Source organism: Lathyrus oleraceus, chromosome 5, assembly GCF_024323335.1.
Source record: "Lathyrus oleraceus cultivar Zhongwan6 chromosome 5, CAAS_Psat_ZW6_1.0, whole genome shotgun sequence".
Classification (NCBI taxonomy): domain Eukaryota; kingdom Viridiplantae; phylum Streptophyta; class Magnoliopsida; order Fabales; family Fabaceae; genus Lathyrus; species Lathyrus oleraceus.
Window position 1 is genome coordinate 76,038,178 of NC_066583.1, and position 72,089 is coordinate 76,110,266.

Here is a 72,089-nt window from a genome sequence, read left to right on the forward strand (position 1 = left end):
CGAGGGGAATCGAAGTGAGGGAGGGATGAAACGCTGGCGTTTCACTTAGCGAGTTGGCATGCCAACTCACTGGTCTTCGCGCACGTGGACGCGGTCAACGGATCACGAGCCAATCACTTCGCCACCCAAGAAGCCACGCCAGTGCTGACAGGGATAAGCCCTAGCGCTTTATGCAGACGGCGGCGTTACTGTTTGCTCGCGGAGGAAACCACCGTCTTCTTCATGAAGACGGTGGATGAACAGTGATCGTGTGAATTTTTTTTCCAGAATTTGCAAGTAGGTACACCAAATGAAAGCTTACAACATGAGGAGTTCAAATCCACTATTATTTTGGTCTTAAACATCATATATCATGCAAATCGATGAAGAGAAAATTTCACATCCAAACTTTAAACTCATGTATCTCCATCAATACTCGTCCGTTTTTCACGATTTTTATATCAGTAGAATCAGCAAGCAACGAACTACAAGTTTATGGCAATAAAAACAAGAATCAGGAGGTTCGAAAAACCTACCTCTTGAAGATCCAACAATGGCAGCAGCGTGTTCAAGGCCTGGCAAGTGTGTGGATCAGCTCTAGCAACCTTGTTATGAAGCTTGAAGTTGAAATTGAAATTGAAGCTTGAGATGAACTAGATCTTGATTAATTTGCCATTTCCATCTTCATGTTCTTGAGCTTGCACCCCTTGAATCTTCACCAAATTCTGCAAATCAAAGCTTGATCTATACTGAATGATGATCAAAGAACACAAATATGCGAGAAAATCCAAGTGTTATGTGAAGCAAATTCGAATTTGGATTGGGAGAAATTTTGGAGGGAAGGTTTCAATCTAGATCTAGAATGATGAATCCTGAAAATTCTGTTAGGATTAACCTTTTATATGCTTGCCTAATTGTCATACCCCAATTTTGTCCGGCCATATTTAAATTTTCATAGAATTGATTTCATTTTTCAATTTAGCATCATATGCATAACATGACATACATTTGCATTACGAATAATATCTAAAATGTCAGTCAGAATGAATTTATTTGAGAATACCAAAAAAATCGGTTGAATTGTCAAAATTTGAGGAAGCAGTGTATTTTTCAAATAATGTGTTTTGTACTGACAATTTTAGTGTGACTGGTTTAATTTTTTCGAATAAAATTTGTACTCGATTTTTATTTTTTAATTGGTCAAATATTTTTTAGAATGATATTAAAAATTAGTTAGTTTTTTAAAATATTAGTTATTTCACGGACCCTCCTTTCTCCATCATCACCATCGCCTCACCTTCCCTCTATGATCTTCATTTCTTCACCACTGGGAAACCCTTTTCACTCTCTCCATCGTCATCCACACCTTCATCGTCACCCCTCACAGCGAAAACAAAGCTCGCCGCCATCAACCACCGGCGAAACCCCTTCGCCACCAAATCTCTCTCCGTCTCCACCATCACACAACCACACGCGAAACCCTCCGCTCCAAAATCCAAGCGCCGCAAAGTCACCCACCTTCAACCGTCAAAAACCTCAAACCACCATTGAAATCCACCTTCACAAAACCCACCGGCTCACAAACCTACGCCGTCTCAACCAACATCCGCCACCAAAAAACCCTTTAACCACCGTCAAAACTTCCGCGTGAAACCTACCATCACCGCCGTTTCTACATCACACAGCTCAAAAACCCTTTACACCAACAAACCCTCACCATCTCACAACACCACCTTCAATCGCTTTTCACCTTCATCCAAGCCTTCCGTTCCACCTTCACTACAACTCCCAACTCGTAGCCGTCGAACCTTCATTGACAACGGTCTTCACCGGCGTTATGTGTAGATCCCGCGAAATCATCACCAAGAATTTTAGGGGTTTGTTGTGTGCTTTCCTGTTTTTCAGGTTATAGATCCATTCCCGGATTTGGTAAATAGAGAGGAGTTTCGACTTTCACAGATGATTCCCCTTTCGTTGGCTCGTGAAAGTGGTTTTGGGAGGTAACGATTGGTCATTTGGATGCGGTTCCGGCTCGGGTTCAGGCAGCTCGCGACCAACTAACGTCACCAAGCCATTCGTCGAAGTCCTCAATGGAAATAAGCAAGGCATCGTCTCAACAATAAATCCAACAGCATATCAGTAATTAGCATTTTGCCCCTTTTTGATTTTGGTTGATTTTCTTTCTATCTTTTTTTTACTGTGTTTAATTATCATTTTTGACATGGGGAAATGGTCGTTTCCAGTTTGCTGCTTTGGGTGCATCTGCATATTGTTTTATGTTGACTATTTTGAAAAGAGTATGTGAATTAGTTTTCTGTCATGAATGTTTAGCTAGCATATCAGTGTTAGAGCTATGAGATTTTGTTATGAACTTACGGATTGAATTTCGTGGCTGTTTAATTGCTTCTACTATCTCTCATATGAAGCATTATTTTGGAATTTATTATGCCTGAACTTGTTTGTATATAAAGCTTAATCGATGATTAAGGATTAGTGTAGAGTTTAAAGGGTATTATAATGAATTCATGTTCATGTTAGAAATTCATCAACAGTTTAAGCTAAACATATCTTTGAAGAATTCAGAATATTTGGTTATTATATGAAAGCTACCACTGTTTTCTTTTAGCATAATGGAATGTTGATTTAAGTGTGTGTTTGGCCCCAGCTGAACGTTGATTTAAGTTTTATTTCCTTTTAGTACCATTTTACTGTGAATTCTACTTATAGGATGATGTAAATGTTACTCGATCTTATTGCGGTAATTACGTTTAATAGGATTTATTTCCACGGGTCCAGTAACTTCATGCCGGTATACCGCCAAAATTCCAAATACATCAATTGTACATTCTTCACCGTGTTTCGATTTCATGCGGATTTCCAATTGCCGCCATGTATAAACCGGTTCCTAAGCACATTTTGTCACCGATTCAATTTTTTTTTAATCAAAGTTGTCACTAATTTGTTTTTCATAAAGAATATTATTAGTTGAATTTTTGTTTGATTAATTGTTTTTTAATTAATTAACCTTAATTAACTTAATTATTTGAGATAATTAAATAATTTTGATAATTAGTTTTAATTAATTCGATTAATCAACTTAAGTAAAATTTGATGAGTTAATAATTAAAGGATTTTCTTTTCCATCATCATTTCATAATCACTTTCAAGTTCATTTCAATTCATCATCAATCCAAACCAATTTCAAAAAGCACAAACAACAATTCTCGATCCGAATATCGAGCCCATTTTAAAACACCCTTGTAAGTCGATTGCTCTTCACATCGCCATCAACCTCACATAGCTTACTCTTGGGCTTCCTTACAATGAAACCTACTTGGTTATTGATTAACCGAGTAGATGAAATAATACACTAAATAAAATTCATTTCATTCATAAACACAAATTCAAACCACTTTTCAAATCATTCAATTTCAAAAGAATTTTCTCCTTTAAAACATAAACTTGGGATGAAAAGGAGATAGTAAGCGTACGCTTCACTATTTCTCAAGCACTTGAATAATTGGCGTACGCCATATTGCGCGAGTTCTTGTCACCCGATTAAATCTTAAATTCCACAAATTCAAATCATTTTCTTCAAACCACTCAATTTTGAAAGACTTTTCTTTTAAACATAAACTTGGGATGAAAAGGAGATAAGAAGCGTACGCTTCACTATTTCTCAATTACTCGAATAATTGGCGTACGCCATATTGCGCGAGTTATTGTCACCCGATTAAACCTAAATCACACAATTTCAAATCATTTCTACAAATTCCAAATCCTTTTAATTCCATATTTTGGATGAAAAGGGGAATGGTGAGCATCCGCTTCATTATCCCTCGATTATTCGAATAATTGGCGTACGCCATATTGCTCGGATTTTCGTCATTCAAATAAAACCCTAATAATCATACAATTTCAAATCACATTTTCTAAATGAATATAAATTCTAAATCCTTTTAATTCTAAATTCCAGATGAAAAAAGGATAGGGGGCGTACGCCTCACTATCTTTCGATTATTCGAATAATTGGCGTACGCCACATTGCTCGAATCTTCGTCATCAAATTAAAACACCTACCAATCCAAAATTCAAACTACCTTCGCAAATCAAATGCAAACATCTAAACCTGGCTTTCTTAAATTAAACCTCGGATGATAAAAGATGAGAGGCGTACGCCTCATCATCTCTCGATTATTTGAATAATTGGCGTACGCCATATTGCACAAATTATCGACTTCCGACTAAAATACACAAACAAACTTTCAAAATAATTCGAACGAAAAAGGAGTAAAAGGCGGACGCCTTATTACTCCTCGAAAGAATTGGACGATTGGTGAACACCACATTGCTCAATCTTTCGTCGTTCTCCAAAAACATCTCAAAACAAATCAAACCTAACTTCTTGCCCCCGCGCGATCGAAATCAATCAAAACCCAAACACATCAATTCAACTCGTCACCCCCGCGTGACCAAAACCCTTTCAAAAAGAACACGGTCAATCCTTTCTAATGCGCATAACAAACCAGTGCTAGAGCCTCCCCCGAGAGTAGACATGCCAGCGTTTAGCCGTTAGAACGCCGACCTACACAGTCGTTCATCAAAACAAAACCCACCAAATATTCGTAGTAGCCCGAACTACGAATGCTTTGATTTCCTTATTGCACCATAAGGATACGTAGGCAGGAGATTGCTGTATCTTCGCGAGCACACTAATAAAAAACCTCCCATTTCCCCCTCCTGAGGTCTTCATCCATATCTATCATCAATTCTAATCACTCGAAGCAAGCAGATAAACAGTCAATTAACAGTCAAATAGCAAAATCAGACTAAGAGGTTCCCGTTGAGTACAACGGACGTAAGGGGTGCTAATACCTTCCCCTTGCGTAATCGACTCCCGAACTCGAATATGGTTGCGACGACCATTATTCTTATCTATAAAGGTTTTCTCGATATTTTCCTATTCCTTCATTGGAATAAATAAAGTTCGGTGGCGACTCTGTTTCGAACGACATTTTTTCCGCGTCCTATCGCGAGGGATCACATTATCATCATTTTTGAGGTGCGACACTAATCATGCTGAAAAATTAATTAAGCTTTGGTTAATTGGAGATTAGTGAGAAATAAGGTGTAGTGCAAAAATTGATTTTTCACCCCATGCATGCAATCCCACGTGAACAGTAGCAAATGGCCATGCAATTTCACTTAAAACCATCTTATGAACATGTTGGAATGGTTTAAAAACTCATATGACGCACCAAATTCAAATTTGCAATTTTCCCTCCAAAATAAGCATGAATATGCAAATGGTCATGTGATTAAATTTCATGCAATGTGATGAATGATTTGGAAAATATATGTCATGAAAAGAAATATGCAAAAAGAGGCACTCAATTTGGAGTTATAGATCAAAAGTTATGTCCTTTTGAAGTTCCATGCACACTTGGCAATGATTTGATCATATCTCCTCAACCATTCATGAGATGCTCATGATCTTGGACTTTTTGGAAATGGGAGAGAAATATCTTCAACTTTCATGTTGGACAAAATTTCATTTGAAGCTTCTTTAATGTTGTAAAGTCAAGTTGAAAGTGGTCCAAAAACTTGCCATTTTTGGAAACTTGGAATTACATGTCACTTTCCATTTTGGGAAACTTTTGATTTGGCTTCAAATTCTTCAAAGTATGAGTTTGACATGTTGAATAAACCTCTTTGGGACATGAATGAGGTGTCTCAAACCATTTCTCCACCTCCTAGCCCTCAGTTGACTTTCAGTTGACTTTTATGGGCCCTAGATGACTTGAAACTGCACTGATGACTTTTGAGCCTTCAACACTTGGTCAAGTTGCTTCAAAATGATCCTTGGTTCATTGTAAGCTCTCTAGAATACTCATGTGGCTTTCACCTCAAGGAAATGCTTGGTCTCTTGCACTGGATGAATCCTCTTGATGCCAGCCTTGACTGATAACATGCAATGTACTATGCAATGTTAATGTAATGTCAATGACCTAAAAATGAAATGAATGAACGAATGGGGGGTGCAAATTTGAGGTGCTACACTTACCCCTCATACATTGGGTTTCCATTGGGAGAGATCACCAAGCATCATTTGATTGTATCAAGATTTGTATTTTATCATATTTACTAACTAAAATACCAAAAATATGTCTTTGCATTTTTCTAACTCTTTTGTAGGTAGTGCACATGCTCACCTTTGATCTATCAAGCTCATATCTAGGGTTTAAGACCCTCATTGCAAGGAGTTCAATCAAGAATTAGTTTACTATGGCTCTGAGCATCATATATGAATCCTCATGATATTAACATGTTATTTTGATCAAGAAATCATCAAGAGCTTGGAATTGGTTTGCCTTGGAAACCCTAATTCATCTGGGTGTCTTGTGTAACTTGTTCAACAAGCTTCTTCAACAATTGATTAAATAATTCAAGGGATACTTCAAAATTAATCATCTTATGCATATATTATCTCCCATGAGTCCCAAAGGTCAAGAGAATTGCAAGTTAGCAAGTTGGTTGATGGTGGTTGACCAGAGGAATTCATCTGATCAAAACTGGGTTCCCTAGACCCTATCTCCTATAATGTTTATCATATGAAAATTATTCCAATAGAAAAGTTAATCTAAATGACATTACAAACAACTTTCATGTTGAGGTATAGATCTAGTTTTGCTTGGAAAGTCATTTTTTATGGTGAAAGATTATAGGTCATTTTGTCTAAACCCTAATTTGGAGGTCAACTTTCCAAGGCCATAACTTGCTCAATTTTTATGAGATAAAAGGTTTACAAGTTTCACAACCAAATTAAAGGTGTTTACTTCAACTTTTATGTTTGGATGAAGAGCAAATTCAACTTTTATGTGCATGTGATATGAGGATACATTATAGGTCATTTTGGACCAATGCCATTGAACAAATGATTTTCCTCAACTTCAAAAATACATAACTCCTTCATATTAAATCCAAATGAGGTCAAATTTGTGACCATTTTTAAGTACTTTGAGATAGCTACAACTTTGATGAAGGAACCTTTCTCACTTGAAGCTCACATAAAAAGTTAGACAAGGTTGAATAAGTGAACATATGGCTTGACACTTAGAAATGTTTTTGACATGTTTGATTTTCCTAACTTCTATCTCAAAATTCATCATGATCCAAGCTTCAAATGAAAAACTGTTCAACATGAAAGTTCTTCCTCTTGATCTAACCTTTCCAAAAAGTTCAATTTCATCCATTTTGGACAAGATTTGAATGGGTTGCGTATGGCTTGAACATGAATGATCATTTGGCACAAATTGAACTTAAACATCCCATACACCATTGCCTAGCATTCCAACATGATCTCAACATTGCTTGTACTCAATTATGGAGCAGAAGAAGTGATTTCATGGGCCTGTACACGCCCATGCACCCATGCACCCATGCAATGTACATTGCTATTTTTGGATTTCATTTCAAGTGTGCAAATATCAATTGGTTTTGCTATAAATAGAAGCTCTATGCATTAGAAACAAAGACCTTGCACGCCAGCTTTGAATCCATATCTTCAAACCATCTCATTTCAAAGGATAACCTTGATAATTTCCATTAGAAATTGAGTTCAAATCTCACTGTTTTGAGATTTGAAACTCCAAGAGTCCTGAGCTTTTCATCCATTCAATTCTACTTCTTCAAGTGTCCTGAACAAGACCAAGAGAAAGCAAGAACAAGATCAATCAAGCACAAACCTGCATTGAAGGTATTTTCCAGAATTTTTCATCTCTTCGATTCTCACTTAATTCTCCATAATTCTCTTGGATCTTTGGTTGTCTGAAGTCCTACCAATGTAGGCAATAAGATTGAGTTGCTTTGAGGTCAAATCGAAGCAACTCAGATCGTGCATCTCAAATTTCAACTCCTTGTACCTCTCAATATACTTGGAGTTAGGATAAATTGAGGTCAGATTCGAGCTCAGAGGCATTTTTACTTTAAATTCATGTCCTTATTTTTAATTTTGGTGATGGTTATGGATGAACCAGTCCGGTGAAGCTTATCGGAGAAAGAGACCGGAGCTTTGGCTCTGGTGGTGAGTTGGCATTCATCTGAGCCACTTGATCCATTTGAAATGATCTAATCTTGCGCGTTGAAACTGATTACCACTTTTGTTACGCTTTGACTCGTGACTATGGTGGAATGCGCGCTAGCAACCACTTGATCTACCACCTCAATTAATGAGGGAGATCAAGTGGTCCACGTTTTTTCTCATTTTCTGATTTTTATTTTATTTGGTTTATTTTCATTAATTCATATTAATTTTAATATTGATCCAAAAAATATGAGAGTTTCACCAAAAAATTTAAATAAATTCCTCTTTCATTTTCTGGATTAAAATTATTTTTTGGATCATTATTAATATTTTTCTTGATTTAATTGATTTTGTGAATATTTTTAATTATTTAAAAATACTTTTAAGTTTCCAAAAATGATGAATTTTTTTCTCCAAGGTCCTTTTACCTTGTTTGACCTATGATAAATCTCATGGCGATTTCTTTGGTGTTTTAATGAGGTTTTAGGATTTTGACCAACCATAATTTAATTTAATGCATTTTTTAATTGATTTTAATTGTTTAATGGCAAAATAAATTGTGTGGAGCTATTTGTATTGACTTGTTGAGTTTGACTTTTATTGTTGGGCCTTGGTCAAGGTTGATTTAACTTTGTTGAGTTAAAATCATTGGATTTAGGGAATTAATGAAATATATATTTCATCTCCCAAAATGAATGAATGATTTTAATTTGATAAAAGTCCTCCTTTGACCAATTTGTGTTGATTCCATTTCCCCTTCCTCTTCATCTCAACCCCATTCTCTTCTCATTCATTTCATGGACCTATGATATATTCATATCCTAAGGCTAGTTCATTGTAAAATCAACATGAGTGTGAATGAGATTATGTCCATCCTTTTGCATATTCTTTTTAGGCGTGGTATGTTTTAGGAGTATGGTTCATAATACCATGTCTCTAACATATATTAACACCAAAATTTCTATTGCCCGACCTCAAATAGTTGTGACTTCTACATAAGTCCAATTACGATTGCTTAATATAGCGCTAAATTGTTGACACAAAAGGCATAACATTCTAGTTAGTGAGATTGTAAGTCTCCCCTCTTTCATGGTATTGTGTGAAAAGTTGGCATTTTTTCCTTCCTTTGGAAGATGTCTTGGTTCAAGGATTCATGCTTGTGACAAGTGGGTTGAGTGTTCTCCAAAGAATGACTTAAACAAAACAAAAGCAAAAACAATACTAACTTGTAATCAATTAACAACTAACATTTAATTTCAAGCCATTTACTTTTATGCACTTTAATTTTGAGCCTTTATTTATTTGCCATTATTCATACCATTAACTTGTTTACTTTAATGCCATTTTCACTTTGCTCATTTGAGCCATATCTTGTGATTATTCTGTGAATGTACATATTTGTTTTGTGTTTGTGGTCTTTTGACCTTAATGTACAAAATAACAACAAAAAACCCTAAAAGACATTTTGTGTGGACTGTTGGTTTGCTATGAGACTTTGGACTTAGAATTAGGCAACACTCCCTATGCAAAGGACTTGGCCAATGCCAACTTTCATAAAACCAAGTGCTTGTGATTTGAACTTCATCTGAAGCAAGTATTGTGGTCCATTTGAGTTCATCTGCTACATGGTCTGATTGAAGCTGTTACTTTGAACCTGGGCCTAGTGCTTATCCTTGAGTTCATCTGATGCATATGAGATTTTGAAGGAGATCATGAAGTTGCTAAGCTTGGATGTGGCTATCTTTATTTGATGCCTTGCTCTTCATCTTGCTATTTGTCTATTGATATTGCTTAATTCTAAAGTCCAAGGGGATTTGGGTTTCTATATGACATTCTTGTCTATTGGATTGCAGTCCATTGGTCAGATCTTTTCAACTCTCAACTTTTAAATTTGTGCTTAGGATTAGTCTCTTCATCTCCTCCCCATTTCTTTAATTTCAAATATCTCCCTCCTTTTAAAAATCTTCTTTGCTTGTGTTTGTTTTCTAAACTTAGAATCGGGGCTTTTGTAAAATAAGATGTCGCCATTAAAGTAGGCTAAACTTAGAATCAGTGCTTTTGTAAAAATCTCTCCCTACATTTTAATTTGTAGTTCTTTTGTAATAATCAGTGCTATTGTAATAATCGGTGGGATATCCGTACTTTTGCATGAGTGTTACGCGTATTTATTTTTAAAATATAATAAAAATATTAAAAAGAAAAAAAATTGTTTTACCAAAAGATTTATTATTTTAAAAAAAAATATTTTAATTTATATACAGATTATAAAATAATTTTTCTATATAGGAAAATATTTGAATAAACAAATGACATATGATGTTTTGTGTAGTACAAGTGATGTTGAAGGTGATGTCAGATGGGGTGATGGATGTTACAGGTGTTGTTGAAGGAGATGTCTATGTTGAACAGACTTAGGGGGAGAAGAAGCACATATGTGTTTAATGTGTGTTTACTAGTTGCTAGGATAGCTAGTAAATGTGTGGTTTATTACTTCTGCTGCTAAACTGCTGATATGTGTTTTTTATTGCACTCTTGTGAACAAATGGCCTGATGTATGTTTTAGCCAAAATTTGCCAAAGGGGGAGTTTGTTGGTTCTATGTGTTGGCAGCAATTTTGGTAAAACCTAGAGTGTTCACAAGTTGTCACAAGTGTTGTCTTGACATAAGATAACTTGTTCCTGCAGGATGTTTAAAATGTGAATATGCAGGATTTTACTGAGATGTCAGACATGATGTCATGACATCTGTATACAGAACGTTCAGTCTGAATGTTATGTATTGTGTGATTATATTTTTTATGCTAATCTATGTATGATTGATGAGTTAATTGAACGCGCTCTCAATCAGTAATTACAACTAGATTGACTTATTTTCCAACGAGATATAATCAGCTGCCATGAGAAGATATGAATGGAAAATAGTTTTAGGGTTTTATGATGTCCAAGCCCAGCAAAATGCTTCTATATAAAGGACATGGAAAACCTGGTTTTATCCACAAGAAATAACGAACGAAATTTTGAGAGAGAATAAGGGTTTGAGTCTTGTGTGGTTGTGTGTATCGTAAGCCATTCATTCATCCATAGATGATTGAATTGGACTGATTTTTGAGTTGTAATTTGTCCATTCTAAGCTTTGAAGCATGAGTGTGTGTTTACTTGATTGAAGCTGTCGTACCCCAAATTTTGACCATCCTTCATATGTTTTCTAGTGCCATTTTATAAAATGGAATATTGGATAAGAGAACATATGTAAGGAGCACGATCACTCGGTCTCAGACTCGAGTCTTGGCTTTCGTTTTTTTAGCATATTTTTATTTTTCACCTTTTTTATAAAATAATAATAATAATAATAATAATAATAATAATAATAATAAATGCCATTTTAAAAAAAATCTGATTTAAATTAAATTTTTAGATAAATACTATTTTTTATGCATTTATAAAGAGTAAAAAAAAATGTTTTTAATATTATTCGTAAAAAGGGTCAAAAATGGTCATTAAATTATTAACCTTTGGGTTCTATCTTATTGCAAATAAACATAATAGCTCATTTGTAAAAGAGTTTATCTAAAGATATATAAGGGAGATGTTATGAGTTCAAGACCTACATTTACCATTTCTTCATGCATTTTTCTTTTTTACCTTTTATTTCTCTTTATGCATAAAATTTCTATCTTTTATTTATTATTTTAATTAATTTTTATTTTTATATAAATATGTATTTTTTAAATAATTCTTACTATGTTATGCATTTTTAGTCAAAAAAATCAAAATATACAATTTAATTTTAATTTTTGTTTTATATTTAAGGCATTTTTCAAATAATTTTTATTCAGCTTTTATATAAAATTAATACATTGATTTGAGTTTATGACTAATAAATAGTAATGATTATATTTTATCGAACCATTTAAAATTTATTTTATTAAGTTGATTTTGTTCCTGTTTCTAAACAGGATAAATAAAGGACAAGAGAGATAGACAGTTTAAGGCATTTTTCAAAGAATTTTTATTTAGCTTTTATATAAAATTAATACATTGATTTGAGTTTATGGCTAATAAATAGTAATAATTATATTTTATCGACCCATTTAAAATTTATTCTATTAAGTTGATTTTGTTCCTGTTTTGGTTGATTCTAAACATGATAAATAAAGGAGAAGAGAAATAGATTAAGGGGCCAACAAATCCTAACCCTCTAACATTTCACACAATACAAAAAAAACCACAAAATGTATAGACCATATACCCTCGTATCACTCTCTCTGCTAGTTTTCATTGACATTGAAAAGTGATAAAAAAAATATGAAGAGAAATATATTTTGGATGGAGTGCTTATCTTCATTTCACCCAATCTACCCTCACCTTTTTCTTCTTCTTTTACATAACAATGACAACAATCTCACTTCATCTTCTCATATCACCATTTCATACACCAAAACACAACACCATACAAATCTTTCAACCTTGATAATATTATCACATAACCAAACACTTGCTCATCTCTCTTTCATAACATGTGATAACCACCACCACCATGAACCATAAATCTTCATAATTCTCACAACCATAGCACAACTATAAACCTTGTCATTATTAACACATACAGACATATTAAAGAAAAACTCAATAAAATAACAACCACTCATAATTGAGAATGAACAGAAGGTGAGATCCGCACGACCGCCGTCGCGTAAACCACCGGAAAACGACCGCCAACCGCCTCGCTGGAACCCACGTAGAACTTCCATTCTCCGTGTCTAGCATCACCTTCTTCATACAGCTGCCACGAAACCACGAAATACATTGGAAGAGCCATCGTCACACGTCTTATAAGTCATCGCAAAAGCCGGTTAAAACACATACAACCGCGGCGTTTCCGATTTCCGACCACTGTGTGTCTCAATTCCGATCGGTAACTCACTCTATCTCAATTCCGATTTCTGCTATTGGATATGGAAAATGAATTTTGAAGAGTCAACATGTATGCTGTTATTTTTTCTCTTCAACTTTTATGGTTAGTTTTTATTTTATTTTATTTGTGTGTTATCTCTTTATGTTTATGTTCAAGTGGTTGTGAGTGTGTGTTTCATGTCTCCCATGTTCCATCTTTTTAATTTTATTATTAATTTATTTATTTTTCTAGATTTTTTAATCATAATTCTTATATTAAAGATATACCGGGTTATTAGGGTTGTCGAACCTAGAATTAGGCCCATTGCTATTAAATCCCTCTCATATCTTATTCTATTACTAGTTTTTTAATGTTAATTTAATTATTTATTCTCTTAATAAGTTGATTACTTGATTAATAAAAATAAATATAATAAAAAAATATATTAGAGCACGAAAAATTAACTTCTTTTATTAGATTTTAAAAAAAAGATTTAGTGGATAAAAAATATTAAACAATATTTTTTGTACTTTGTGTTAATTAGATCAAATTATTGTTTCTAAACCCATTTAAAATAAATTCCCCTTTTAAACAAAGTAAAAATTAAATTAATTAGAATTAAAATTAGGGTTAATTAATATTTTTACAATGATTATTAATTAGGGTTATAATATAAAATTGATTAAATTAATTTAGGGGTTTAACTTAATTAGAGATTAAGTAAAAAGTATATAATTAAATAATTGCTTAGATAATTATAATTAACAAAAAATAATTAATTTTGGAAATAGGGATTAATTCTTAAAAATCGGTTAATATAAATAAATAATAATAATGAGATTAATCATGGGATATTAATCAATTAGGGTTAATTCATGGAATAATTATAGGATAATTTAGGGATAATATGGGATAAAATTCAGGGATAATTTCTAGGATTTTAAGGGATAAAATCTAAGGGATAAATTTGGGATAAGGGATATGTTAAATTGCATCTTATTTAATTTATTTTCTTTATCAAATTAAATTTTTATAAAAATAAGGGATAAAAATAAGGGATAAAACATGGGATAAAACATGGGATAAAGTTTAGGATTTTTAAGGGATAAAAATTAGGGATAAAATTGGGACGAGGGATATATTTTATTTGACTTTCTTAATTAAATTAAATTATATTTTCAAATCAAATGGGACAAGGACATGGGATAAAATATGGGATAAGACTCTAAGGTCTTCAAGGGTTAAAATGCTTCTCCGCCCCCGATGCGTGAGAATATTTAAGGGATAAAAACAATCAACAAACAACTTTTTTTCTACCAGAACTACGGGACTCTGATCCTTCAATGAACTTGGAGGTACGTAGGCATAGAGTTGTAAACTCTAGCGAGTACAATAATCAAAAACATTTTTAAGTTTTCCTTTCTTAGTTAATCAATTTTCTTTTAAATGATAAAATAATTTTCAATAAATAGATAAATAATTAATCAAGAATAGTTAATAAAGCAAACATCTCAAGGACACATTAACCCTAAAATTAGAGGAGGATCCCATTGAGTACAATGGAGGTAAGGGGTGCCTAACACCTTCCCCTTATTTAACCGACTCCCGAACCTAACATCTTACCCTTAGTTCATAGGTTTTATCATTATTTCCCTGTTCCTTGGGAACAAATAAAGGATGGTGGCGACTCTGTCATTTTTCCAGCCGCGACAGCTGGCGACTCTGCTGGGGAGTTCTTATACTTTCCCTAAAGAGAGTCAATCCTAACCTTGGGTTTTAGGGTTGTGTTTGTTTCTATGTGTATTTGCTTTCTTTTATTTATGTTTATTTATTTATTTATTCATTTTATTATTTAATATATTATTATGCCTGTCATATCATATTGATTGGGATTTTCAAAGGTGTGAAGCCAAAACCCAGGCTTGAGAAAAAATATAAGCTTAAGTAAGGGGTCGTCCTGTCTCGGCCACCGGGGTTTTCATCCCGTAGGGTCTTTGATGACGATTCCGCCCAGAATAGATCAATTCAAAAGGGTTGTCATGAGAAGGCCAGCACTTCTTCATGATAAAACTTTGAGTTCGGTCCATGACTCTGGGGACCTCTTCTAGAACCCTCTTAACTTGGGGTGACCTTATGTTATCAACCTGCAAAGGTCGTTACTAAGATCCCGCCTAGACGAGACTTATCCCAAAGGCTTACCGTAGGAAGGCTTGCTCCTTCTCATGGTAAAACAAGGGTATAATCCATGACTCTAGGGCTATCATCCTACAAAAACTTTATATCCTACAAGTGAGGGGATTGGGTAGTCTAATCCTAGATCTGACATATCATAAGGAATCTACCCTTAACTAGGTCATGCTTGCATATTATCTTACATGTCTCAAAATTGTTTGGGTTTCCCATGCCAATTATTATCCCTATCTATAAGGAACCTTCTTAAACAAGGCATCCTTATATTTGGCATTATCCTTAAACCCATATGGGGGTTCTATATCCCTCATAATCCCTAAACCCGTGTGGGTTCTCTTATTTGTCACTATCCTAATGTGACACTCGCATTGCATCTAAAATAAAACTTTTAGCATACCTTCAAAATTAAAAATAAAAAAATATTTTTGCATACCCACGCATTTTCGTGCATTTGCATACATACATATACATTTGCATACATACATATACATTTGCGTATCCTTTCCACTTTCTCCCCTATCCAGCTAGCAAGTCTCCCGATGCTCGCAAATGAACTTGCCACATGTCTCAAGAAGAGAAAGTACCATCTAAGAGAGAAGGTAACCCTTTTCCTTGCAAGCCACCGACCTATCCAATGCTTTAAATACAACGGACCTGGATGATGTCACCCTAACAAGGTCTGCAACAATATCTTCTTCAGCAACAACCCTATGCGCCTCATTAATCACAACAAAGGAAGCTTGGAAGGAAATTGGATCTTATACTAATGTCTCATGACTTAATCAGAGGTTTCCTAGTAAGACTACAATCGAATGATCTCTCTCCTGGTCTATACCCTAGAAGTCATGGCGACAATGCCTGATGTAAGCACAAAGTACAAGGCCTACAATTGACTTTCAAAGAAGGAGTCCCATTGATGAATGGTCACCCTTACTTTAACAATGTACAAGGACGTCAAGAAAAGCATCCCCTAAAGATAATGGATCAACAATGAAGCTCATCCCTGGAATCAATAGACTTTATCATTGCTAGTTGTAATTTCTTTTTTTGCTAAGTGGTTTTTGTATTAAAAGTTGTACTCTTTGGGAAATAATTTTAATAAAATGAGCATGCATGTTTTTGAAATCAATCCATTTGTTTGCACTCTCTTTCTTATTCCATCATGAAAATGAGAATAAAAATCAATCAAACCTTTTATTTTCACCTCTCACCTATTAACAAACTTATGAGGAGAATGAAATAAAATTTTTGCTGACTATGCTTTTAATAGTAAGACCTGGCTGACGATGTAAGGCATTGTTTCACTTCCTAAACACTGGAGAAATAAGGAGTTAATCCGTACTCAACCCCCTCGAGCCAGAAGTTGGTGTTTCTTTTTCAATTTATAAAAACCCTTAATATTAACCAGGGGCAGGGTAGTTTCAATTAAGTCAATGATGCATTCTAGTCTCAAGAGAATTGTTCCATGTAATCACAAGGATAATAGGTTCAAGCACGTCTTATTCCTCACACCATTCAACATCGAGGAAGCAATGAAGTCAAAGCTTACAATAGCTAACATGATAGTCACAACTTTTGAAATCAAAAGCAAAATCACAAGAGTTGTTTAAAAAAGACCCGCTAAGTCAAAAAAAAAAAAGGGAAACAACCAAAATTTTTTTTGACTTAGGCAAAAGTTAGGGCATTATTTTGTTTTAAAAAAAGCCCTCTAAGTCAAAAACTAAAACAGAGTTGACTTAGGCAAAAGGGGCATCCCGATGGACCACAATTCAAAAGAATTGGTGCGTGCAAAAATAGGGATTAAAAATAAAAAAATAATAAAAAATGAAAACAAGCTTCTAAGTGAAAGTAAGTGATTGCCACCTCAAGAATCTCATCAGTACTTGAATCATTACATCTACTTCCATCATTATCTATCAAAATTCTCTTGCAGACTAAATGCATGTGTTGAATTAATTGGATTTAGGAATGAAGATCATCAAGGAGAATGGGTGGGATAAAATTAAAATTTAAGCCTTATATCTTTTGTTTCATAAACCGTGAACCAGGCCACGTTATAACATTTAAAAGTCCTAATTGAAGCTAGGTTCACTATGAAAGCATACTCGGCAAAATCGTTATTAAACTAACTCTGAATGTTTGTTATTAACCAGCTTGTTATATCATATCTTCCTTTATACCAACCTCATGGCCATATATCATATGTATACACCATGTTCGTTTTCCATAATAATTTTCAATTTCAAAAACTTGCATGAGCATGATGTTATAATTACTTTTCAAAAAGAACATTTTTCTCACAAATCAATACTTAGCACCAAGGAAATATCAACAATGGTCTGATCAGGGGCACACCACTTCGAGACATTATGGACTAGGGGCAAGTCACCTAAGGATCCTTCCAGTTAGAGGGAAAATCCTTATAATCATAGGGGCACATCATCTAAAGATCCTATTGATTAGAGGAGAAACCTTTCAATATTTGATACACCTATGTCAAATAACATCCATGACCCTCATGATCATAGACATACCTTTCAAGACTCTCATACTGGGGCATACCAACTCAAGGGCATAGTGAGGTTGATCACTCCAAAAAGTCATCTAATCCGGGGCATACTTTTCAAAGATTCAAATACTGGGGCAATTCATATAAAGGTCATATCATAACATCATGGGATCCAAGTTCCTTCTCAGGGCACTCCTCCAGACCCTAATAATCAGGGACATACTTTTCAGGATTCATATACAGGGGCAATCCATATCAAGGTCATACTACATAATGATGGGATCCAAGTTCCTTTTCAGGAAATACCCTCAAAGGCTTTATCAATCTGGGACAGACCGCCGTAAGGCTTGATCAAAAGAGACCACTACAAAAGAACAATTCATCTGGGGCAATATTATTCCAAAGGTCGATTAGTCAAGGACGAATCTCTCCAAGGCTAATATTACAGAAGGCCGTCTCAAGTGCGTGGTATGGCTAAGTCACTTAAAATTCATATTGACATGAATTTATTCAAAGACCTAACAGACAGGGGCAACTATGGGATACTACAGGGACAATCCCTCTCAATACTTTCAAGATGCACGTACAAGATATATCATGGATCAACAATCGTCAAGTTCATAACGAATATCAGGAAGTCATGCTAGCTCAATACCATATTACCTTTTGACAAAATAACTTGGTCACACAAACAACCTCTCTAATCCCTAACAGTCCACGACCCACCACAGGGGCACTTGTGGAAACATTCAAATCATTGTCATGTATTAATCATGTCGCTACGCTCTAGCGTCAAACCATTCATATCATCTCATTCATATAGCACATTCCCATATCACGAATCTAACATCTACGCAACCCCAATCTTACATGGCACCTATATCCTAAAAGCCCAACCTCATTGGACATTCACCCTAAAAGCCCAACTTTGATTGGCATCTCACAAAAGCCCAACCTTGCTTGGCACTCAATACCTACAAATGGCCCAATCTTCAGCGGTGCAACCCGAGACTAATACATCATGTGCATCAATCATTGCATTAATACATCATATCACGCGTAGAATATCCATTAGTGTGGATCATTAAACCATACAAACACTAAACATGCATAAATGACACAACATAACATGCATACATAACATAGATACATAACACAGACTGAGACTCAAGACTCATCGTGAGAGTCTGGATATCCCCAGCTAATCGGTGATAGATCTCAGTCCAAGCTTCTCCCGAGCTCTTTTTTTATTGTACACCCAGTGGGTTAGTCTTAAGGACAACTCCCCCGCAAGTATCCTTGGAACTCATTCTCCAAGCAGAAAATACTTAGCAGCATTGTCCTCAGTATGCCCTAATGGTATATAATTCCTTCACCAGATCCTTGCAGGGATTTCTTAGGGCTTTCTCCAACACCTGCGCTCCTTAGGGAACCTCGCCTGGAAGCATATTCCCTAGTAGACAGTCATATTACGTGACACCAGTCTTCCCCATTAGGGACATCAAGTTCTTTTGTCAATCTCCTTTTATTCACGTCTTCTTAGAGAACTCCTCAATAAAAGTTCTATTACCATTGTCACTTTGGTTCTTACACCACTGTTCACTTTGGTTCTTACATTATTGCCACTCAATCACTTCGGCTTTTACACCATTGTCATTTACTCACTTTGGGTTTTACGTCGTTTTCATCCAGTCATTTTGGTTTTTACACTATTTATCAATTCATTTGTACGATTTCTTATACCGTCTGTCATTTTAGTTTACGGTTCTTCTACCGTTGTTACTTCTTTTAGTTCTTATACCACTATCACTACTCTCGGGGTTTTACAACAATGATAACTTATTTAGCATTGGTTCTTATATCGAGGACGATTGAATTCTCAATCCCCAGCTATACAAGTATAACTCCAAGCAAGAATGCTTATTGGGCTTCCCCAATAAGTAACCATCTCCATAGAGCCTTTTTAATAAAGGACTTTCCCAAATAACTCACTCACCGTGAGTCGTCAAAGAAATCTATCTAGTAATCGATCATCCTGAATGATCGTTATCAACTATTGAACGGGTATTCACCTCTTACCTCTCAAGCTTATTAACCTAACCCACACAAGGGATGCGTTCAATCAAATACACCAGGGTTTTATCAAAGGGTTACACCGGAGTTTTTCAAGGGGTTCCACCAAGGGTTTCAACAAAGAGTTTTTACCAGGAGTTCCATTAGGGGTTTCATCATGGATTTATCAAAGGGTTTCACCGGAATTTTCTATCAAAGGGTTCCACTAGAATTTTATCAAGGGGTTTTATCAAAAGGGTTTTGTCAAGGGATTTTATCAAAAGGGGTTTATCAGGAATGTCATCGAAAGATTCCATAAAGGGGTTCTTCCAGAATTTTACCAAGGGGTTTCATCCAGAGTGATCGGGGTATCAGAAGAGTGCTACCCGATTCCCGTAAAATGATCGGATGGTCATGGGAATCGTATGCAAGTTTCACCTAGAAGGGTTAAGATTGATCAAAAAGGGTTTCATTAATAAGTTTCATTAAAGGTTCCATTATGGGTTTCATCAGGGATTTCATCGGATTTTCATCCGAGGGGTTTCATCATGATTTTATCACAGGGTTCCACTAGGATTACACTGTGGATTTCACCAAGGATTTTTATCAGGGGTTTCATCAAAGGATTCTATCAAGAAGTTTCATCAGGGGTTTCATCGAAGGATTGTATCAAGGGATTCTATCAGGAGTTTCATCAAGGGGTTCCATTAAGGGTTTTTATCAGATTTTTATCAAGGGGTTTCATCAAGGGATTTCATCAAAAGGGTTTTATAAAGGGTTTCATCTAGGGATTTTATTCGAAGTTTCATCAAAAGTTTCCATCAAGGGGGTCTACCAGAACTTTATCAAGGGGTTTCACCAGATTATCATGAGAGGGGTCTCATCCAAAGTGATTGTGATATCACTAACGTCCTACTCGACTCCAGGGACATAATCAAATGATTATAGGCAAATATTACTCGGAGAGGTTGAAACTGATCATCAGGGATTAATCAAGGGGTTCCATCAGGGATTTGTCAAAGAATTTCATTAGGGTTTTATCATCAGAGGTTCCATTAGAAGTTGTATCAGTGGCTTCATCTAGAGTTTTGAAAAGGATTTTATTATGAGTTTTATTAGGGGTTCTACCAATGTTTTATCAAATAACGACCGGAGGATCGTCAGAGTCCTACCCAATTTCAATAACATGATCGGGTGATCATAGGAATTGTTTGCAAATTTCACTCAATTGGACTGAAATTAATCGTCAGGGTATTATTGGGGTTCCATCAAAGGTTGGTCTTGATCCCATTAGAGCATCAAATTTTGTTCAATCATTTCGTATTCCCAGAATCTACTGACTACGTGGTCAAAATTAGGGTCTCTCTCTATATTTAATCATCTTCCACCACGAGAAGATGAAGGCTCAACGTCATCATCCTCTCAGTTTGAAGTTGATTAAATAGGGGCAGCTGTCGTACCCCAAATTTTGACCATCCTTCATATGTTTTCTAGTGCCATTTTATAAAATGGAATATTGGATAAGAGAACATATGTAAGGAGCACGATCACTCGGTCTCAGACTCGAGTCTTGGCTTTCGTTTTTTTAGCATATTTTTATTTTTCACCTTTTTTATAAAATAATAATAATAATAATAATAATAATAATAATAATAATAAATGCCATTTTAAAAAAAATCTGATTTAAATTAAATTTTTAGATAAATACTATTTTTTATGCATTTATAAAGAGTAAAAAAAAATGTTTTTAATATTATTCGTAAAAAGGGTCAAAAATGGTCATTAAATTATTAACCTTTGGGTTCTATCTTATTGCAAATAAACATAATAGCTCATTTGTAAAAGAGTTTATCTAAAGATATATAAGGGAGATGTTATGAGTTCAAGACCTACATTTACCATTTCTTCATGCATTTTTCTTTTTTACCTTTTATTTCTCTTTATGCATAAAATTTCTATCTTTTATTTATTATTTTAATTAATTTTTATTTTTATATAAATATGTATTTTTTAAATAATTCTTACTATGTTATGCATTTTTAGTCAAAAAAATCAAAATATACAATTTAATTTTAATTTTTGTTTTATATTTAAGGCATTTTTCAAATAATTTTTATTCAGCTTTTATATAAAATTAATACATTGATTTGAGTTTATGACTAATAAATAGTAATGATTATATTTTATCGAACCATTTAAAATTTATTTTATTAAGTTGATTTTGTTCCTGTTTCTAAACAGGATAAATAAAGGACAAGAGAGATAGACAGTTTAAGGCATTTTTCAAAGAATTTTTATTTAGCTTTTATATAAAATTAATACATTGATTTGAGTTTATGGCTAATAAATAGTAATAATTATATTTTATCGACCCATTTAAAATTTATTCTATTAAGTTGATTTTGTTCCTGTTTTGGTTGATTCTAAACATGATAAATAAAGGAGAAGAGAAATAGATTAAGGGGCCAACAAATCCTAACCCTCTAACATTTCACACAATACAAAAAAAAACCACAAAATGTATAGACCATATACCCTCGTATCACTCTCTCTGCTAGTTTTCATTGACATTGAAAAGTGATAAAAAAAATATGAAGAGAAATATATTTTGGATGGAGTGCTTATCTTCATTTCACCCAATCTACCCTCACCTTTTTCTTCTTCTTTTACATAACAATGACAACAATCTCACTTCATCTTCTCATATCACCATTTCATACACCAAAACACAACACCATACAAATCTTTCAACCTTGATAATATTATCACATAACCAAACACTTGCTCATCTCTCTTTCATAACATGTGATAACCACCACCACCATGAACCATAAATCTTCATAATTCTCACAACCATAGCACAACTATAAACCTTGTCATTATTAACACATACAGACATATTAAAGAAAAACTCAATAAAATAACAACCACTCATAATTGAGAATGAACAGAAGGTGAGATCCGCACGACCGCCGTCGCGTAAACCACCGGAAAACGACCGCCAACCGCCTCGCTGGAACCCACGTAGAACTTCCATTCTCCGTGTCTAGCATCACCTTCTTCATACAGCTGCCACGAAACCACGAAATACATTGGAAGAGCCATCGTCACACGTCTTATAAGTCATCGCAAAAGCCGGTTAAAACACATACAACCGCGGCGTTTCCGATTTCCGACCACTGTGTGTCTCAATTCCGATCGGTAACTCACTCTATCTCAATTCCGATTTCTGCTATTGGATATGGAAAATGAATTTTGAAGAGTCAACATGTATGCTGTTATTTTTTCTCTTCAACTTTTATGGTTAGTTTTTATTTTATTTTATTTGTGTGTTATCTCTTTATGTTTATGTTCAAGTGGTTGTGAGTGTGTGTTTCATGTCTCCCATGTTCCATCTTTTTAATTTTATTATTAATTTATTTATTTTTCTAGATTTTTTAATCATAATTCTTATATTAAAGATATACCGGGTTATTAGGGTTGTCGAACCTAGAATTAGGCCCATTGCTATTAAATCCCTCTCATATCTTATTCTATTACTAGTTTTTTAATGTTAATTTAATTATTTATTCTCTTAATAAGTTGATTACTTGATTAATAAAAATAAATATAATAAAAAAATATATTAGAGCACGAAAAATTAACTTCTTTTATTAGATTTTAAAAAAAAGATTTAGTGGATAAAAAATATTAAACAATATTTTTTGTACTTTGTGTTAATTAGATCAAATTATTGTTTCTAAACCCATTTAAAATAAATTCCCCTTTTAAACAAAGTAAAAATTAAATTAATTAGAATTAAAATTAGGGTTAATTAATATTTTTACAATGATTATTAATTAGGGTTATAATATAAAATTGATTAAATTAATTTAGGGGTTTAACTTAATTAGAGATTAAGTAAAAAGTATATAATTAAATAATTGCTTAGATAATTATAATTAACAAAAAATAATTAATTTTGGAAATAGGGATTAATTCTTAAAAATCGGTTAATATAAATAAATAATAATAATGAGATTAATCATGGGATATTAATCAATTAGGGTTAATTCATGGAATAATTATAGGATAATTTAGGGATAATATGGGATAAAATTCAGGGATAATTTCTAGGATTTTAAGGGATAAAATCTAAGGGATAAATTTGGGATAAGGGATATGTTAAATTGCATCTTATTTAATTTATTTTCTTTATCAAATTAAATTTTTATAAAAATAAGGGATAAAAATAAGGGATAAAACATGGGATAAAACATGGGATAAAGTTTAGGATTTTTAAGGGATAAAAATTAGGGATAAAATTGGGACGAGGGATATATTTTATTTGACTTTCTTAATTAAATTAAATTATATTTTCAAATCAAATGGGACAAGGACATGGGATAAAATATGGGATAAGACTCTAAGGTCTTCAAGGGTTAAAATGCTTCTCCGCCCCCGATGCGTGAGAATATTTAAAGGATAAAAACAATCAACAAACAACTTTTTTTCTACCAGAACTACGGGACTCTGATCCTTCAATGAACTTGGAGGTACGTAGGCATAGAGTTGTAAACTCTAGCGAGTACAATAATCAAAAACATTTTTAAGTTTTCCTTTCTTAGTTAATCAATTTTCTTTTAAATGATAAAATAATTTTCAATAAATAGATAAATAATTAATCAAGAATAGTTAATAAAGCAAACATCTCAAGGACACATTAACCCTAAAATTAGAGGAGGATCCCATTGAGTACAATGGAGGTAAGGGGTGCCTAACACCTTCCCCTTATTTAACCGACTCCTGAACCTAGCATCTTACCCTTAGTTCATAGGTTTTATCATTATTTCCCTGTTCCTTGGGAACAAATAAAGGATGGTGGCGACTCTGTCATTTTTCCAGCCGCGACAGAAGCTTTTAAGCAAGATCAAGTATGTGTCTTTGAAGAGTGTCTTCTTTTCATTGTAATTCTTGTTTTATATCACTGTTGTGATTGAGGGGGAGTGAGTAGGATCTCATATCTAAGAATTCTTAGGTAGAAGTCACACGGGTAGAGATTAGGTGAAAAGACTGTAACTTGAAGTTGTTTACTGAGAGTCTTTGAACTGATTCTGTTTAGTGGATTTCCTTCCTGGCTTGGTAGCCCCCAGACGTAGGTGAGTTTGCATCGAACTGGGTTAACAATTGCTTGTGTCTCGTGCATTACTGTTCTTTATCTTTTATCATGTTTGTATTGTTCAGATATTAGTGTCGTGACATTACCTTCGACATCTCATATATGATACCAGAATTTCAATTGGTATCAGAGCAGGCATCCTGCTCTGGTTCTGGGTGAGATCTAGGGACGTTACTTTCTGATACTATGGATAGAGACGGAGGATTTGTTCACAGACCACCTATTCTGGATGGATCCAACTATGACTACTGGAAACCTTGAATGGTAGCCTTCCTAAAATCTTTGGATAATAAGGCTTGGAAGGTTGTTTTAAAAGGCTGGGAACCTCCAGTTATTACTAAGGAAGGAGAAGCTACAACTGATAAGAAGGTTGAGGAACAATGGACCAAGGAGGAGGATGATCTAGCCCTTGGGAACTCTAAAGCATTGAATGCTATATTCAATGGAGTAGATAAGAACATCTTAAGATTGGTAAACAACTGTGAGGTGGCTAAAGATGCTTGGAACATTCTCAAAACCACTCATGAAGGCACCTCTAGAGTGAAGATGTCTAGACTGCAGCTGATCACTACCAAGTTTAAAAATTTAAGGATGAAAGAAGATGAAAATATTCATGAATTTCATATGATTATCTTTGAAATTGCTAATGCCTCAGGAGCCCTGGGTGAGAAGATGTCAGATGAAAAACTAGTGAGGAAAATACTCAGGTCATTTCCTAAGAGATTTGCCATGAAAGTGACAGCCATAGAAGAGTCTCAAGACATTTCCAATATGAGAGTTGGTGAGCTAATTGGATCCCTCCAAACATTTGAGATGGGAATGTGTGATGGATCTGAAAAGAAAGTCAAAAGCATAGCCTTCATGTCAAACACTGAAGAGAAAGAGGAAGAAAGTGGTCAAGATACTGATGAAGATCTGGCAAATGATGTAGCGTTACTGGGAAGACAGTTCAACAAACTTCTGAAAAAGATGGATGTAAGGTCTAAGTCTAATGTCCAGAACATCTCATCTGACATCAGTAAGTCCAATAATGCTGGAAGAAGAACAAGATCTGATGAAAAGTCCAAAGAAGGAAAAGGAGTTCAGTGCCATGAATGTGATGGGTATGGACACATTAGAGCTGAATGTGGAACCTACCTCAAGAAACAAAAGAAGATTCTTGCTGCTACTTGGTATGATGAAAGTGAAACAGAAGAGTTTGCAAATCTTGTGACTGCCTTGACTGGAAGATGGGGTTCTGATGAAGACTCAAATGATGATGAAGTAACCTTTGATGAGTTAGCCACTACCTACAGAATGTTGTGTCACAGAAGTGAAGAAGTGTGTCAACAAGTTGAAAGTCAGAAGAAAGTGATAACACAACTGGAGAATGAAAAGGTAGAACACTTGGAAACCATCTCTAAGTTAAAGACTGAAGCAGTGTTCTTGAATTTCAAACTGGATGAGATGACAAAGTATGTCAGAATGCTAAACAATGGATCTGACACCTTAGACAAAATTCTCCAGACTGGACAAATGGCAGGAGACAAGTTTGGCATTAGGTTCAATGAATCCAAACCTGAGTACAGACACACTGGTAGCAAACCAAAATTCAAACGTGAGTGCAGTCACACTGGTAGCAAACCAAAGATGTCACATCATATGTCACAACATCATAAAGGAAGACAGTAGAAAGGGAAACATCAAAGATGGAGATGTCATTACTGTGGAAAGTTTGGCCACATAAAACCATTCTGCTATAAGTTGTATGACTATCCTAGTCCTTCTCATTATCAACCTAGACCCAAACATCACATACCTGTCAACAGAAAACAATGGGTTCCTAGGACTGGTGTTACAAACTTGATAGCTCACACTTCCTTCAGAGTTTTAGCCAAAGAAGACTGGTATTTTGATAGTGGGTGCTCCAGACACATGACTGGAAACAAAAACCTGCTAACTGGCCTTCATCCTCATGCCACCAGCTATGTAACCTTTGGTGATGGAGCAAAGGGTGAAATCAAGGGGATTGGTAAGCTTAACTTCCCTGGAGTCCCCAACCTTGACAATGTCCTACTTGTTAAGGGACTGACTGCAAACCTAATAAGCATCAGTCAACTATGTGACCAAGGTCTAACTGTAAACTTCACAAAAACTGAATGTCTGATTACTAATAAAGAAAATGAAGTGATCATGAAAGGAGTCAGGTCTAAGGACAACTATTATATGTGGAGTTCTCAAGAAACTGGTTATTCATCAATGTGTACTCTAGCCAAAGAAGAAGAAGTGAAGATATGGCATCAAAGATTGGGCCATCTGCATCTTAAAGGAATGAAGAGGATTATATCTGTTGAAGCTGTTAGAGGAATTCCCAACTTAAAGATTGATGAAGGAAGAGTTTGTGGGGAGTGTCAGATTGGAAAACAGACAAAGATGTCACATCAGAAGCTCAAACATGACACCACTTCCAGAGTGCTGGAACTTCTCCATATGGACTTGATGGGACCCATGCAGGTGGAAAGTCTTGGTGGGAAGAAGTATGCTTATGTAGTGGTGGATGACTTCTCCAGATACACTTGGGTCAATTTTATAAGAGAAAAATCTGATGTATTTGAAGTCTTCAAAGATCTTTGTCTAAGACTTCAAAGAGAAAAAGAAAGTCAGGTTATCAAAATCAGAAGTGATCATGGGAAGGAATTTGAGAACAACAAATTTGCTGGATTCTGTGCATCAGAAGGAATTAGTCATGAGTTCTCATCTCCCATTACTTCTCAGCAAAATAGTGTGGTAAAAAGAAAAAATAGAACTCTCCAAGAATCAGCCAGAGCTATGATTCATGCTAAGAAATTGCCATACCACTTCTGGGTTGAAGCTATGAACACAACCTGCTATGTTCACAACAGAGTAACCTTGAAGAAAGGGACTCCTACTACTTTATATGAAGTCTGGAAAGGGAGAAGACCTACAGTCAAATACTTCCATGTGTTTGGTAGTAAATGTTATATCTTGACTGATCGTGAACAAAGAAGGAAGATGGATCCCAAGAGTGATGAAGGAATATTTCTGGGCTATTCAACAAACAGCAGAGCATTTAGAGTCTTTAATTCCAGAAACAAAAGTAATGATGGAATGTATCAATGTTGTGGTTGATGATCAGCAGACTGATGTCACAGACGATGTTGAGACATCCCTGAATGATCCCCCAGCTGATTTCCCAGACAAAAGTAATGAGAGTGAGCTCACTCAAGCTGAACCTGAAGGTGACAAAATTAATAAGGGACCCTCTATCAGAATTTAGAAGGATCATCCTAAAGATCTCATTATAGGAGACCCAAATAAAGGGGTCATAACTAGATCAAGGGAAGTGATCTCACATGGCTGTTTTGTGTCCAAGATTGAGCCTAGGAATGTCAAGGAGGCCTTGACTGATGAGTTATGGATCAATGCCATGCAGAAAGAGTTAGGCCAATTCAAGAGAAATGAAGTATGGGAACTGGTTCCAAGACCTGAAGGAATAAATGTCATAGGAACAAAGTGGGTGTATAAGAATAAATCTGATGAACAAGGGGTGGTTACTAAAAATAAAGCAAGATTAGTAGCACAAGGATACACTCAAGTTGAAGGAGTTGACTTTGATGAAACATTTTCCCCTGTAGCTCGCCTTGAGTCCATTAGACTATTGCTTGGAGTGACATGTATTTTGAAGTTTAAACTGTTCCAAATGGATGTAAAAAATGCCTTCTTGAATGGCTACTTAAATGAGGAAGTATATGTTGAACAACCTAAAGGATTCACAAATCATGTCAATGATATTGTCATGACATCTGCTGTGAAGAAGCCAGCCTCTCAAGGTGGTTTGATTGCTGAACTGAAAGAGACCTGTAAGGAATTGGAGACTGGGATAAGGGTGGCTAAAGCTAGGAAAGAAGCTTTGGAGGTTTTGATTAATAGCTTGGAGCAAGGAGATATAGATAATGTTGGTCAACCCAAGAAAAGATAAGCCCACACCTCTAGTGAGAGGTCTGAATCTCAAGATAAATCAAGTGGCAGTTCTGGGTCTGAAGCTGATGAAGATGCTAGCTCCTCTGACTGAGTGTTGGTGAAGATTGTTCCCCTGTTATGATGATGTTCTGTTCTGGATGCCTTGATGTTTGATGTTTTTTTGGCAGTCTTGTTTTGATGCCCTGATGTAATTTTTGGGTTCTCTTTGATGTCTCTGGATTTTATCTCAGCTTATATAGTTGTGTTTGTATGTGGTTCGGTAACACCTGACAATATGTTTTAACATTCTATGTGACATTCTCTTTGACTAATAGACATTTATTTTGTCTCATTGGTCTATTTTGACTAAAAAGGGGGGGGGGAGTAGCTAAGGGAGAGCTGCAGTTCATATGTGCTATGAAGTAGCTAGGCTATAAACAGATGACACATGATGTTTTGTGTAGTACAGGTGTTGTTGAAGGTGATGTCAGATGGGGTGATGGATGTTACAAGTGTTGTTGAAGGAGATGTTTGTGTTGAACAGGCTTAGGGGGAGAAGAAACACATATGTGTTTAATGTGTGTTTACTAGTTGCTATGATAGCTAGTAAATGTGTGGTTTATTACTTCTGCCGCTAAATTACTGATATGTGTTTTTTATTGTACTCTTGTGAACAAATGGCCTGATGTATGTTTTAGCCAAAATTTACCAAAGGGGGAGTTTGTTGGTTCTATGTGTTGGCAGCAATTTTGGTAAAACCTAGAGTGCTCACAAGTTGTCACAAGTGTTATCTTGACATAAGATAACTTGTACCTGCAGGATGTTTAAAATGTGAATATGCAGGATTTTACTGAGATGTCAGACCCGATGTCATGACATCTGTATACAGAACATTCAGTCTGAATGTTATGTATTGTGTGATTGCATTTTTTATGCTAATCTATGTATGATTGATGAGTTAATTGAACGCGCTCTCAATCAGTAATTACAACTAGATTGACTTATTTTCCAACGAGATATAATCAGCTGTCATGAGAAGATATGAATGGAAAATAGTTTTAGGGTTTTATGATGTCCAAACCCATCCAAATGCTTCTATATAAAGGACATGGAAAACCTGGTTTTATACACAAGAAATAACGAACGAAATATTGAGAGAGAATAAGGGTTTAAGTCTTGTGTGGTTGTGTGTATTGTTAGCCATTCATTCACCCATAGATGATTGAATTGGACTGATTTTTGAGTTGTAGTTTGTCCACTCTAAGCTTTGAAGCATAAGTGTGTGTTTACTTGATTGAAGCTTTTAAGCAAGATCAAGTATGTGTCTTTGAAGAGTGTCTTCTTTTCATTGTAATTCTTGTTTTATATCACTGCTATGATTGAGGGGGAGTGAGTATGATCTCATATCTAAGAGTTCTTAGGTAGAAGTCACACGGGTAGAGATTAGGTGAAAAGACTGTAACTTGAAGTTGTTTACTGAGAGTCTTTGAACTGATTCTGTTTAGTGGATTTCCTTCCTGGCTTGGTAGCCCCCAGACGTAGGTGAGTTTGCACCGAACTGGGTTAACAATTGCTTGTGTCTCATGCATTACTGCTCTTTATCTTTTATCCTGTTTGTATTGTTCAGATATTAGTGTCGTGACATTACCTTCGACATCTCATATATGATACCAGAATTTCAATTAATTAAAAATAATAATTTGTCATAAATAAGATATATTAGTAAAATGATCACATGAATAATATATAACTCATTTTTCCATATATTATCTTAACAAATATTGTATCTTAAATTAAAAATAATTTTAAAATAAAAATATTAGTAACATAAATAATTAAAAAATAACACATTTTTTTATATTTGGATTCATATATTATTTTAAATATATTTATTTTCTTTTCTTTTAATTGTATAAAAAATATAATAACATATGGGTTCGCACGAATTTTGGTATGTATACGTAGGGGTTTTCAAAACCAAACCAATCCAATAGAAAACCGCAAACCAAACCAAACCAAACCAAAACCGCAAAAAACCGCATTTGATTCGGATGCGTTTGGGTCATTCTCTAACAAAACTGCACGGTTTGGTTTGGTTTGCGGTTTGTATTTTTCAAACCGAACTAAACCAAAGCAAACCGCATTATGTTACAACTCAAACTTCAATTATCCCACATCCAATCCAAAACTCAACTTAGTATGCCTTAACCTTACAATTAAAAATGATTTTCTCTTACTCACACTTAGGGTTTCAATTTCAACCTTCTTAAATCTCTCCTAGTAGTATCGCACATTCTTCTCATCTTCTTTACCATATACGTTTCGCCTTTTCTACTATAATATTTCATCTCTTATGTTCTTTCTTTTTTATCATTTATGTTACTATTTTCTCTTCCAATTACATTTTTATCGCACATTTCTTCTCAATCCCGCATCTCTTATGTTCTTTTTTTCATCTTCTCTAATCTCTCATCTCATATGTTTTTTATGTTTTATTATAATGTCTTTGATATTATTTTATTGTACTATTATATATATGTTTTTTATTCCATTTTTGTCTAATCTAGTTTGTGTATATTGAATGCGAAGTTTTTGTCTAAATATGATAAGTTTTGATGTTATTTAGTAATGTATGAATGACTAAATACAAAGTTATGTTATTCTCTATAGATGTATGTATGGTTCAATACAAATATTGTAAAAAACCGAACCAACCGAACCAATTCAAACCACATTGGTTTGTTTTGGTTTGGTTTTATTTCTAAAAGCTAACCAAATCAAACCGAACCACATGTTTTTTTCTCTTGCGGTTCGGATGATTTTTATCGTAAAAACCGTCCAAAACGCACCGCGAACACCCCTATGTATACGTGTGGGTTCGAAAGAGTTCTGGTCTGAATACCCATGCGCTCAGACGGATACCGGTGTGTTACACACATTTATTTTCTAAAAATATTTATATTAAACAATATTAAATAATATTAACGGATAATTATTAACAAATATTAAATAATATTAACGAATAATTAACAAATAGTAAACAATATTAAATAATTTTAACTAATAATTATTACTTGAAACGCATAACATTTTCATCTCATTAAAATTGTAATAATTTTGTTTTTTAATTGACTTAACAACAACTTAACCATTATGTTTCGGCACTCTCTCTTCTCTATTAAAACTTCTTCTTCCATCCATCTTTATGAAAATGAAAATGAGAAAGACACCTTATATGTCATTGAAAATGACTATAAAATATAAATATATTCTTGTAATAGTTAGTTTATATTCTGTTTTTTTTTTTTCAATTCGGTTTCGCTCTATAGATTTATTGGATTGCATGATTGTTTGATCTCTTTACCTTTTAATGGTTGTTGTGTATAAAAAAATCTAAATGAATAGTAACAATAACAATAATTTATTTCCATTTTTAAAATGAAAATGATCATTAAGTAATCTTTGCATGATTCATGTTTATTCAACATATAATCAACTTAATAAATTGTATGACAATGTAATATCTATTGCATATGAGAGAAACACTATTGAGCAAGTGTTATAATCTATCTATAACAACTAAACATTGCTACCTAAGCATGTTGCACTGGGTTACTTGGAAGAAGTGAAATTAGCATTTGGAAAAGTTCAAAATGTGTTTTTGTATAAATTACTTTTATACTTATTTTTAAAATATTTTGAAAATTATTGTTTGCTTATCAATGTGATCATTGTCAGTGTTGAATTGTAATTCATTGGGTCGAAGTAGTTTGTTCGACAGAAGTAAGGAATTGTCGAATCACTTAGGTGTCAAAATATTGAAGAGTATCTCAATAGTGATGTTAGACTTAGCTTTATTTGTTTGTTTAGCTGAGTTAGTTAGGTTAGTTTTGGATCTTCCTTGAGAAGCAAGCAAGTCAAAAATCTATAAATAGTGAGTAACCTCTATTATTGTAAACACTTGAATTTTGCAGTTGCAAAAGGAATAGATAATCTCAGATTATGAGCATAGAGAAACTTTGCATAATCAATTCATATTCTTCCCTCTCTTGATAAACCTTAACCCTTTTATTTCCCCAATTCAATTTTCTTTTCTTGTTTTCATCATCATTGTGCAGCGATACAATCTTGCAATCAAAGTTAGTTGATTCACTCAAGTGAAGAGTGAAGAACAAAAGGGAATTTGATTGGTGCGATTGAATCTTGTTCATCAATATTGACTCGGAATTACTCAAAGTCTTGGTGGGTCTAATTCCAACATCTAGTATCTAGAACACTAGTTGAGCGGTTCTTGGAAGCATAACATAATGAATCATCAGAATGGACATTTTTCGACGAGTCTCCCAATTCTGAAGAATCAGAATTATGAGAATTGATGCAAGCAAATAAAGGTTGTCTTTTGCTATCAAGATCTTTAGGATCTCGTGAAAGAGAGAGTGACACTGTTTGCAACAAATGTGATTAATGAAGAAAAAGCTGCACAGAAAGAATCAACGAAGAAAGATTATAAAGTTCTCTTTATAATTCATCAATGTGTTGATTTTGATAATTTTGAAAAGGTTAGTGATGTTGAATTAGCGAAAGAAGCATGAGAAATTCTTGAAAAACCATTTGGAGGTGGAGAGAAGGTGAAAGAGGTGAGGTTACAAACTCACAAAAGAACGTATGAATTGCTTCAAATGGAAGACAACAAAAGTATAACTGATTTTTTCACTAGGGTTACAAAACCGGTGAATCAAATCAAGGTATGTGGAGAAGTGTTGACATCAAGATAATTTGTTTCAAAGATCTTGAGGTCATTGGCTCCAAAGTTCGACCATGTGGTAGTAGCCATAGAAGAGTCGAAAGATTTGTCAGCATTGACAAAGGAAGAGCTTCAAGGGACGCTTGAATCTCATGAACAAAGAATGGTTGAAAGAGCTGAAGGAAAGTCGAATAGTGATATGGCTTTGCAGGCGCAATCAGCAAGAGAAAATAAAGGCAAAGGGAAGTGGCTCGACAACAAAGATGAAGGAGGCTACAATAATCGACTAGTCGAAATCAGCAAGAAGGAGGCTGGTTGAATCAGAGAAGACGTTATACCAAAGTAACCAAAGAGGTGGTGGTGCAGGTATAAGAAGAGGTGGTGGTAGAAAACCTGATAAAAGTCACATTCAGTGTTTCAATTGTCAGAAGTATGGTCATTACTCAAGTGATTGTCTTGAAAACAGAAGAATCGGGAAACTGATGTAAAGTTTGCAAAGCATGAAGAAGAAGAGATGTTGTTGATGGTCACAACAAGAGATGAAGAAAGATTCCATGACCAATGGTACTTGGACTCAGGATGCTCATCACACATGACTGGTAGAAAAGATTGGTTTGTCAACATGAAACCCTCAATGAAGAACATGGTAAAATTTGCAAATGACAATACTCTAGCAGTTAAAGGTATTGGTGATGTTCTGATTATGAGTAAAGATCGCAAAAGGTCAGTAATTTCCAATGTACTGTACATATCATGCATGAAAAGTAATTTGCTCAACATAAGGCAGTTGGTCGAAAAGAACTACAAAGTGTCAATCGAAGACAAGATGATGAGAGTTCTCGACTCAGGTGAAAGTTTAATCTTGAAGGCACCTATGTTTCAGAATAGAACCTTTAGGATTAAAATTAATATGATGGAGCACAAGTGCCTTCCAACTGCAGCTAGCAAGGATGAATGGATATCGCCCTATAGACTTGTCCATCTCAATTTCAAATACATCAATCTGAAGAGGAGGAATATGGTTTCAGGGTTACCAGAAATCGACATTCCAAATGAAGTGCGTGAAGAATGTGTGCAGGCGAAGCAACACAAGAACAACTTCAGCAAGGATGTAGGAAGCAAGTCGAGGGAAATTCTTGAAGTTATAACTCTGATGTGTGTGGTCTTATCCAAGTGGATTCGATTGGAGTTAACAAATACTTTGTCACATTCATTGATGATTTCAGTAGAAAATTGTGGACTTACCTGATCAAGAAGAAAAGTGAAGTGATCGAGGTATTTGGCAAGTTTAAATCTATGGGGTCGAAAGACAAAATGGTTGAAAGCTCAAGATTTTAAGGACTGATGGTGGTGGAGAGTATGTGGCGAAAGAATTCAAAAATTTATATGAGAAAGAAGGGATTATGCATGAGGTGATGCCACCCTACACTCCACAGCATAATGGAACAACGGAAAGGAAGAATATAACCATCATGAACATGGTAAGAAGTATGTCAAAAGACAAACATCTACCCAAAGAATCATGGAGAGAAGTAGTGTCGACAACTACATATATTTTGAACAGATGTTCGAAGAAGAAGCTAGAAGGAGTTACGCCAGAAGAATTTTGGTCTGGTATGAAGCTTAACTTAAGTCATCTTAAGGTATTTGAATATATAACACATGACATGTGTCAGATCAGTTGAGAAGAAAACTTGATGAAAAGTCGAGTCAGATGATCCTAATAGGATATTATTCGATTGGAGGTTACAAGTTGTTAGACCCAATGAACAAGCAAGTAGTGATTAGCAGGGATGTGATCATATATGTGCTTAAGGAATGGGATTGGACTAAAAATTTCAAGAAGGATGCAATCAAAAATCTTATATGAAGAACCAGCGATTGAAGTTGAAAGAGAAGTTCTACAAGAATAGATTAGAGGTCAAACAAGCACAAGTAGACCTCAAAGAACAAGACACATGTCTTCAAGGTTGCAAGAATGTGTGATTACATCAGATGATGTGGTCGATGATGAAGGTGAGCTGGTACATTATGATTTCTAGGCATATGTCGAACCATTCAATACAACTGAGGTATTGAAGGATTCGAAGTGGGTGAAAGCAATGAATGAGGAACTAAAGCCCATCAAAGATAACAACACTTGGTCACTTGTAGAAGTGCCTCAAGACAAGAAGGAAATTGATGTGAAATGGATATACAAGGTGAAGTTGAATCCCAAATGTGAAGTAACTTAACACAAGGCAAGACTTGTGGCAAAAGGATTTCTTCAAAAGGAAGGAATCGACTTCGATGAAGTTTTTGCACATGTTGTTAGGATCAAAACAATCAGGTTGGTTGTTGGTCTAGCAAACATGAACAACTGGCACACATGTCAGATGGGTGTGAAATGTGTGTTCCTGGATGACCCCTTAGAAGAAGAAGTTTATGTTACACAACCAGTTGGTTTTGTGAGACATGCCGAAGAAAGCAAGGTATACATGATGCATAAATCCCTGTATGGACTTAAGCAAGCTTCAAGAGCTTGGAATAAGAAGATAGACAGTTTCCTAAAGGAGAATGAATTTGTGAAGTGCACAACTGAGAATGAAGTATACGTAAGAAGAAGCAATAGTGAATTGTTTATACTATGTCTCTATGTCGATGATATGTTAATAACAAGAAGTTGCAAGAAGGAGATCAAAGACTTCAAACATGACCTAAGTGAGGAGTTTGAAATAGAAGACTTGGGAATTCTCTCATATTTCCTTGGCATCGAATTCTACAAGAGCGGTAGAGGTTTGATGATGCACTAAAGAAGATATACAAGTGGAATACTCAAGAGATTTGAGATGTAATATTGCAACCCAACTTCGACTTCAGCTGAGCCTAAAATGAATCTGTCAAAAGATACAAATGAAGATGATGTCGATCCAACGCAGTACAAAAGATTCATATGGTCACTTTGATACCTTTATCACACAAGGCTTGATCTAGCCTACAATTTAGGTATTGTGAGTAGATTCATGCAGAAGCCAAAGGTATCACACCTAACAGCGACGAATAGGATATTAAGGTATCTGAAAGAAACTCTTAACTATGTCATTTTATTTCTGCAACTGATGAAGGAAAAGAATGCAAGCTAGTGGGATACACCGACTCAAGTTGGTGTAGTAATGATGAGGATAGAAAATCCACAACTGGTTATGTGTTTATGCTAGGTGGTGCACCAGTTGCTTGGAGTTCGAGAAAGGAACCAATAGTAGGATTGTCGTCGTGTGAAGCAGAGTAATACTTGCTTCTCTTTGTGCATGTCAAGCAACCTGGATGGTGAATCTGGTCGAAGAGATTACAGGGAAGAATCATTGAGTAACTCCATGAGGATCGATAGCATGTCTGCTATCAATCTGGCGAAGAATCTGATAGTGCATGGACGAAGCAAACACATCAAAATGAGGTTCCATTATCTTCGAGAGCAGGTAGCAAAATCAAAGCTGAACTTGGAACACTGTAAAATTGAGAATCAGATTGTAGACATCATGACAAAGGGAGTGCAGGTCGAAGTATTTAAAAAGTTAAGATTTATTATGAATGTAGATAGCTTAGACACAATGAATTAGGTGGTGTGTTGAATTGTAATTCCTTGTGTCAAAGCAAGTTGCTCGACAGAAGTCAGGAAGTATCGAATCACTTAGGTGTCAAAATGTCGAAGAGTATCTCGACAATGATGTTAGATTTAGATTTATTTGTTTATTTAGCTGAGTTAGTTAGGTTAGTTTTGGACCTTGTTTGAGAAGTCAGCAAGTCCAAAATCTATAAATAGGGAGTAATCCCTATTATTTTAAACACTTTAATTTTATAGTTGCAAAAGAAATAAAGAATCTCAGTTTGTGAGTCGAGAGAAACTCTGCAGAATCAATTCATCTTCTTCCCTTTCTCGATAAACTTAACCATTTTCTTTTCCCAATTCAATTTTATTTTTTTTGCTTACATCATCATTGTGCAACAATACAATCTTGCAATCAATATTGATTGTTTCACTCGAGTAAATAGTGAAGAACAAAAGAAAATTCGATCGGTCCAATTGAATCTTGTTCATCAAGATTAACTCAAAATTACTCAAAGTCTTGAGTCTAATTCCAATTGTCATCAGAGAAAATTATTAAATATTTGTATATTGGTATAACAAGCGTTGGTATATAAATACATGTCATTTTAATTTTTTTCATATTTTCATTAAATCATTAAATGAGTATTAAATATGCTATATATGTGTTTATAATATATTAAAGATAAAAGACACACATCAAATTTTAAAAGATCTATTGAGTATCAATATAATTTCAAAAATAAATATTATATAGATCAACTAAACACATTCTTGTGTTTTCTTCAAACCAACTATTCTTTTAAGTTTTCTGTTAAAAATATTCTTCTTCACTCTCACCAAGTAAACTCTTCTTCCTCTCATTACAACTTTATCCCAATCTCTTTCCACATTCATCTGACTTTTATATAAAATATATTAAATTCCTCTCATTATTTGTATTTAAAAAATTGATACATGTATAGAAAATAAATATATATCTATGGAACTTGTTTAAGAAAGAACAACATAACTTAGTCTTAAAAAACAGTAGATCTGGAAATAAAAGTTCGTTCTCATCTAGTTTTCTATTTAAAAAAATTATATATTTTTTTTATCCTATTTTGTTAACTTATTCCTCAATAAAAAAAGACAATTATTTATTTTTCCTTTTCCTTAATTCTTCTATCAATTTTTTATTTTGATATATTAAAGAATATTGTTAGAATCAACTCATCAGTTTATTGTTAGAAATAAATAAATAAAAACATTTATTTGTACTATTATTGATTCTTCAAGTTAACATGAAAACACATTAGTTATCAATATTAGTTATAAAAAATAAAAAACAAAAACTTTAGAATGGTCAAGTAAATAGTAAAATTAAATAAATCATTAAAATGGGATAGTGTAGACAATGAGATATCAAAATTGAAGAAGGAAACGAAAGATTAAATAAATAAAAAGTCAGATTGAAGCCTAAAATTAAAACACAATGAAGATTAAAAATCATGTTATATTTATGGGAATAATTGAATAAAAAACTATCAAAATTACAATGTTCAGATTACCTAAAAATAGAGTTTTAGATAATTATTTAAGTTTAGTTCATCAAAGACCAATAATGGCATTGAATTGGTGACATAGAAATTAAAGATCAAAGGGTAAAGTTGTAATATCTAGAAGAACTAACTTTGTTATATTATATTATAGATTATAACTTTATGTATTTTCGTTAGTGTGTTTGAACTAAAAACTTAGTCAACTTTTATTCATTTTGTTATGGTTATCAAATATTCAGAATTCTTATCACATAATTGAAATGTTCATGATCCGAATATCAGTCACTCCAAAAAAAAAATTCTAGACATTTTTTTCATGTTATCAACCTTGATAGATTGATATACCTTTTCGTATTTTCAATTCATTGTCATTTTTTAATAATCAAAAGCTTATGATTATGATCCTTAGCTTCACTTTGATTATTGTACATAACATTAGTCACACAATCCATAAACAATTTGATAAAGTTCTATGGGGAGACAAAGAAACATTATGGATTCATTCAAACATTTCAATTCATTGGATCTTAAAAGATGAACAATTTGATGTTTTTATTTTACATTTTAGTGATTATTTGTTTAGCAACATTGTCGATTTTTGTGTTAGATGGGAAATAACTAAGAAGGGAAATTCACAATTGTATGTCATGAAATGAAGTAGCCGGTAACATAGGATGGAAATTAGATTATTTCATATGCTTTGCAGAGAACAATATTTATGACACCTTGCATGTGAAATGGATCAAAGCAACCATGCTATTTGTTTGCCAGGAAGTTTTATCTAGATGCCTTGGATAGATTGATATATTTTTTCTATAATACTACTACAATTTAAACTATTTTCGATTCATCATCCTTTTTCGATAATCAACAGCTTATGATTATGATCCTTAGCCTCACTTTGGCTCTTGCACATAACATTAGTTCCACAATCCAGAAGCAGTTGGATAAAGTTATATGGGAAGAGAAAGAAACATTGTGGATTCATTCAAACATTTCAATTGTTTTGACCTTGAAAGATGAATAGTTTAATGTTCTTATTTTACATTTTAGTGATAATTTGTTTAGCAACATTGTAGATTTTATTGTTGGATGAGAAATAACTAAGAAGTGAAATTCACAATTGTATGTCATGAAATGAAGTAGCCGGTAACATAGGATGGGAATTAGATTATTTCATATGATTTGCAGCGAACAATATTGATGAGACTTTGCATGTGAAATGGATCAAAACAGCCCTGTTATTTATTTGCCAGGAAGTTTTATCCAGATGTCTTGGATAAATTGATGTATTTTTTTCTATAATACTACTACAATTTAAACTATTTTCGATTCATCTCCCTTTTTCGATAATCAACAGCTTATTATTACGAGTCTTAGCCTCACTTTGGCTCTTCAACAAAACATTAGTCCCATAATCCATAAGCAATTGGATAAAGTTATATAGGGAGACAAAGAAATATTATAGATTCATTCAAACATTTCAATTGTTTTGACCTTGAAAGATGCATAGTTTGATGTTCTTATTTTATATTTTAGTGATTATTTACTTAGCAACACTCTCAATTTTTGTGTTGGATGGGAAATAACTAAGAAGGGAAACTCACAATTGTATGTCATGAAAGGAAGTAGCCGGTAACATAGGATACATATTAGATTATTTCATATGCTTTGCAGAGAACAATATTGATGACACCTTGCATGTGAAATGGATCAAAACAACCATGTTATTTGTTTGCCAAGAAGTTTTATCTAGATGCCTTGGATAGATTGATATACTTTTTCTATAATACTACTACAATTTAAACTATTTTCAATTCATCATCCTTTTTCGATAATCAACAACTTATAATTATGATCCTTAGCCTCACTTTGGCTCTCGCACATAACATTTGTCCCACAATCCAGAAGCAATTGGATAAATTTCTATGGGGAGACAAAGAAACACGGTGGATTCATTCAAGCATTTCAATTGTTTTGACCTGGAAAGATGAATAGTTTGATGTTCTTATGTTACATTTTAGTGATTATATGTTTAACAACATTGTCGATTTTTGTGTTGGATGAGAAATAACTAAGAAGTGAAATTCACAATTGTATGTCATGAAATGAAGTAACCGGTAACATAGAATGGAAATTAGATTATTTCATATGCTTTGCAGAGAATAATATTGATGACATATTGCATGTGGAATGATTCAAAGCAGTCATGTTACTTATTTGACAGGAAATTTTATCAAGATGCCTTGGATAGATTGATGTATTTTTTCTATAATACTACTACAATTTAAACTATTTTCGATTCATCGTCCTTTTTTCGATAATCAACAACCTATGATTATAATACTTAGCCTCACTTTGCCTTTTACACATAACATTAGTTCCACAATCCAGAAGCAATTGAATAAAGTTCTATGGGGAGACAAAGAAACATTGTGGATTCATTCAAACATTTCAATTGTTTTGACCTTGAAAGATGAATAGTTTGATGTTCTTATTTTACATTTTAGTGATAATTTGTTTAGCAACATTGTAGATTTTATTGTTGGATGAGAAATAACTAAGAAGTGAAATTCACAACTGTATGTCGTGAAATGAAGTAGCCGGTAACATATGATGAAAATTAGATTATTTCATATGATTTGCAGAGAACAATATTGATGAGACCTTGCATGTGGAGTGTATAAAAACAACCATGTTATTTATTTGCCAAGAAGTTTTATCCAGATGCCTTGGATAGATTGATGTATTTTCTCTATAATACTACTACAATTTTAACTATTTTCGATTCATCGTCCTTTTTTGATAATCAACAGCTTATTATTATGATCCTTAGCCTCACTTTGGATCTTAAACATAACATTAGTCCTACAATCCATAAGCAATTGGATAAAGTTATATGGGGAGACTGTAAGACCCCAATTTTGACCCTAAGATCCCTCATGCTATCTCATCATATGCATTGGCATTTGGATCACATCTTGGCATCCTTCTTACCCCTCAGTCATTAGGTTTGCATTGGGAGATATCACTAAGCACATTTGATTGTATCATACTTTGTATTTTATTATTTACTAACCAAAATACCAAAAATATGTCATTGTATAGTTTAACTCTTTTGTAGGTAGTGCACATGCTCACCTTTGATCTATCAAGCTCATATCTAGGGTTTAAGACCCTCATTGCAAGGAGCTCAATCAATAATTGGTTTACAATGGATCTAATCATCATATATGGATCCCCATGTTCTTCACATGTTATTTTGATCAAGAAATCATCAAGAGTTTGGAATTGGTTTGCCTTAGAAACCCTAATTCATCTGGGTATCTTGAGTAACTTCTTCAACAATTGATCAAATATTTCAAGGAATACTTCATATTTCAACATCTTATGCATATATGATCCTCCATAAGTCCAAAAAGTTAAGATAATAGCAAGCTAGCAAGTTGTTTCATGGTGGTTGACCAGAGGAATTCATCTTATCAAAACTGAGGTTCCCTAGACCCTATATCCTACAATTTTTATCATATGAAAATAATTCCAAGAGAAAAGTTACTCTAAATGACATTCCAAACAACTTTCATGTTAAGGTCTAGAGCTAGTTTTTCTTGTAAAGTCACTTTTTATGGTGAAAGATTATAGGTCATTTTGTCTAAACCCTAATTTGGAGGTCAACTTCCCAAGGCCATAACTTGCTCAATTTTTATAATATGAAAGCCATTAAAGTTGCAAGATTAAATGCAAGATGTCTACTTCAACTTTGATGTTCGGAGGAAGAGAAAATTCATCTTTTAAATGCATGTGATATGAGGAGACATTATAGGTCATTTTGGACCAATGCCATTGAACAAGTGATTTTCCTCAACTTCTAAAACGCATAACTCCTAAATGATAAGTCCAAATGAGGTCAAATTTGTGACCATTTTTAAGGACTTTGAGAGATATACAAGTTTTATGAAGGAAATTTTCTCATTTGAAGCTCATGTAAAAAGTTAGTCAAGGTGGAAGAAGTGAACATATGGCTTGACACTTGGATTTTTTTTTTGATATGTTTGATTTTCCAAACTTTCACCTTAAAATTAATCATGATCCAAGCTTCAAATATAACTTTTAAAACATGAAAGTTGTTCCTCTTGATCTAACCTTTCCAAAAAGTCCAAATTCATCCCATTTGGACAAAGTATGAGTGAGTTGTGCATGGCTTGAACTTGGATGGCCATCTGGCATGATTGAACTTGCATCTTCCATACACAAATGCATGGCTTGCTAACATGACTTCAGCAATGTTTGTACATGATTTTGGACTTGATTGAATGATTACATGGGCCTATCACACGCCCATGCATCCATGCAAAGTGAAGTTGCTATTTTTTGAAAAATTGAAACAAGTGTGCAAATAACAATGTTTTGGCTATAAATAGAGACCCTTGCACTCAGAATTAAGGATACTTATGTGCCATCTTTAAATCCCCAGACCTAAACCCTCTCATTAAAAGGATAACTATCAGGATTTCCATAGGAAATCGAGTTTGAATCTCCACTGTTTTGAGATTCAAATCTCCAAGAGTCCTACTTCCTTTTTTATTCAATTCTACTCAATGAAGCATCTAGAGCAAGGCTAAGTGACGTTGGAAGCAAGATCGTGGCCATCTGAACCTGCAGTGGAGGTGATTTTTCTCATTTTTCATTTCTTCGATTCTAACTCAATTCTCCATAATTCTTCTTGATTTTTGGTTGTCTGAAGTCCTGCCAATGTAGGCAACAAGATTGAGTTGCTTTGAAGTTAAATCGAAGCAACTCGGATCATGAACCTCAAAATTCAACTCCCTGTATCTTTCAATATACTTGGAGTTAGATGAAATTAAGGCCAGATTCGAGCTCCCGAGCATTTTTACTTTAAATTCATGTCTTCCTTTTTTATTTTGGTTATGGTTGAAGGTGGACCAGTCCAGTGAGGTCCACCGGAGAAGAAGACTGGAGCTGTAGCTCCGGCGGTGCGTTGGCATGTCTCAGACCATAGGATCCTTTTTAAATGTTTTAAGCTCACACGTTGGTTTTAATTACCATCCATGCAGCGCATTAACTCATGTCCATTATGGAACGTGCGCTGAGACTCACTTGATCTGCCACCTCAATTAATGAGGGAGATCAAGTGGTCCACGTTTTTTTAGTATTTTCTGATTTTTATTTTATTTGACTTATTTTCATTAATTCATATTAATTTTGATATTGATCCAAAAAATATGAGACTTTCACCAAAAAAATTTAAATAAATTCCTTTTTCATTTTCTGAATAAAAATTATATTTTGGATCATTATTAATATTTTTCGTGATTTAATTGTTTTTGTGCATATTTTTAATTGTTTAAAAATACTTTTAAGTTTCCAAAAATGATGAAATTTTTTCTCCAAGGTCCTTTGACCTTGTTTGACCTATGATAAATCTCATGGCCATTTCTTTGGTGTTTTGATGAGGTTTTAGGATTTTGACCAACCATAATTTAATTTAATGCATTTTTTAATTGATTTGAATTGTTTAATGGCAAAATAAATTATGTGGAGCTATTTGTATTGACTTGTTGAGTTTGACTTTTGTTGTTGGGCCTTGGTCAAGGTTGATTTGACTTTGTTGAGTTAAAATCATTAGATTTAGGGGATTGATGAAATCTACATTTCATCTCCCAAAATGAATGAATGATTTTAATTTGATAAAAGTCCTCCTTTGACCAATTTGTGTTGATTCCATTTCCCCTCCCTCTTCATCTCAATCCCATTCTCTTCTCATTCATTTCATGGACCTATGATATCTCTATATCCTAAGGCTAGTTGATTGCAAAATTAACATAAGTATGGATGAGATTAGGTCCACCCTTTTTGCAATTTCTTTTTAGTATGGTATTTTTAGGAGTATGGTTAATAATACCATGCATTAGCACTAAAATTTCTATTGCCCGACCTCAAATAGTTATGACTTCTACATAAGTCCAATTATCATTGCTTAACATAGCGCTAAATTTTGACACAAAAGGCATAACATTCTAGTAAGTGAGATTGTAAGTCTCCCCTCTTTCATGGTACTGTGTGGAAACTTGGCCTTTTTTCCTTCCTTTGAAAGATGTCTTGGTTCAAGGATCCATGCTTGTGAATAGTGGATTGAGTGTTCTCCAAAGAATGGCTTAAACAATTGAAAAGCAAAAGCAATACTAACTTCGAATCAACTAACAACTACCATTTAATTTCAAGCCATTTACTTTTATGCACTTTAAATTCAAGTCTTTATTCATTTTCGATTATTCATACCATTTAACTTATTTATTTTAATGCCATTTTCATTTTTCTCACTTGAGCCATACTTTGTGAATATATTGTGATTATATATACTTGTTTGTGTTTGTGGTCCTTTGACCTTAATGTACATAATAACAACAAAAACCCTAAAATACATTTGTGTGGACTATTGGATTTGATCTGAGACATTGGAATTAGTAATAGGCAACACTCCATGTGCAAAAGGACTTAGCCAATGCCAACTTTCATTAAACCAAGTGCTTGTGAAGTGAACTTTCATCTGAAGCAAGTATTGAAATCCCATTTGAGTTCATCTGCAACATGATTTTAATGAAGTTATTACTTTGAACATGTGTCTAATACCTATCTCTGAGTTCATCTGATACATGGGAGATTATGAAGAAGATCATGGAGTTGATAAGCTTGGATGTGGCTATCTTTATTTGATGCCTTATTCTTTATCTTGTTGTTTGTGTATTGATATTGCTTGATTCTAAAGTCCAAGGGAAAATTGGGTTTCTATATGACATTCTTGACTATTAGATTGCATCCCATTGGTCAGATCTTTTCAACTCTTAACTTTTAAATTTTTGCTTAGGATTAGTCTCTTCATCTCTTCCCCACTTCTTAAATTTCAAATCTTTCCCTCCTTTTAAAAACTCTTCTTTATTTGTGATTTCTAAACCTATACTTGATTGCAAATTAGAAACTTTTGCCTTATGCCATTGCATTTTTAAACTTCTTTTTCTTAATCAAACTTGTAAATGAACTTAACCATACTTGACTTAAAATTTAAAAAAAAAAAGACAAAAGGAACTTACACGCATTCAAACCTTTTTAGGCCTTTTGTGCCCTTGTTAAACTTAAACTTTTTTTAAAAGCGACTCACTCACTTTGAAATTGTTACCATGAACTACGAGGTTTTGATCCCTCGTTTTTATGTTGGTATGTAGGCCTAACTCCGAAGGTCTTGTCAAACACAAAAATATAATTAATGAATTCTTTCCTCATCTCTCCATTCTATTTATTGCAAACATCGTTTTGTACAAAAACACATATGCACACAAAAAAGAGCTCCCTAGGAGTACCTAGGACACTTTGGGTGCTAACACCTTCCCTATGTGTAACCAACCCCCTTACTTGTAATCTCTGGCATTTTATTAGTTTTGATTTGAAAACTTCTTATCTTTGGATTTTGTTCTTACTTTTCCATTTTCCCTTGGAAACAATAAAAGCGCGGTGGCGACTCTGGTTTTATTAACGTTAAGTTTATCCATAGCTTAATGGTCATGAATTTACCGCTACAGAAATTAAGTGGCGACTCTACTGGAGAGTAGTCTCCAATGGGATTAGCCTACTTTTTTGTGTGTATAATTATGTATTTGATGTATGTATATTTGTTTGTATGATATAATCTGCTTGTTGTGCTTGGTGATCTTTGAGTGGTGAGATATGTTCTAACCCGAAATTGAGTGCAATTAAGATAGGAGAATGGTATAGTCATATTCGACTTGTGTGGAGTAGTCATTAACAAGTTGGCTTGAGACCTATCTACTCAGTGGAGACCCTTTTGGAGTTATTAATGTCACACAAGTTATTTGTGGTTAGGCATTACTTTCTCTGGTTTGGGGTCCGAGAAGTTGGGGACCGTAGAACATTTAACCCACCTGGCCTATTTAGGACGTAGTGAGTAGACTGTTCAAGTGTATGAAGGTGAGAAAAACAAGAAAGGGGGGGTTTGAATTGTTTGGAAAAATAAGCGCTTTTCAAAATGAAAATCACACAAGGATTTTATACTGGTTCGCTTATAACACAAAGCTACTCCAGTCCACCCGGCCAAGGTGATTTCGCCTTCAACAAGGACTTAATCCACTAATCTTGAAAGATTACAAACAACACCTAAGAGAGAAGAAAATCTCTTAGTCTTCTCAAGTCTACAGACCACACAAAGTCACTTGAGGAAATCAAACAAATAAAAGATACAAGATATGTAATCTAGAGTGCTTCTAAGAAAGCAAGTATTACAAACTTAAAAACAGATTTTTCACTTAATAAGCAAAAGCTTAGTGAAATTCTTTGAGAGCAAAGATGATTTTCTTGAGCGTGAAATAATTCAGTATAGTTTTGGCTAGTTGATTTCTTATTACTGAATGTTGATTGCAGCTCTATTTATATATGAGTTGAAGTAGTGGTTGAACCTGGTGGATATTAAACTGAGTTTACTCCATCACTTAAATAGCTTCTGCAGTTTAACTTTTCATCTTTGAAGTGACTACTTACCACAAGTAGTATCTTCTCTCTTGGAAGTGGAGATTAACGTCTCTTTCTCTGTTTAGGAAATCTATTTGAAAATCTTTACTTGACTTGAACGTTACTTCTTCATGATTAGCAAATCCATAATCAGAGTATTTGTGTTTCTGGAGAATCTTGGAATCTTGCTTCTGATGTTGATCTCTTGAGAGTTCAGATGGCACTGATAACTTTCAGAATATACAGATAACGTTTCTCCAGAGTCAGAGCTTCTAGACTATACTTCATGTTCAGATGCTTCTGATACATTGCAGTTTTGTCCAGAGTCAGAGCTTCTAGACTTTCTTGAACGTGCTTCCACTTCAGATGCTCCTAATACTCTAGAATTTGTATCTGATCTTGTTTGCATCTGATGACATCATCAGATTCATTTCTTCTTTCTTTAGAACCCTGCACACTTAGAAACTTTTCGTTAGGGTGCCATTTTTGGTTTCATCCTTTGTTATCATCAAAATCAAGGAATCTGTTGTAGAACAATTTTTGTTCTTACAATCTCCCCCTTTTTGATGATGACAAAACAACTTAAAATAGCAGATGAAACATGAATAAAATAAGATCAGATAGACAAAAGCTCCCCGTGAGTTAGTGCTAGGGAGTTCAGAAGTTCTTACCAGAGCTTTCCAAGTAATGAGATTTCTGAAAACTTTCTGCAATTTCTTAAATTTAATGTTAGAGCTATTTAATCAGAGTTATTTTTATCAGAGCCATTTCTACAATTGTTGCAGAGTGCATAAGGTTTTTAGACAATTTTCATCAGAGCTATTTAATGATTTCTCCCCCTTTTTGTCAGAATCAAAAAGACATAGTAATAAAAATTAACTTAAAGAGAAAAACATTTCATTAAAATAGAAACACAAAGCATCAGATTCAAAAAGATCAAGAACAAAACATCAGATCCAAAAAGATCAAGAACAAAACATCAGATCCAAAAAGATGACAGAAGCAAAAACAACAAAAGGCAAGCAAAACATAAAATCCTAAGTGCCTAAGGGTTCTGAGGCAATTTCTGCAGGATCATGGCAAGCATCTTCTGGATGTTCTCATTGACCGAATCTTGCTTGTCCATTCTGTCTCGGAGGATATTCTGATCTTCCTTAAGGTCCTTCAAAGTCTGAAGAATCATCGGAATAGCAGTTGAAGACTCCCCCTGAGTCAGAGCCTGCTGAGCTTCAGCTTCAGCAGCAGCTTGGGCTTCTGCATCCGCCAGAGCCTTAGCTTCCTGTTCCCTTAGGATTTCTGCTTCTTTTGCCAGTCTTTCTTCCTCTAGTCTTTTTGCTTCTTCTTCAGCTTCCTTAGCCAACCTCGCCTCCTCTAGCCTTCTGGCTTCAGCTTCTCTGGCTAGTCTCTCCTGGAGTCTTTCCTCAGCATCTCTGATGTAGCCATTTCTGACTTGTTCAGAGACATTCTTCAGCCTATAGGATTCAGAGGTCATCCAACTAATGACTCTGTTCCAGTGTGTCCTAACAGATTTAGGATCATCACTGACTTCAGAGTTGTTAGCCAGAGACTTGACCTTCTGGACTGAAGCTTCTGCTACCTGCCTGATGGCTTCCTCAAGGGTAGGTATGGTAAGTTCAGGTTCAAGTTCAGGTTCAGAGGTGTGAGGTGGAGAGTTTGGAGGGCTGAGATTTAAAGTGAGAGGTTCTGGTTCAATTTCTGGTTCAGGTTGAGGTTCAGAAGATTGGGATGAAGCGTAAAGAGGGTTTAAGTCTAAGGGTTCAGATTCTGCTTCAGGTGCAGCGGGAATTTTTGGTGGGGTGATATCAGAGGTGTGGGGATCAGATGGTTGAATTTCAGAGGGTTGAGTTTCAGAGGGGATGGTGGTTGTTTGTTGTAGTGGTGAAGTTATTTCAGGTTCTGTGGTTTGTGTTTGTTGTGAAGCAAGTCTATGAGCATAAAGTGTGGCTATAGTTGGGGATTCAGGATCAGAAAATTCAGGGTCAGAAGAGACAGAAACATAAGGTGGTGATTCTGGCATTGAGGATGATGAAGAAGAAGAAGTGCTTTGGTGAGTTTGTGCAGGTATAGAGGGAGGAATGAAAGTTCTTGCTATGTTTAGAACTGGTTTAGGTTGGGAGGTTCTGATGATTGAGGGTGTAATGTCAGAGGAGGTATAAATGGGTTGTGAAGAGAGAGGGTTAGAGGAAACCATCATAAATTCAGAGGTAGCAGGAGGAACAGACTTACCAGTAGAAAATTGCAGAGGAGCTGAAGATCCGCTTCCAGAAGCTCCTTCAAGTCTGGCCTTCTTTGCTGGTGGTGCTATCTTTCTTTCAGAAACACCTCTCTTGTATCTGACTAGATCTTCTTCAGAGTCCAGACAGTCATCGAGGCTGAAATCAGAAACATCAATACCTTCTTCCAGCAGACGATGAAGGTAGAGGGCAGCAGCGTCTCTGGGCTCATTCTTGAAGAATCTTGCAAGGCCATGAGGCATCTTCCTCTGATCTTTCAAACTATTCCAGGATGTATCCAGAGTTGGCTTGACTTGTATTTTCTTGATTATCCCCATACTCTTGAGGTTTCTGGCATTCAGAGGCTTCCCTACATCAATTGCCAGATCATCCATACATCTGGTCTTTTCCAGATCGTCTACCAGTCCATGCTCAATGAAGATGTCAGAAAGCAATCTCCCCAGAGGAATGTAGGATCTGGGCTTCATGTTATTCCTGGTTTCTCTGACTGAATCTCTCAGATATCTGAAGAGAAGAGCAGGGAGGTTGATCTTCACACCTTTCTGAATGCAGTACAGAATGCATTTCTGGTCTGCATTAATGTAATCAGAAGAGTTGGAGGCTGGACGGTGGTGGATGGTTCCCAGAATAATCTTCAGCCACACTCGGAGGTTCTGGTGTAGCTCTTTGTTCTTAGAGGGGTTTCCTTCAACATTGGGTTTGAAGATAGTTGGGTTTATCACATCTGTGATGCGCTTTGACCTAGGAGGGATATTGTAAATCCTTTTTCCTCCACAACTTTCCATATTCAACAGAGAGGCAATGGACCCTTCTGTGATAACTATCTTCACTCCCAGAACAAATGAGACGATGAAGTTGTCATCTGCATCTGCATGTCTCCAGAACTCTTTGACCAGAAGAGGGTAGATTGGACCATACAACCTTTGGAAATAGTTCTCCCACCCTTGTTGACGCAGTTCACCAGTAAGATCAACGCCATTTCTTCTTAGGTTGTCAAAATCAACCAAAGATTCACACAAAACATCCAAACCTTCAAAGGGAGTTGAAAGGTTTATGTGGCGTTCACGGTCAAGAATGTGAGGTTCTTTGTAAACAGGGGTTATGGAGACGCCTGTAACAGTTGGTGTTTGAGTGTTTGAGGTTTGGGGATTAGAACTAGATTCCATCTGTTGAGAGAAGTTAAAAACTTCTTGTTGTTGAGCATCCATGAAGAAAAAGATGAAGATTGAAGAAGAAAGCGAAGAACTTGCAGAGAAAGCTGAGAGAAGGGTTTAGGGTTTTAGAGTGAGTGAGAGTGATAAGTGTGTGAAATGTGAGAAAAGTGTTTATATACCTAAGTTCAAACACATGCAAAACGACACACATTCCAGCGTTAGCACAAAAATCAAAATAGCACGTTTGGGGGGAAAAATGATTACAGCTAATAAATGAATGTCTAATCCCAACAGTACGCACACTGCTCTAGGAGATTTCAAACGTTCTGACCTTTGATTTCTTTTGACAGCTGTCTAGAAGTTCTAGGGTTAGACGTTTAATGCTCCACGTGTTAATGTATCTGATCTTCAGGAATACCAAGAGATTGGTTTCTGAAGATTTCTAACTCAGATATCTTCTTAACTTGTAGAAGTATCAGAGTCAGAGGCAGAAGTACATTTGTTTTTACCAGAGTCTCATTTTACATGTTCAGAGCCAAATTTTACTCAGGGCAATTTTTAATGTTCAGATTTTCTAAGATAAAAAGAAATCTATCTTCAGCTAGAGGCTTAGTAAAGATATCTGCCCATTGATGTTCTGTATCAATGAACTTCAAAGTTACTATCCCTTTCTGAACATAGTCTCTGATAAAATGATGTTTTATTTCTATGTGTTTGGCTCTGGAATGTAGAATGGGATTCTTACTTAAACAAATAGCAGCAGTATTATCACAAAAGATAGGAATGTTACTCTCAAATATCTGAAGATCTTCTAGCTGATGCTTCATCCAGAGCATCTGAGTTGTGCACAGTGATGCTGAGATATATTCTGCTTCTGCAGTTGATAGAGCAATTGTTGACTGTCTTTTGCTAGCCCAGGAGACTAGATTGTTTCCCAGAAGCTGGCAATTTCCAGATGTGCTTTTTCGTTCTATTCTATCTCCTGCATAATCTGCATCACAATAACCCGAGAGTCTATACTCTGATGTTTTCTCATACATCAGGCCCAGGTTAGGAGTTCCTTTCAGATACTTAAGAATTCTCTTAACAGCTGTTAAATGAGATTCTCTAGGATCTGATTGGAATCTGGCACAAAGACAGACACTAAGGAGAATATCAGGACGAGTAGCAGTCAGATAGAGAAGAGAGCCTATCATACCTCGATAGAGCTTCTGACAAACCTTGTTGCTTACCTCTTCCTTTTCCAGAATGCAAGTTGGGTGCATAGGATTTTTTGCAGAGTTGCATTCAGTCATGTCAAACTTCTTCAGAATGTCTTTAATGTACTTGCTTTGATGAATGTACGTGACTTCTGGAGTTTGATTAATTTGAATTCCCAGAAAGAACTTTAGTTCTTGCATTAAACTCATTTCAAACTCAGCCTGTATTAACTTAGAAAATTCTTGGCAAACAGAGATATTAGCAGAACCAAAAATAATATCATCCACATAAATCTGGCATATCATGAGATCATTATTAAGGTTTTTACAGAAGAGTGTAGAATCAACTTTCCCTCTGATAAAATTTTGTTCCAAAAGAAAATTGCTTAAGCGTTCATACCAAGCTCTGGGAGCTTGTTTAAGTCCATATAAGGATTTCTTAAGTTTAAAAACATGTTCTGGAAAGTTTGAATTTTCAAAACCTGGAGGTTGATTGACATACACTTCTTCTGAAATATAACCATTAAGAAATGCACTCTTGACATCCATTTGGTATAATTTGATAGAATGATTAATAGCAAAAGATACAAGAAGACGAATAGACTCTAACCTCGCGACTGGAGCAAAAGTTTCATTATAATCAATACCTTCTTGTTGACTATAACCTTGAGCTACCAGTCGAGCTTTGTTTCTGACAACTTCTCCTTTCTCGTTCAGTTTGTTTCTGAAAACCCATCTGGTTCCAATAACATGAGTGCCTCTGGGTTTAGGAACGAGATCCCAGACATCATTCTTGGAGAATTGATCTAACTCTTCTTGCATAGCTGCCACCCAATCGTTATCTTGAAGAGCTTCATCACAGGACGTAGGCTCAATCAGAGACACTAGTCCCAGAGGAATATCTTCAGAAGTTCTGAAGGTAGATCTGGTTCTAACAGGTTCATCTTTGTTTCCCAAAATCAAATCTTCAGATACGTTAATACGACTTTTAACTTTCCTTGGAATTTCTGGAGATTTAATTTCTTCAGAGTCTGGAGTGACAGTTGCTTCTGGAGTTTTCTCAGATTCTACAAGAGTGATTTCCAAATCTGCAAATTTTTCAACTAGCTTTGACTTTTCAGGGTCAAGCTTATCATCAAATCTGACATGAATTGATTCCTCCACAATTTTGGTTTCTGTGTTGTATACTCTATAGCCTTTAGAGCGTTCTGAGTATCCTAACATAATACCTTTCTTTGCTTTGGAATCAAACTTGTTCAGATGTTCTTTAGTATTTAATATAAAGCAAATGCATCCAAAAGGATGAAAATATGAGATGTTGGGTTTTCTTCCCTTACACAGTTCATAGGGAGTCTTTTCCAGAATAGGTCTTATAGAGATTCTATTCTGAATGTAACACGCTGTATTTACAGCTTCTGCCCAAAAGTGCTTTGCTACATTAGTTTCATTGATCATGGTTCTGGCCATCTCTTGGAGTGTCCTATTCTTCCTCTCTACAACTCCATTTTGTTGTGGAGTTCTAGGGCAGGAGAAATCATGGGATATTCCATTAGAATCAAATAATTCTTCAAAATCTTTATTTTCAAATTCTCCACCATGATCACTTCTGACTCTAACAATTTTAGAGTCAAATTCTTTTTGCACTTTAGAACAGAAACTGGTGAATACAGAGTGAGACTCACTCTTGTGCTTTAGGAATTTTACCCATGTCCAGCGGCTGTAATCATCAACGATTACTAGTCCATACTTCTTTCCACTGACTGATGTTATTTTCACAGGACCAAATAAGTCAATGTGAAGAAGCTCCAGAGGCTTAGAGGTAGAAACAACATTTTTCTTTTTAAAAGATGTTTTTGAAAACTTTCCTTTCTGACAGGCTTCACACAGAGCATCTGAAGAAAACTTCAGTTTAGGTAAGCCTCTGACTAACTCAAGTTTAGTTAGCTGAGAAAGTTTTCTCATGCTAATGTGGCCTAAGCGTCTATGCCATACCCATTGCTCTTCGTGAACTGACATTAAACATTTAACATTTTGATCTTTTAGATCAGAAAGATTTATTTTATAAATGTTGTTTTTCCTCTTGCCTGTGAAAAGGACAGAGCCATCGTTCTGATTAATGGCTTTACATGTTTTTTGATTAAAGATTACATCATAACCGTTATCACTTAATTGACTTATGGATAACAAGTTATGCATTAATCCTTCTACATAAAGAACATCAGATATAGAGGGAAGAGTACCATTACCAATAGTTCCGGAGCCTCTGATCCTTCCTTTCTGATCACCTCCGAAGCCTACAAATCCAGCGTCTTTAAGTTCCAGACTTTGGAACATAGACTTTCTTCCCGTCATGTGTCGCGAGCATCCAGAGTCCAAGTACCATGACTGGTGTCTGAACTTTGCTGCATAGGATATCTGCAACATAGATAATCTTATCTTTCGGTACCCAGAATCTCTTGGGTCCTTTCAGATTAGTTTTCCCAGAGTTTCTTACAACTTTGGGTCTTCTAGCATTTTTAAATTTGTGTTCTTGTGTGTGTGTGTAGTGATATGAAAAAGGCGATTTAATTTGGTTACTGGTAGAGGTTTCATCTTCCTTAGGATCATACCCAATTCCCTTTTTATTATTCTGACTTACTCCATAAATCATGGATGCCATAATACTCCTATCTATTCCATTCTTCAGAAATTTTTGAAAGGCTTCTTCATATTTATAAATAATTTCATTTGAAGTTTGTGGTGCTTGAGACAACGCTTCTACTAATTCTAAGCTTTTTGTTTTAGCTTCATCTCTTTCTAACGTTAAAGATCTGATTGTATCTTCTTGTGCTAGAATTGTTGTCTCAAGTTTACTACATTCTTCAGATTTTGCTTTAAGAAGGCCTTTAATGTTTTTAACTTTTTGTTTTAATTTCTGATAAGAAGTAAGAGTTTCTGACAAACATGATTCTAAGTCAGATCTAGAAAGTTCAGAAAATACCTCTTCAGATTCTTCGTCTGAGCAGCTGGATGTGGTAGCCATAAGTGCTACGTTAGCCTGTTCATCAGAGTCAGATTCTGATGATCCAGATTCACTGTCATCCCAGGTAGCCATCAGTCCTTTCTTTGTTCTGAAGGTGTTTTTCTTGAAGCTTTCTTTTCTAGGGTTGTCTTTCTTCAGCTCGGGGCATTCATTTCTGTAATGACCTGTTTCTTTACATTCATAACAGGTAATATCTTTGTTAGCTTTACCTTTTGAAGTTGACTCTGATCTATCCCCTCTGGGTCTTGGTCTTCTGAAGTTGTTGTTCCTCTTTTTACAGAGTTGCTTGACTCTTCTGGTTAGTAGGGACAACTCTTCTTCGTCATCAGAGTCTTCTGGTTCAGAATCGTCAGTATCTTCAGTTTCTGCCTGGAGAGCTTTGGTTCTGTCAGGCTTCCGTCTTTCAGATCTGGACTTAAGCGCTACGGACTTGTTCCTTTTCTGAGGCTCATCCTCCTCTAGTTCTATCTCATGGCTTCTGAGAGAACTAACAAGTTCTTCAAGGCTGATATTGTTCAGATCCTTTGACAGCTTTAGAGCAGTAACCATAGGTCTCCATTTCTTTGGCAGACTTCTGACTATCTTCTTAACATGATCTGCAGTCGTGTATCCTTTGTCTAACACTTTAAGACCTGCAATAAGAGTTTGAAATCTAGAAAACATAGCCTCTATGGCTTCGTCATCTTCCATTTTGAAGGCTTCATATTTCTGGATAAGCGCCAGAGCCTTCGTCTCCTTGACTTGGGAGTTCCCTTCATGGGTCATCTTCAGAGAGTCAAGTATATCTTTGGCTGTCTCTCTGTTGGTGATTTTTTCATATTCGTTGTATGATATAGCATTTAGAAGTATTGTTCTGGCCTTGTGGTGATTTTTGAAGTCACGTTTCTGATCTTCTGACATTTTGCTTCTGGGAACTTCAGCTCCATTTAAGACTGGAGGTTTGTATCCATCTGTGACAATGTCCCAGAGGTCAGCATCATAACCCAGAAAGAAACTTTCGATTCTGTCTTTCCAGTAATCAAATTTTTCTCCATCAAAAACAGGAGGCTTGGCATTGTAAGAATCTCTTTCATTTGAGTGGGCCATTGTTTTTCTCGTACTGGATCTCTCTACACGGTTAAGTGTTTGATTAGAAAATCAATAACAGAGCCGGAGCTCTGATACCAATTGAAGGTGAGAAAAACAAGAAAGGGGGGGTTTGAATTGTTTGGAAAAATAAGCGCTTTTCAAAATGAAAATCACACAAGGATTTTATACTGGTTCGCTTATAACACAAAGCTACTCCAGTCCACCCGGCCAAGGTGATTTCGCCTTCAACAAGGACTTAATCCACTAATCTTGAAAGATTACAAACAACACCTAAGAGAGAAGAAAATCTCTTAGTCTTCTCAAGTCTACAGACCACACAAAGTCACTTGAGGAAATCAAACAAATAAAAGATACAAGATATGTAATCTAGAGTGCTTCTAAGAAAGCAAGTATTACAAACTTAAAAACAGATTTTTCACTTAATAAGCAAAAGCTTAGTGAAATTCTTTGAGAGCAAAGATGATTTTCTTGAGCGTGAAATAATTCAGTATAGTTTTGGCTAGTTGATTTCTTATTACTGAATGTTGATTGCAGCTCTATTTATATATGAGTTGAAGTAGTGGTTGAACCTGGTGGATATTAAACTGAGTTTACTCCATCACTTAAATAGCTTCTGCAGTTTAACTTTTCATCTTTGAAGTGACTACTTACCACAAGTAGTATCTTCTCTCTTGGAAGTGGAGATTAACGTCTCTTTCTCTGTTTAGGAAATCTATTTGAAAATCTTTACTTGACTTGAACGTTACTTCTTCATGATTAGCAAATCCATAATCAGAGTATTTGTGTTTCTGGAGAATCTTGGAATCTTGCTTCTGATGTTGATCTCTTGAGAGTTCAGATGGCACTGATAACTTTCAGAATATACAGATAACGTTTCTCCAGAGTCAGAGCTTCTAGACTATACTTCATGTTCAGATGCTTCTGATACATTGCAGTTTTGTCCAGAGTCAGAGCTTCTAGACTTTCTTGAACGTGCTTCCACTTCAGATGCTCCTAATACTCTAGAATTTGTATCTGATCTTGTTTGCATCTGATGACATCATCAGATTCATTTCTTCTTTCTTTAGAACCCTGCACACTTAGAAACTTTTCGTTAGGGTGCCATTTTTGGTTTCATCCTTTGTTATCATCAAAATCAAGGAATCTGTTGTAGAACAATTTTTGTTCTTACAGTGTAGACTTGATAACAGTTGTCACATGATACTACACTCAGACGAGTTTCTCTTGAGAATATTATGGGTTGATGAGTCAGTCATCATAACTTGTAATATTTGATAGATGGAATAAAGACTCTAGGAACTTTTTAGAACATGATCTACATGTTTTTATCCTTAGTACACTCCTTTGGGATGGTTCTTAACCCGACTCCATGCTCGTGACTCACAACAAACCCTTGATTCTTGATTGATCCAATCAAGTCTTGTCAATATCAATGGAACTTGGGTGTTGATAAGGTGAAAACCATAATCCACCAAAATGGACGATTGATCTTGACAATGACTTGATTCATCCCTTGACCTTTGTTTGTTTTTCTTGTGTGTGATCCCTTATTTGTGATTGTTGCATTCATGCATTCATGCGCATCATAACATTCATCACACAAAAAATAACTTCAAGGAACTGAGATTCTATTTGCAAATATTTTTAGACCATGGATTATGGACGAAGGAACACTAAGAAGTACAATTTCAGATGTCCCGATTTGAAAGAGTTAAGGAAGCTATCATCTTTTGTATTAGATCCCTTGGACTTCAAACAACGTCATGGGAAGCTTCTATCTATTTTGTCTGCTGATGTGGTTGAAAGACTTTTGAGTGTGTTGATTCAGTTTTATGACCCTCTCTACCGTTGCTTCACTTTTACGGATTATCAGTTTGTGCCTACGTTTGAGGAGTATGCCCATATCTTGGGAATACCTGTTTCTAACAAAGTGCCCTTTGGTGGATTGGAAGAGATTCCCAGATCTCATCTTATAGCTGAAGCTCTTCATCTAAAGAAGTTCGAGATTGAGGCTCATTAGGTGAAGAAAGGAAGAATGTTTGGGTTGACTTCTGAATTCCTCATCAAGGAAGCTACTACTTATGCTCAAGCCGGTAGTGTGGATGCTTTTGAAGTTATCTTTGTGTTGCTCATCTATGGTTTAGCTTTGTTCCCTAACATTGACAGTTTTGTTGATGTTAACACCATTAGAATTTTCTTGATTGGGAACCTTGTGCCTACTTTGTTGGGTGATCTGTATTTCTATTTGCATTTAAGGAATTCTAAAGGTGGTTGAAAGATTGTGTGTTGTGTTCCTCTTCTGTACAAGTGGTTTATTTCGCACTTGCCTCAGACGCCTACTTTTGTGGAGAACAAATAATGTCTACGATGGTCTCAGAGACTTGTGTCTCTCACTAATGATGATATAGTTTGGTATGACTCTTCATTGAGTAGCTTGGATATTATTGATTGTTGTGGTGAATTCTCTAACGTGTCTCTCATTGGTACACAAGGAGGAATCAATTACAACCCTGCTTTGGCTCGTCGTCAACTTGGGTTCCCCTTGAGAGACAAACCTAATAACACTCAGTTAGAAGGTCTTTTCTATCAAGAGGGTAAAGATCCCCAACATTTGCAGTAGAAGATGGTACATGCTTGGTATAACGTGCATAGGAAAGGAAGATCCGAGCTTGGTCCGTGCAACTATGTAGCTTTGGAAGCTTACACTCTTTGGGTGAAGAAGAGAGGTTTGGAATTGAAGATGTCGTATGCTTGTGAGAGACCTATGTCTATGGTTGTGGTTGAGCCATTAACTCTCCCTAACCAAGATGTAGAGGAGTTGGAAGACGCACTCGCCAAGATGAAGCAAGAAAAGGACATGTGGGAAGAGCGGTTCCATGCTTTAAGGCGAAAGCATGAGGAGTTGCAACTTGAGTCTAAGGACAAAGATGCACTTATTGAGCTTCTTAAAGACCGAGTAGTGAAGAGACAGAGAGAGCCATATGTTTCATCTTTCTCTAGTATGCCTCATCCTTCCGTTGCTTGGAAGAAGATTGTTGATCAGCTTATCCTTGAGAAGGCTCAGATGAAGACTTCTTTTGACTCCAAGATTCGACACATCCGAAAGAAGTACGCGTCTACAGCTAGAGCTTCTGAAATTATTGTTAGGTATCCTTAGGATGACTAGTCTCATTTCCTCTTGTATTTTGTATTTTTGGTTTCTGAAATTGTACTAAGTGTAATCCTTCCTATTATATAAATAAAAGAGATTTTTATGGTCAATCAAATTGTTACAATTGTTATTATATATATTTGCAAATAAAATAGTAAGTTCCTTCAAAATAAAAACAATCAAAGCATTGCATTTCATGCATCATTTGCATAGCAGGTTTTTCTTCCGCCAGATGTCTCATTGGTTATTCTTCTGTGCTTCAGCCAAGCTGACTCATCGATACAATACCCACGACAATCATCCTAGAATCACGGAACACTTGGAACAAGAGAACAAAGAATTGAAGGACGAGATTGCTCTCCTGACTGCCATGATGGAGTCTATGTTAGCTGCTCAGAGTCAATCTTCTCCAACGCCTGCAACTCCTCCTCCTCAGAGGACTGTCATTTCAGAGGTTGTCTCTTCAACCGTGCCTGCCACTTAGTTCGCTCGTGCCATGCCTGCCGGATTCCCATGGGGAATGCCACCCAACTTTGTGCCTGAGGGTTTCGCGCCTACTTTTGCTTCCATGCCGACATCTAGCCCGGTCATGTCTGTGCCACCACCGGTTGTTCATACCCTTCCTCGTGTTAAGGACACCATCTATCATTCCGAGCCGTCTGAGGGTCTGGATGTCTATGAAAAGATGGATGAAATGAAAGACCAATTCCTTGAGGTGCGAAAGGAGTTGAAGACCTTGAGGGGGAAAGATTTGTTTGGTAAGAGTCCCACGGAACTTTGCTTGGTTCCTAATGTTAAAATCCCGATGAAGTTCAAAGTCCCTGAATTTGAAAAGTATAAGGGGAATACCTGTCCACTCAGTCATCTCGTCATGTATGCTAGAAAGATGTCGACGCAAACTGATAATGATCAGTTATTGATTCATTATTTTTCAAGACAATCTGACTGGTGCCGCTTTGAGGTGGTACACGGGTTTGGATAATGCGAGCGTCCGCATGTTCAATAATTTGGGTGAAGCATTCGTGAAGCAGTATAAATATATTATGGATATGGCACCAGATAGGGACCAGTTAGGTCATTGTCTCAGAAGGATAAGGAGACGTTCATAGAGTATGCCCAGCGATGGAGAGAGCTTGCCGCTCAGATCAACCCTCCTTTGGAAGAAAAGGAGATGACCAAGATTTTTATCAAGACCCTGAGCTCATTTTACTATGAGCAAACGATTGCTAGTGCCCCTAGTGATTTTACCGAAATGGTAAACATGGGGATGAGGTTAGAAGAAGGTGTCTGTGAGGGACGGTTGTCTAAAGAGGAGGTTTCGTCTAGCAAGAAGTACGACAATGGGTTTTCCAGAAAGAAAGAAGGCGAGACTAATGCAGTATCCGTTAGGAGGCAGAGGAGGCCTCATGTCAGAAGGAATCCACAACCCCGTCAACACCATCATCAAGTATCACCTGTTATTCCAGTCTTTTCAAAATATCAATCAACGCCAGTTCAACAACAACGTCAACAACTGCTGCAACAAAGAACAAACAACTACAACACCAACACCAACAATAATCAACAACAACAGAACTTTGAGAGGAAAAAGGTCTCTTTCGACCCGATTCCTATGACTTATGCCAAATTGTAACCATCATTGGTTCTCAAGAATCTTCTGCAACCAAGAAATCCTCCACAGATCCCTAAACCACTTCCATGGTGGTATAAACCGGAACTCCGTTGTGCCTTTCACCAAGGAGCTCCCGATCATGATATCGAGAATTGCTACCCCCTGAAGTATGAAGTCCAGAAGTTGGTCAAGAATGGGATGGTGTCCTTTGAGGACCATGCGCCGAATGTCAAAGCAAACCCACTACCTGCTCATGATAATTTTTTTGTCAATATGGTGGATGGTGTCCTTTGATGTATGTTTCATTAGAAGGTCTTTGGTGAGAATGCACAAGGATATCTGTTTGGTGAGTGATTGTGAGCATGACCATGATGGTTGTGCAATTTGTAGTGTTAACCCCCAAGGTTGTATGGTTGTGAAGAGAGACATCCAGAGGTTGATGGATGAAGGTTTGATCCAGATTCTTCAGTCCCGTCACTTGGGTGATGATGTGAATGTAATAGTTCATGTATTCAAGACTCCAGAGAGAATGGTAATCTAGTTCGACAGCAGCAGCAGTAGCAATGTCAGGAATAGATCAGTATTGCCATTGGTTATACGGTTAGCAAGCCTTATCATGTACGCATCCGATAAAGATATTCCGTACCAGTATAATGCTACTATGTTAGAGAATGGTCAAGATGTTCCTTTGCCTACGACCAGTTCTATTGTGAGCATTGTTGATGTTACGAAGGTGACCCGTAGCGGTCGAGTTTTTGGGCCAGCATTCCCGAAGAATGTAGAAGATGTATCTGTCAGTAAGAAGGTGGATGTGCCTATAGTGGATCCAGTTAGTGCTCGAAGATGTCAGTATGGTGAATCCAATGGTTTGAAGCCTAATGATGATGATGAAGTACTCCGGTTAATCAAGAAAAATGAATTCAATATGGTGGAGCAGCTACTCTAAAATCCCTCCAAGATTTCAGTGTTGTCTATGCTTATGAACTCTGAAGCGCACAAAGAAGCATTGCAAAAAGTATTGGAGCAAGCTTATGTAGAACATGATGTTATGGTGGATTAGTTTGATCATATTGTGGCTAACATCACTTCCTGCAATAATTTGAGCTTTTGTGACGAAGAACTTCCTGAGGAAGGTAGAAATCATAATTTAGCATTGCACATATCAATGAACTGCAAGGAAGATGCTCTGTCAAATGTATTGGTTGACACCGGATCTTCATTGAATGTACTCCCAAAATCAACTCTTTCCATATTTTCATATCAAGGAGCTCCAATGAGATATAGCGGTGTGATCGTCAAAGCTTTTGATGGTTCTCGCAAGACCGTGATTGGTGAGGGGACCTTCCTGTGAAGATAGGTCTGAGTGATTTCCAAATTACTTTCCAAGTAATGGATATCCACCCGGCCTATAGCTGCTTGTTAGGAATGCCATGGATACACGAGGCGGGGGCTGTTGCGTCAACGCTACATTAGAAGTTGAAGTTTGTTAAGAATGGAAAACTTGTTATTGTTGATGTAGAGAAGACTCTTTTGGTGAGCCATCTGTCATCTTTCTCTTATGTAGAAGCTGAGGATGAGATTGGAACTCCATTCTAAGCTCTATCTATTGCTGAGGAAAAGAGAGTTGGGGCACCTATGTCCTCTTTCAGAGATGCACAGAAGATCGTTGAAGACAGTAATTATGAACAGTGGGGCCGGATGGTAGAGGTCGCCATGAACCAGAGCAGAGCCGGTTTGGGATTCCAACAAGGTTCGTCTAAGATTAGAGATGAAGATGTGCAACTCAGTTTCCATAGCGGAGGGTTCATTCATGGTAATGAACAACACTTAGCTGTTGTGATCGAGGGGGATGAAAATGAAGACTCCACCAATTTTGTGACGAGTGGAAGAGCTTGCAACAATTGGAATGTTGTTGATGTTCCTACTATTGTTCATCATTTTAAGTAATTGCTTTTATTATTTTTGAAAATCCTTCTCCTATGCCTAAGGGAGAAGTGAACATTGTTTGGCACTTTCAAATTTGATCATCAATAAAATACAATTCTATTCATCCACATCTATGATGTTTTATTTTTACTTTTTGCTTTTTCTGAAAATTGGTAATCACAAAAAACATAAATAAATAATATTTGTCGATCTGCATAATATTTGGTCATAATTCACTTCTCTAAAATCAAAATATCAAATCATTATGTAGGTTGGTTCCTTAACCCATTGAATATAATGATCCTACTCCTTCGTCAAACTTTGATTTCCCTGTGTTTGAGGCCGAGGAAGAAAGTGATGAAGAGGTGTCTGATGAATTTTCTCGTCTACTAGAGCACGAGGAAAAAGCCATTCAGCCATTCGAAGAGCAGATTAAGTTAGTCAACTTGGGTTCCAAAGATGATATGAAGGAAGTCAAGATTGGGTCTCAACTGTGTCCAGAAGTTAAGAAGGGGTTGATTGATCTTCTTCGAGAGTATTCAGATGTGTTTTCCTGGTCCTATCAAGACATGCCTGGTTCGGATTCTGAGATTGTGGAGCATAGATTGTCGTTGAAGCCAGAAGGCCTTCCAGTCAAGCAGAAATTGAGAAGGACTCATTCTGATATGGCAGTAAAGATTAAAGAAGAAGTGCAAAAGCAGATTGATGTCGGTTTCCTTGTTACTGCTGAGTATCCATAGTGGGTGGCCAATATTGTGCCTGTTCCGAAGAAGGATGGAAAAGTTCACATGTACGTTGATTATAGAGATTTGAATAAAGCTAGTCCGAAAGATGATTTCTCTCTACCACACATTAATATATTGGTAGACAATACAACTAAATTCAAAGTCTTTTCATTTATGGACGGATTTTCCGGATATAATCAAATCAAAATGGCACCCGAAGATATGAGGAATACCACATTTAATACACCTTGGGGAACATTCTGTTATAGAGTGATGTCTTTCGGTTTAAAGAATGCTGGTGCAACATACCAGAGAGCTATGACCACTCTTTTTCATGATATGATGCATAAAGAGATTGAAGTCTACGTTGATGATATGATTGCCAAATCAAGTGATGAAGAAGAACATGTTGAGCATTTGTTGAAGTTATTCCAACGTTTGAGGAAATATAAACTCCGCTTGAATCCCAATAAGTTCACTTTTGGTGTTCGTTCTGGTAAGTTATTGGGCTTTATTGTCAGCAAGAAAGGTATTGGAGTTTTTCATGCCAATGTCAAAGCAATACAAGAGATGCCTGAGCCCAAGACTGAGAAGCAACTCAGAGGTTTTCTCAGCCGCTTGAATTATATCTCAAGATTCATTTCACACATGACTGCCACATGTGCGCTTATTATCAAGATTCTTTGGAAAGATAAGTCTTGTGATTGGACCGAAGATTGCCAGAAAGCTTTTGTCAGTATCAAAGAGTATTTGCTTGAGCCTCCGGTTCTGTCTCCACCTGTTCAAGGAAGACTGTTGATCATGTATTTGACTGTGCTTGATGAGAGTATGGGTTGTGTTCTTGGTCAGCAAGATGAAACTGGAAAGAAAGAACATGTTATTTATTACCTCAGTAAGAAATTCACTGACTGTGAGACTCGGTATTCTATGCTTGAAAAGACTTGTTGCGCATTGGCTTGGGTTGCTAAGCGTCTGCGTCAGTATATGCTGAATCATACCACTTGGTTGATATCTAAAATGGATCCAATCAAGTATATTTTTGAAAAGCCTGCTTCAACCGGGAAGATTTACCGTTGGCATATGTGGTTATCAGAGTATGATATTGAATACCGATCTCAGAAAGAAATTAAAGGTAGTGTCTTGGCTGACCATTTGGCTCACCAACCGATTGAATATTATCAGCCAGTGCAGTATGATTTTCCTGATGAAGAGATTGTGATGAACCATTGCTTGAAGAAGGGCCAGAACCTGGTTCCTGTTGGGGCATGGGATTTGATGGAGCTGTTACTCAATATGGTAATGGCATTGGGGCAGTGATTATTACTCCTCAAGGCACTCATTTTCCGTTTATAGCTAGATTGACTTTCAAGTGTACAAACAATATGGCTGAGTATGAAGCTTGCATTATGGGGCTTGAAGAAGCCATTGACCTCACAATCAAGTATTTAGACGTCTATGGAGATTCAGCTTTGGTTGTGAATTAAATCAAAGGTGAATGGGAGATGAATCAACCCGGTTTGATACCATATAGAGATTACGTGAGGAGGATTTCGACTTTCTTTACAAAGGTTGAGTTTCATCATATTCCTCAGGATGAAAATCGGATGGAAAATGCTCTTGCAATGCTGGCTTCGATGATTGTGGTAAAGTATTGGAATGAAGTTCCCAATTTGACCATGATGCGTCTTGATAGGCCAGCTCATGTGTTTGTTGTTGAAGAGGTCAAATAAGAGAAGCCGTGGTACTTTGATATTAAGTGTTTTCTCCAAAGTTAAATCTATCCACCTGGGGCATCTTTGAAAGACAAGCAAACTTTGATAAGACTACCTGACAACTTCTACCTAAATGGTGATGTACTTTACAAGAAAAACTTCGATATGGTTCTGCTCAGATGCATGGATAGACACGAAGCATACCTGTTGATGACTGAAGTCCATGAAGGTTCCTTTGGTACTCATTCCAATGGACATTCTATGGCTAAGAAGATGTTGAGAGCAGGTTACTATTGGTTGACAATGGAATCTGACTGTTGCGAATTTGTGAAGAAATGCCACAAGTGTCAAATTTATGCGGATAAGATTCATGTTCCTCCGACACTATTGAATGTCATTTCCTCTCCATTTCCTCCGACACTATTCGAACGGACATCGTTTCATTTTGGTGGCTATTGACTACTTCACAAAGTGGGTTGAAGCGGCGCTGTATGCAAATGTAACCAAACAAGTTATTGTGTGGTTTATCAAGAATCCGATTATATGCCGTTATGGTGTGCCAAGTAAGATCATTACTGATAATGGATCTAACTTGAATAATAATATGGTAGAAGCTCTTTGCAAAGACTTCAAGATTGCACATCATAATTCTTCTCCCTACAGACCTAAGATGAATGGGGTTGTTGAAGCTGCAAACAATAACATAAAGAAGATCATTCAGAAGATGGTTGTGACGTACAAAGTTTGGCATGAGATGCTCCCATTTGCTTTTCACGGATATCGTACATCCATCCGCACTTCAACATAGGCAACCCCTTTCTCATTTGCTTATGGCATGGAAGTTGTGATCCCGATAGAGGTTGAGATCCCATCATTGTGTGTCTTGATGGAAGCCAAGTTGACTGAAGATGAATGGTGTCAGACCAGGTTTGACCAGCTGAATTTAATTGAAGAAAAGAGGTTAACTGCCATGTGTCATGGTCAGTTATATCAGCAAAGGATGAAGAAAGCATTCGATAAAAAGGTTAGACCTCGTGTGTTCAGAGAAGGTGACCTTGTGCTCAAGAAAATTCTATCTTTCAAACCAGATTCTAGGGGCAAATGGACTCCTACTTTTGAAGGCTCATATGTTGTTAAGAGAGCCTTTTTAGGAGGTGCTTTGATTCTTACAACTATGGATGGTGAAGAGTTCACTCGTCCTATGAACGCAGATGTTGTCAAGAAATACTTCGCCTAAAAAGAAAAGAGCAGCTCGCTAAGTTGAAAACCCGAAAGGGTGACTTAGGCAAAAATAAGCGTCTCGGTGGATTGAAAACCCGAAAGGGCGGTCCAAGCAAAAGTTAGAGACATAAATTAGAAAAAGAATTATCCCGATAAATTGAGTACCCCACCTTGGGGAAATTTATGCAAAAAAATAGGGATTATGGCAAGTAACTACAAACTGGTTGATATTCAGTTTTGAAGACATTCTTGAGCAAGTCGATCAATTCTGTTTCGTCATCCCCAGTGGAGACGCCAATAGCACAATGGATATCAAAAGTTGGTAGAAGGATTAGTGATCATTGTATTCAATGTAACCATTTTCCATGTAAATTACCATTTTTCAACTTTTATAAAGATCTATGGAGTCTTGTCATTTACAGACTACCATTCTATTAAATAAAGTTGAGCTTCTACCCAATTGTTTCTACTCTTATTTATTATTCAGCCAAATAGATTTAAATTTTATGATGATCATTTTTGAAATTAAATTTTAAATCAAAATCATGTTTTCTTAAATACATAAAAGCAGTTATTTTAAAAGTAATTGGTTTTATTAAAAGGAATATCAACAACGGCTTGAGAAACAGTGAGCCCTAAATGTGGAGCATTGTTCGTGCTCCCCAAGCAGTTAGCGTGATCCCTGTTTCATCCCCCGTAGCTTTTCAGCAACCGAGTTTTGTTGGTTTCCCCAGCCGAGTTTGTTGGCCTCCCTTGAGTTGTAGGCGCGTTATCTCGGCAGTTTGCATAGTTTTGGCAGAACTTTGTTTCCCCGCAATTCGTCATCGGATTCATCCCTAATCTTTGTTAGCCCTGATTATGAGTAGTTATTATGGTTATCCCCTGCAGGGTTGTTTCCTATTTGATATGGCATTGACCTAAAATTCCCCGCAGAATTGGTAACAGTTTCCTCAACAGATCCTCTCCTTGTGCTTTCCCCATCCCGGATTGAGCCTTCGAGACGTTTGATCTCTCCAGCAGTTGTTTCCCTCCTATTAGGATTGGCTAGGAATTGTATCGATGATTCAAACCAGTGACATCTGTATCCTTTGTGATTGTTTTGGCATCACAATCATCGTAGATACATATACATATACATATACACTCATTTAACTTCATTATTGCATTATTACACTTTGTGATTCACTGTTTCTTTGATCCTCTACTATGGTGGTACCCTTTCCCTATGCAGATCTGGTGTGTCTGTCCTCTTTCAATTGTAGAGTGTCAGCCCATTAAGCAGAAAGACTTTAACCTTTCTCTTTCCCCACTGAGTTATTTCCTCGTGGATGATCATTATTTCAGTTTCCTCCCCAGTTGATTATCTGGATGGAACCACTCCCCGTGAGTTATATCCTCATTGGGTTGACTCTTGATTGACCGTTTCTTTCTAGATCTTACCTAGATAGATGCCTTTGGTCCCCTGAGAGTCTATGACCCAGTAACTGGTAATATTCTTCTCAGTTTGCAAGTGTGTCACTTCTTCCCAATACCTAGAAAAAGTAACCCTTTTATCCCCAACAGATTCGTTTTCACGTTTCCTCGGGAAGTTTATCCTTGATATGTTCATCTTAACCGATGACAGATATTTTCTTTCCCTGTTTTGAGTTTATCCTTGATATGTTCATCCTAACCGGTGACATATATTCTCTTTTTGGTATTCTACCCAATAAAGGTAGTTGTAATCCCTACTTCTTCCCTAGAGAGTTAATACTTGATATGTTCATCCTAACCAATGACGGGTTCCCTTCACTTTGCGGTCTTCTGCCCAGTACCCGGTGGTTGTAAATCCTGCTATTTCTCCTTTGCGGAGTTTATCCTTGATATGTTCATCCTAACCGATGACGGCTATTCTCTTTTCGGTTTTCTATCTAGTAACTGATAGATATAATTCCTATTTCCCCCCTCTGAGTTTATCCTTGATATGCTTATCCTAACCGATGACGGATATTCTCTTTTTGGTATTCTATCCTGTATTCGATAGATGTAATTCCTACTTTTTCAAGCAATTTATCCTTGATATGTTCATCCTAACCGATGACGGATATCCTCCCTAATTTCCCCAGGCAAGTCTATCCTTGATATGTTCATCTTAATCAATGATGTATTTTCTTCCCTTTGAGTCTATCCTTTATATGTTCACATTAACCGGTGAAAGATATTCTCTCCCTTTGGTCTTCTGCCTAGTAACCGGTAGTTGTAAACCCTATTTTGGCTTTTCCCCGGTAGTTTATTCTTACCCAGTAACCGGTAATGAATACACCTCATGGTTGCCTTTAGTGAGTCATCCTTGATATGTTTACCCTAACTGGTAAAAGATGTCTTCCCTGTCAGAGTTGTTATCCCCTTTACCCAGTAGCCGGTAGTGGATAATATACTTCTGTTTCTCCTGTGTTGAAGATTCATTTCTTCCCCAGTTCAATTGGAGTGCGTATTTCCTTAGCAAAATCGCCTTTTCCTGTCCGGTTCAGGTATTTCAGTTGTGTCCTGACTTACCTGTCTCCCCTGCAGATGTCCTTTTCCCCCCGGCTGAGTCTTTCTGTTGATTTATTTTCATGGAATTCCTCGAGTCCCCCAACAGTTTTAAAGTCGTAGCCTGACCTACGCACAACTTTTTATCCACCAGAGTCTATGTCTCCCCAGTGAGTTTCCCTTATGGGATGCATTATGCTCCTGTAGATTTTCAGTCTCTCCGGATTCTTTTTCTGTATGGCAACATTTTCCCCACAAAGATTATTTTTAACATTTCATATCGTATGCATCATGAGGTCTCTTAGGGACCAAAATTTGCTTCTATATGTTGTTATTTAAGTCCATTCTACTGAATCGATGCGAAGATGTTAACCTTCACCTCCTCAGCTAGAATGTCCTTAAATATGGGCACCTGTAAGACCCTAATTTTTACCCTAAGATCCCTCATGCTATCTCATCATATGCATTGGCATTGGGATCACATCTAGGTATCATCCTTACCCCTCATTCATTGGGTTTGCATTGGGAGAGATCACTAAGCACATTTGATTGTATCATACTTTATATTTTATTATTTACTAACCAAAATACCAAAAATATGTCATTGTATAATTTAACTCTTTTGTAGGTAGTGCACATGCTCACCTTTGATCTATCAAGCTCATATCTAGGGTTTAAGACCCTCATTGCAAGGAGCACAATCAAGAATTGGTTTACTATGGCTCTAATCATCATATATGGATCCCCATGATCTTCACATGTTATTTTTATCAAGAAATCATCAAGAGTTTGGAATTGGTTTGCCTTGGAAACCTTAATTCATCTAGGTATCTTGAGTAGCTTCTTCAACAAGCTTCTTTAATAATTGATCAAATATTTCAAGGGATACTTCACATTTCAAAATATTATGCATATATGGTCCTCCATAAGTCCCCAAAGTCAAGAAAATAGCAATCTAGCAAGTTGGTTCATGGGGGTTGACCAGAGGAATTCATCTGATCAAAATTGAGGTTCCCTAGACTCTATCTCCTACAATATTTATCATATGAAAATGATTCCAAGAGAACTTTACTCTAAATGAAATTCCAAAGAACTTTTATGTTTAGGTCTAAAGCTATTTTTTCTTGGAAAGTCATTTCCTATGGTGAAAGATTATAGGTCATTTTGTCTAAACCCTAATTTGGAGGTCAACTTCCCAAGGCCATAACTTGCTCAATTTTTATAAGATGAAATCCATTAAAGTTTTATGATCAAATTCAATATGTATACTTAAACTTTTACATTTGGAGGAAGAGAAAATTCAACTTTTAAATGCATGTGATATGAGGAGACATTATAGGTCATTTTGGACCAATGCCATTGAACAAGTGATTTTCCTCAGCTTATAAAATGCATAAATCCTTCATTCTAAATCTAAATTAGGTCAAATTGGTGACCATTTTGAATGAATTTGATAGAGCTACAACTTTGAGGGAGGAACGTTTCTCATTTGAAGCTCATGTAAAAAGTTAGCCAAGGTGGAAGAAGTGAACATATGGCTTGACACTTAGAATTTTTTTTGATATGTTTGATTTTCCAAACATCCGCCTCAAAATTCATCATGATCCAAGATTCAAATTTTAAGACCTCAATTTTGACCCTAAGATCCCTTATGGCATCATAACATTGCATTTGCATCTTGCCTCAAGGATCATAAGCATCTTGGCTCTTACCCTAGGGTGGGAACCTTTTGTGAGTTGGTTTGGGATCACCAAGCATGCTTGAATTGTATATTATTGCTTTTCTCATTTTATTTACTAACCAAAAGCACAAAAATATGTCACTAACATCTTTTGTTTGTAGCTTGAGCACTCACCAGATCCAAAGCTTCTAGGAGATCCTATGTGCATTGATATGGCCAAGTGAAGATGAAAGCAAGCATGGCAATGGTTCCCAAAGCTCTCATCCACCAAATATGTCTCCCAAGTATCTCAATTCATCATTTCTGATTAAAGCAAACCAAGGGGTTTGAGGTTTGTTTCCCAAGGAAACCCTAATTCATCTGTTCATCAATTGTGCCTTGCTCATGAAGCAACCTCAACCCATGATCAAATACAATCAAGGGAGTTCTTTAATTCATCATTTCATGCATATTTGAACTTATTTGAGTGTCCTCAATCATCAATTCATCAAGATATGAGGTGTGGACTTGAGAAGTTGATCAGTCAATTCATCTGACTATTTTGAAATACATTGAGACCTAACTTTTAATGTGTTTGTCAAATGAAGATGACCCCAAGAGCAAAAAATGTTCTTAAGAACCATATGAACAACTTTCATGTTCATCAAAATTTGACTGAAACCGTAATTTTGGGTCAACTTCCCAAGGACATAACTCATCCATTTTTCATGATTTTGAGGTGGGATCAAATGCATTAGAAATATTAAGATGTCTACTTCAATTGTTATGTTGAGAAAAATTTCAAAATCCTAAAATAAATACATGTGATAATGCAAAACATTATAGGTCACTTTGGACCAAAGGCATTGAAATGTGAAAAAGTCCAACTTCAAGTGCCCATAACTTCTTCATCAAAAATCCAAATGATGCAAAATTTAAGTCCAAATTGATTGTCTTAAAAAGATCTACAACTTTGATGTTGAAGGTTTTGTCATTTGGAGCTTGCATCATTGAAACATAAGTGCTTAAAGTTTGGCCATTTTTGAAATTCTCACATGTACATGTTTTGCACCCTACACTTCATGATCATTTTTCACCAATTTCCAAATGTCAAATGAAGTTTTGGTCAACATAACGAATAATACTCATGCAAAAAGCTTTCCAACCATTACCCATAAGGTTATGCTTCAGTTTGGGAAATGCCATTTTCGAAGAGATGAACATATTGGTACAATTTTGGAAACTCATTAAAAATGCATTGCATGAGCTAAGCATACACAATCTACACGTCCATTTTGATTTCATTTGGCATAAGCTTGAAAATCCAAGTGGAATTGGGCCCTCCATGCGCCTGTACAGGCCCATGCATGGAGGCCCTTTCCATCCATGCAATGCTTTGTTCATGCACTCAGTCATTCCTTTGCTATAAATAAGTTCTTCAGGCTTCTCATTTCAGCAACCTAAGGGCGCCTTACATGCTGCACGAATTATCCCTCAACCATACTCAAAGGAACTCACCATTTTCTTTCAAAAAATTTCAGATCTAAACTTCAATTTCCTTGATTGATTTTTAGATCTAAAGTTCCTAAGCCTTGCTCACCTTGATCCATAGAAGACACTGC